Genomic DNA, 70,519 nt, shown 5'->3' with positions numbered 1-70,519 from the left:
AAGGTAATAATGTTGGATATACGCCTCAAACATAGTGATCCTGTCCGAACGCTGAATCAACGGACGTTGGGCACGTGGTGCTCTCCGAATGGCTGACGTAGATCTTCGACCGGTCATACAGACCTCCGGCGAACCTGCAAGGAAGTCGGGCCGGGATGGGGTTCCCGGCGATGACCCTCCGACGCTCAAGTCAGGCAAGTGGACAACAAAGAAGTGGTTCTCAATTTCAGAGAATGCATACCTCCGGTGAAGAATGAGGACCCTTATATAGAGCCAGGAGGGGGCTTATGCAGACGTACCGAGGCAAATACGTGTCTCCTCACCATACCTCAGTATGGGCTTGTCAGAAGAGCTTACCTGACACCATACTGCTACAGTCCGAGCACATCTCTGATGGGACAGCGGAACCCTCTGTCGTAAGATCCTGCGTATGGCCTGGTCGTTGAGCGTATCCGCTGTCAGAAGTTGTTCCCTTGTCCTTTTCTCTTCATACCCCATGCCGAGCGTCCGGTCGGTCGGCAGTCCCCTCACGTCCGGCCGGTCGGCAGTCCCCTCACGTCCGGCCGGCCGTGGGTGCTTGTCTGCTCGGGAGATTCCCGATCGTGTGCTCTGTTGACTGTTCACAGTAATGCTACTTCAGGCCTTCGGCCGAGTGGGCTCCCCGATCGGCCCGGCGACCCTGTTCCCCATGAGCGTCAGAGACCCGACTCCCCGTCGGGTTGTTTTTGATTCCTCTGTGACCCCGTTCGGTTGACCGGTCTCCCCTTTTCCGGTCGGCTATTTGACTCTTTGACTTCACGTGGCGTTGACTTCCCTTAGAGGGGGATCCTTGTTCTTACCGCCGGATCACATAGTATCAATAGAAAGAAAATATTTAAAATTCCTATAATTAAGTGGTGGAAGTTAAAGGATGGGAAGCAACATATATTTAAGGAGAAGGTAGAAGTACAAGCATTAGGTGAAATATACGATGACTCTAATACAACATGGGATAAGATGATATCAAAGTTGAAAATAGTAGCTAAAAGTGTACTTGGTGAGTCAAAAGGGCATGCACCACTAAGTAAAGAATCTTGGTGGTGGAATGAGAAAGTACAAGAGAAAGTGAAGGAAAAATGAATAGCTTATAAGGAATTATATATTTGTAAGAATGAGGAAAACTTAAAAAAAATATACAATAGCCAAGAAAGAAACTAAGAAAGTAGTGAGTGAAGGGAAAAATGAAATTTTTGAACGGTTATATAAAAAATTGGATACAAAAGAAGGGGAAAGAGACATTTATAGAATAGCTAAAGTGAGAGAAAGAAAAGCAAGAGATCTTAGCCAAATAAAATGTATTAAAGATGAATGTAATAGGATATTAGTAAACGATAGAGAAATAAAAGAGCGGTGGAAGAGGTATTTTCATCAACTTTTTAATGAAGGTTTAGGTAACCAACTTAACTAGGTAATTTAATTAGGTCAAATGGGCATACAAATTTTAATTTTTATCGTATAATTCAAACTTCAGAAGTAAAACAAACTTTAAATGAGATGCACAATGGAAAAGTCGTTGAACCAGATGATATTCCGATAGAGGTATGGAAGTGCTTAGGGAAACAAGGTATTGAATGACTTACAAAATTATTTAACATGATATTGAAAACGAAAAAAATGCCTGATCAATGTAGGATAAGTACTTTAGTTCCCTTATATAAGAATAAGGGAGACGTACAAAATTGTGCAAACTATAGGGGTATTAAACTAATGAGTCATACTATGAAACTTTAGGAAAAAATAATAGAAAAAAGATTAAGGAAGGAGATCACAGTGACAAAAAATCAATTTGGGTTCATGCCTGGAAGGCCGACAATAGAAGCTATACATCTTCTTAGACAATTAATTGAAAAATATCGGGAGCAAAAATAAGATCTATACATGGTATTCATTGACTTAGAAAAAACTTATGATAGAGTTCCAAGATAAATTATATGGAGAATTTTAGAAAAGAGAGGTGTTAGCGTAACATATATTGAACTAATTAGGGATATGTATGAGGATGTAACGACCAGAGTAAAGACTTCAGGCGGAGTAACTGAAGCATTTCCAATAAAGATATGGTTACATCAATGATCAGCTCTAAGTCCTTATCTTTTTAGACTAATTATGGATGAACTCACTGTGCACATTCAAGACACAGTACCATGGTGCATGTTGTTTGCAGATGATATTATTTTGGTAGATGAGACACGTGAAGGAGTAAATGCTAAGCTAGAATCTTAGAGGGAAACACTAGAAGGGAAAGATCTTAAGCTTAGTAGATTAAAGACAGAATATATGGAATTTAAGTTTAGCAATATTAGAAGTAATGAAATAATTGTTAAGAAAGGAGAGGACGAGTTATCCGGAACCGAGAGATTTAAATATTTAGGATCATTTTTACAAAATGATGGAGGGATTGAGAGAGATGTCTTCCATAGAATACAAGCAGGATGGGTGAAATGGAGGGGAGCGTCGAGTGTTTTATGTGACCGTAAAGTACCTCTTAAACTTGAAGGTAAGTTCTATAAAACCGCAGTTAGACCTGCTATGTTATATGGAGCTGAATGTTGGGCTATGACTCGAGTACATGAGCAGAAGATGAGAGTTGCAGAGATGAGGATGTTAAGGTGGATGTGTGGACATATAAAGATGGACGAAATAAGAAATGAGAGCATTAGAGAGAAAGTCAGAGTTGCATCTATTGAGGAAAAACTCTGAGAGACACGTTTAAGATGGTACAAACATGTACTTAGATGACCAATAAATGCTCCAGTTAGGCGATGTGAAACTATGATAAACATGCATATCAAACGAAGAAGGGGAAGACCAAAAAAGACTTGGTTAGCAACAATAAAACAAGATAAAATTTATTTAAATATAGATGATGATATAATAGGAGATAGAGCTCAATGGTGTAAAATGATTCATACAGCCGAACCCACCTAGTGGGAAAAGGCTTGGTTGTTGTTGTTGTTGTTGTATGAAAGAAACTTGATAGTTCAAGGAATACATAAAACCAACTTAGCAACTCCTCAATCTAGCAAACAAAAATGATAAAATCAACTTAGGGTAGTGTTTAAGGAAATTCATCAAACACATTGCATGCATCAATCAATTAATACTTGCAATCAAGAGATCAAGAAGATGAAACTGTCGAAGATGAGGAAGGACTTCAGTAGAGACGATGGATAAAGGAAAAATTACCGGAATGCGAAGAAGGACTCTAGCGGTGGCAATGCGAAGAAGGGCTCCTCTTCTCACCCAAAGGGAGGAGTTGGAGGAGATGCAGTGTGGTTGGACGGAGAAGCAAGGGCATCGTGTGTTGATCCTAATCGAGAGAGGAAGGGGCGTCAATCTAGGAAGGGGAAGAGGGAGATGAGGCTGAGAGAGATGGCCGAATAGCCAGCGGCTAGGAGGAAAGTGGTGGTAGCGTCACGACGGTATACGGTGGACGATGCAATATAGGTTTAGGTTTGGAGGGAAGAGTGAAATGTTGCAAATTTTAGCTAAGTATTGGTGGGAAAATTAAATTATTTTATTTTAGTTCATTAACACCACTTTTAACAATGATTTTTTACTATCCGATTTTGTAGATAGAACAAGGAAGCTATCATAGACACCGGGTTTTAAAAATCATGATTAAAATCGATGTCTATTAACAAAAAAAGGCGCTCATAGACATCGGCTAAAAAAACCGATGTCTATGAGAGAAAATCTGCGCTCATAGACATCGATTTTTGGAAAAACCGGTGTAAAATACTTAAAGACATAGAAATTTACTTAAAACCATTGTTGTTCCAACCGATGTCTATGAGGGTTTTTCTTGTAGTGTTTCTTCCTTTTCGATCGCATTTCTTCCCCTTTTCGTCTATTTTTACGATGGTAAGCTCTTCTCAGTCGCTTGCTCCTGTCCCTATACTCTGGTACACATCCATGGAGTCTAGGTTTAATGGGGGTGATTCTTAGAGTCTGCGCGATACTTTTAAAATTCCTTCCGATCATCAGATCGTTCTGCTTTCTTCGTCCGATCGACCCAACTCCCCGTCGACCAACTGCCTTTGTTTCTTCGGAGACCAATTTATCACTAGTCCACGATTTCCCCTCCATCCTTTTATTCCAGCGGTTTGTAAATATTTTCACATTTCCCTTCCTCAACTTGTGCCAAACTCCTTTCGGCTGCTGTGCGGAGTCATCATCCTATTCTATTTACACGACATTCCTCTCATCCCCCGGATCTTTCATTATTTTTATTACCCTAAACTGTCTGATCTAGGGACCTTCCTCTTCCAATCTCGAGTCAGTTTGGTATTCTTCGACAAGATACCGACCTCTAACAAGCATTGGAAAGAGTATTTTTTCTTTATGCGTCTTCTTAAGCAGCCAGACTTCTCGACTAGTTGGCAGCTCGAAGTGGCGCCTCAGCCTCCTCTAAAAAGCTACAAGAGATGATCAGACTACTTGAACACAGTCTCCATGCTAGTCGGTCAGAAATATGATATCCATAAGCTGCTGCTGGAGGGTGTTCTGCATATCTTCGGCCTAAATTCGATCCGCACCCGACTAGCCTAGGTATGAGGCTCATTTGATTCTTCCTTTAATGCCAACTGATTTCTCTCTCTCTCTTGCAGCCGAAGTCATGATGCAAGCACGTGTGGCTGGCAAGGCGAAGCTCAAGGATGTCACGATCAATGCGGTAGTCATTGAAGAACTGGCGACCTAAGGGCCGTAGCCGGTCGGCTCCCATGAAGATCCACTCAGCGTGAGCGATGAGACACCCGCTGTGGTGGGCGAAGGTGAACCCAGCCATGCACCGAGCGAGGGAGTCACAACGAGCTCACAGCTTCCCTCTAGGCGACGTCCGATCATCCTGGTGGAGGAGCCATCAGGCTCGACCTCCTCCGGTGTGCCACTAAACAGGCGCAAGAGGCGCCGAACGGAGCCCTCACCACGCTCTGCTACTTCGGGTGCCCAGTCTGCCGAGTGGGTCGAAACTTCGACCCCTACTCCCCTCCTAGAGGTTGCAGCGACTACATCGTCTGATCGGACACCTTCTCTAGTCGAGCAGCCGCAAGGGACTCTCGTTGCTCCGCCAGTGACTTTCATGCCACCACCTTTAAAGTCGTCAAAGGTAAAAAAGTTCGGCATCCATCCTTGATATAGTTGAAACAACGCTTTAGAGATCTCAAATCTCTCATACCTTGCTTGTCCTTGATATAGTTGTCTAAGGTGTTCAACCATATCATAAGCATCCATGTTCTCATGTTGCTTCTGAAGCTCAGAGTTCATGGTGGCGAGCATAAGGCATGACACATCTAATGCATCATCTTGATGCTTCTTGTAAGCATCCCTATCAGCTCTAGTGGCAGTAGCGAGGGGTGCCTCAGGAATGGGCTGCTGTAGGATGTACAATTTTTGTTCTTGCTTGAGAACTATTCTTAAGTTTCTGTACCAGTCTAGGAAGTTAGCTCCATTGAGCTTGTCCTTATCAAGGACAGATCACAGGGAGAGAGTGTTCGACATATTTGATGACATGATTATCTATAACAACATAATGCAGAACTTAGTATCATATATCGATCATTTAATTAGGCCTTTAATTAAATGATTCTTCCATAGAATTATGAAGCTTGGTAGGAGCAAGTCATGGTTGTGGTTTTACCCACACTACTAGCTCCAATTCCAATCGCGATAATATTCATGTGGGACAAGGTCCATATTATACCTCATCTTGAGTTAGCTTTGGCTAATCGCCCAAGACTCGTATAATGTAGGTAGGCATCTTATACCAATTGCATCAAATGCAACTCTTGTATAGCTAGATGAACAATACTATTTGTTCATTTACCCATCGTATGAAATTCATATTATAGCTCATCTTGAGTTAGCTTTGGCTAATCGCCCAAGACTAGTACAATTTGAATTCCATCTTATGGGATATACCTCTAAGCTCTCATTCTAAATTAGACAACTTAGTTAAGTCGCACCCAAGTTTAATAGTCGGATATCACAATTGTCCTATCGCACTCTAGCAAGATAAATTGAGTCACTTTACTTTGACAAAACCTGACTACAATTGATCGAGCTAGATGTGAGTATTAAACATTTGGTAGGCATATTCTAAAGGGACCTAATTATATATATTAAACATGTATCGAATACATCACAAAGCACACATTACACATATATGCATAAATCAAAACGTGACACGGTTATGACCCCCATAAACTACGATCTTCTCAAGCCAATGAGAAGAGCGATGAGTCCACCTAGGTCAAAGCAGCTTCTCCAAGCGCTCCCTTTGTCGCCGTGTGTTGTTGTCCTTCCTTTTCACCCATCGCCCAGTAGACTAACTCCTTTCTAATTGGTACATTACAAAATCTAAAGAAACTCGATTTATATTCGAGTGTAGTTTAAAATTACAACTAGAATAAAAAGGATGAAGGCACGACACGTAGGCCGTATTATGAATTACAACAACACACACAACCGCATAGGGGGTTCAAGGGCCATAACCATGCACCATGTCATATATATTCACAATATATTTACGACATAAATTTACTATGATTGCAATAACAAATTATGAGCTGCAACGCCACGGCGGTCCCGCTAGCCGGTTAGCGGGCGAGGTCAAGGGGCAGCGCCCCCAAAACAAAATTAATTTTACATACTCGTATGAGTTGCTACCATGCCCGAGACCCTACTACCCTTAAGACTGACTATGTTTCGTTCCGAACAAAATACCTTTGGCCGAGACCTTGTTGGTCACATACCAACTATGTTTCATTCTCAACAAAACACTAATTTTTGGCCGAAACTCATAATTTTGCAGATCATAATAAACCTATCATGCTTTTCTATATCACATATAAAACTCTAAAACTTAGTATATCCCTTCGTAAGTGGCTCTGATATCACTGTAAGGAAATATGTTGCTAAACACGCAAACGTGCAGCAAACAAACATATTTCCTCTAGAAGATCTATGTGAAAGGAAAGAGAAATTCCTACATATACTAAGTTTTCTAACATAGCATGAGAGATTATACCTTTGGTGCATGCTCACGGACTCCTGACAGCTCGGATCACAACACGATCTCATGTTCGCGCCTCTACGGTATCCACACGAACAAGCGTTTGTTTATCTCACAAACTCACAAGATGGAGAAAGGTTGTGCTAACAACCTATGGAGTGGATTTCAACCAAGAGAGGAGAGGAGTAATGAGAATGAAGAACTACCCAAAATGAAGAGAAAATTGCTTAAGTATTTTCATCTAATGAAAACACTTAATTAGCATTAATGGCCTTAATGAGCATTTACACTCCATTAAGGACCAAGCTTGTAACTCCTCATTTCAAATGAGTGTAACTCTTCATTTCAAATTCAATTTCGAAAATTGAATGAAATGAATAATTGAATTTCGAAATTCAATAATTATCTTCATTAAATTTCACTTGAGTCTAACTCAAGTCTCCTCACTTGAGTCTAACTCAAGTCTAATTCACTTGAGTCTAACTCAAGTCTAATTCAATCGAGTCTTACTCAATTAATCCTCATGCAATTCAAATTCAATGAATCACAATTTCATTAATTCAAATTTACTCCTTGAGTCTAATTTGAATTGGACTTAATCCAACAATTAGATCCAATTGAGTCCAACTTAATAAGTTCAATTCGGATTAGACTTAATCCAATGATTCATCATATGAATCCATCTCCAAATCTACTTATTCTTTGTGTGTGACCCAATAGGTTCTCGTAATGTTGGTAATGTACCCAAATCAATATTTAGATACATAAGCAATGAGTGACATCTAGCAAGGCATCATTACTACCCAAGTGACGAGAAGGTCAATATCCGACCTAACATGTCCGTGGCTATTATCTTGTATGACTTTGTCCCTCTAACCTTGATATCTAGGTTGATCAATGAGGCATAGATCGTGTCATCCTCTTATCAACCTTTGTGTTTCTTGATCTCTAAGTGGACACACTCAATCAAATAAGCTCAATATCTCATATTGACTCATTTGCGCATGACCATGCTTTCTTGTGTTCTACTAATCAAGGGGCCCACAGATATTGCTTCCATCATATGGAAGGGATAGATCCCATCTACATCACTCACATCCCTCCGCATAATTCATTGCATACCCAGTGATCGACTTTATTGTCCACCTTGTTACTGGTGATGTTTGCTGATACCAAAGTACACAACTCCTTATGTAGGGAATCGTAGTGACTTCAGGTCTAAGGACTATTTATACCAATAGTCACATGAGAATGTTTATGACACTCATATAATGATCCATGAAACATTCTCATGGCGGGTCATTCAGTATATATTCTCTAATATATACCCATGTGTTAACCTGATATCTCATATCCATGACTTGTGAGATCAAGTCATCCGTTGGCCTACATGCTAGTCTCAACGCATTAATATTGTCCTTGTATATTAATGCTCAACTAGGAACAGTTAAGAGTAGTGTTCTCTACAATATCTCACTATACTGTAGATAAGAACTTACTACCTAAGGACATTATACTTATCAATTGACACTGAATTGAAATAAATATAATAACCAACTTTACCTTTTATTAATAATGATATATGATACAAAATGAGCCCTTTACAATCACCTCATAATTGGTACTAGGGCTAATACTAACACGATCCACACCTAACTAGCCTAGGTATGAAGCTCATTTGATTCTTCCTTTGATGCTAACTGATCTATCTCTCTCTCTCTCTCTCTCTCTCTCTTGTAGCCGAAGTCATGATGCAAGCGCGTGTGGCTGGCAAGGCGAAGCTCAAGGACGCCGCGATCAATGCGGTAGCCGTTGAAGAATTGGTGAGCCAAGGCCTATAGCCGGTTGGCTCCCATGAAGATCCACTCAGCGTGAGCGAGGAGATGCTCATTATGGTAGGTGAAGGTGAACCTAGCCATGCACTGAGCGAGGGAGTCGCCACGAGCTCACAGCTTCCCTCTAGGCGATGCCTGATCATCCCGGTGGAGGAGCCATCAAGCTCGACCTCCTCTGGTATGCGACTAAACAGGCGCAAGAGGCGCCGAGCAGAGCCCTCACCGCGCTCTGCTACTTTGGGGGCCCAGTCTGCCGAGCGGGTCGAGACTTCGACCCCTACTCCCCTCCTAGAGGTTGCAACGGCTACATCGTTTGATTGGACGCATTCTCTAACTGAGCAGCCACAAGGGACTCTCGCTGCTCCGCCAGTGGCTTTCATGCCACCACCTTCGAAGTCGTCGAAGGTAAAAAAGTCCGGCATCCGTTCGGCATCTGCCTCCCGACCATCCGACCAGGCGACTTTGGCGCAATCGACCCCGAGTGGCCAGTGCCATATCACGGCAATCCTCCACCTACCTTCCCACTGAAGAATACAGTGAGCCGAGAACTGGATCTCGAGGCCCCGAGTACCAAATTGTCATGCAGGGGCCGCTCGCCAAAATCTGGGAGGACGCTCGAGCCCGCACAACAATGATGTCACCGGGTGCTCTCGCGAATAGACACACCCAGATGTCCACTGGGGTAAGCTTCATCTACATTTGCATACTTCACTTCCGATCGACACTTATGTTTGTTTGTTGTCCGTAGTACTGTGTGGAGAGCTTGGCCATGTGCCATAGGCTTGCCTTTTTGGAAGAGGAGGTGAAGCAGCTGAAGGCGTCGAGCGGCCAACCCTCCGCCACTCAGGAACAAACAGCCGCTGAGGTGGCTAGACTTCAAGCTGCTCTGGAGAAGAGCGACAAATTGCTTGAGGCCAAATGGCCAAGAGCACCGGGCAGGATACTATGCTAGAGCGGCTCAATAAACAAGTCACCATCTTTGACAATAAGATCGAGTTGGCGAATGCGCAAAAGAACCGAGCCATCGCTGACCTCGACGAGAAGAATAAAGAGGCTCGAGCCCTCACCCAGAAACTGAAAGAGGCCAAGGACATTTTGATTTCCGAGCGGAACAACCGCTCAGCCGAAGAAACGACCCTCTGCGGCCAGATTGCCTCTAAGGATGTTGTGCTAGCTGCCGCCAAGGACGAGTTGGAGGGATCTCGAGCGGTCTTGAGGATTTATCAGGATACCGAGGGGATTAGATTTGATGCCATGAAGCAAGCATACATTTGCACGGACTCATTCTGTGACAAAGTTGCCGATCGGGCCCTCTAGCTGTTCGATCTGGCAATCGACAGGATGATCAACCAACTTCAAGAAGGAGGCCATTTACCAGCTTCTCTGGCTAGCAACATTATTAGCCGGGACAAGCTCACTGCCTCTCTACCAGACGATGCCTTAGACTATCTTGAGTGAGGCTGAGAGTCCCTGTAATTCTGAAGTTTTGTAAAAAATTTTGAAGTTTAAATGCATGCTCGTCCGTTTGGACGAGCTTTACCTCCTTGCATGTTTTTCGACTTCTGATTATTTACCAAAGCTCTTAACTTCGTTCATAATTTTTCTATTAGCCGACCGACCCCTCTAGTGTTCGGTGTCCTTGATTCCGTAATCTCCCTCTTGACCCTGGGAGTATGTTAAAGAACAATGCCGAATAGTCATTATATTTTGAAGACTGTAGCTCGGGTTCACGGTTGGCTATTCATTGAAAACTACTCAACCTCGAATGAGGGAGACAAGAAATCCCGTATGCTGGTTTAAGACCAGAAAAAACCACTCAACCCCGAACAGAGGAGATAAGTGCTCTAATAAGCTGGCCCATCGGTGAAGCTCGCTCGACCCCGAACGACCAGCATGAGAGTTTCTAACGCCGAGCTCGTGGCGTAAATACAACTTAAACCCATCCGATTGGCATGTGAATCTCTAACTCGTAGGTTTATAGTCACCGCTCGACTGTTGATGAAGACTCGGGTTTTAGATCGTCGCTCGACCATTGGTGGGGACAAGAGTTTAACGTCATCGCTCGACAATTTGATATAGACCCACGTTGAACATCGTCGCTCGATGATTTGGTGTAGATCCTGACTGTTGTGATCACGTGCTTAAGGTTACCGCTCGACCATCAATGGAGATGAGGGTTTAAGGTCGCCGCTCGATCGTTGATGGAGATGAGAGTTTAAGGTTGCCACTCGACCGTTGATGGAGACAGGGGTTTAAGGTCGTCGCTCGACCGCTGGTGGAGACAAGAGTTTAACATTGCCACTCTACGATTTGAGGTAGACTCGCGTTTAACGTCGCCACTCGATGATTTAAGGTAGACTCACGTTTAACGTCGCCGCTCGACGGTTGGAGGTAGACTCACGTTTAACGTCACCACTCGACGATTGGATGTAGACCCGCGTTTAACGTCGTCGCTCGACGATTGGTGGAGACAAGAGTTTAACGTCGTCTCTCGACGATTTGAAGTGGTCTCACGATTAACGTCGTCGCTTGACGATCTGATGTGGACATCAATAGTAGACACGCGTTTAAGGTTTCCGCTCGACCGTTGATGGAGGCAAGAGTTTAAGGTCGCCGCTCGACCGTCGGTGGAGACAAGGGTTTAATGTTGCCGCTTGACGGTTTGACGTATACTCAAGTTTAAGGTCGCCGCTCGACCGTTGAGAAAGATGTACTTCAAGAGGCTTCTACTTTTTTATTCAAAATTTTCCCTGCACTCGAGAGACATACAAGAAATACAGTACATAGTATTCACTCGCACACCTCTCATCCAACCCTGTTGGGTTGAAGATGGTTCGCACTCGATGGCCTCTCAAGCTGCCTTCACTCTTCGTCCTACAAATAGTAGACACCCAAACAGAGCTTTTGCACGACCTTGAACGGTCCTGCCCATGGTGCCTCGAGCTTGGTGACGTCACCGATCGGCTTCACTTTCTTCCAGACGAGGTCGCTGACTTAGAAGGACCTCGGGATCACTTGCAGGTTGTAGTTCTATTTCATCCGTTGCCGGTACGCCGTTAGCCAAACTGCGACTTTTGCCAATGCTTCGTCCACCAAGTTGAGCTCCATCAGCCTTCGTTCGGCGTTCCCTTCGTCGTAAAGCTGCACCCGATCGGATTCTACTCCGACCTCCACGGGGACAACTGCTTCACTATCGTACACCAACTGGAATGGGGTTACGCCGGTCGCCTCCTTCAGAGTCGTGCGGAGAGCCCATAACATACTGGGGAGCTCATCGACCCAGCTGCCTCCCATGTGGTTGAGCCGACACTACAACAAAATCGCTCATAGACATCGGTTTTCCACCGGTGTCTATTTGATTTTCGACCGATGTCTATGAAGCCGATGTTAAAAGTCTGCCATTTTAGACATCGGGTTAAAACCGGTGTAGTATCACTTAACGACACCGGTCTTCGAATCGGTTATTAACTGGTGTAGTATCACTTAACGACACCGTTTCATCAACGGTGTAAAACCGATGTAATATTGTATGTTAATAACACCAGTTTTGGCAGCGGTAAATGACCGATGTAATATTACTTTATAACACCGGTTTTACATCGGTGGAAAACCGATGTAATATGTATATTTTTTAACAGCACAGATTTGATTTTAAAACCGACAATAACAAAAAAAAATACACAAATATTCACAAATTGTACAAATATTCATCATTCAATAATATCCATAAAATACACAAATATTCACAAATTATATAAATAATCTTCTTACAACAATATCCATAAAATACCCAAACATTCTTTTTACATCAAAAGCTAGCTAATAGATATCAAAATCAAGGTAGAACATTCTTTTAACACATCAAGGTAGAACCGCACTTCAAATGTAATCTAGCATGCATTCAGCCCACTCGAACCGCACTTCATCAATTTCAACTCTGGAGTACTTGAGATTTGTAAACTGTAAAAACACATAAATCCACCATATGTCAAATAACTAAAACAAATGTGTGCATGTATCAAATAAAATAGAATACTGAGTTTTTAAAGGCTGCTGTGGAAGATAACGAATATAACAGTGAAGGAAGTATAGAAGAACAAAGAAAATGTTCATAGTTAACAAGCAAATGAAGAGATATACTATTTATTGTACTACCTCTGATGCCATCTTCCAAATCTCATAAGCAAGAATGCAACTGTGCCCTTTGTATACACATGGCTAATAGACATAATACAATAAGGAGCAAAAGCTATAAAATTCACCATCAATGAAGCAGGCAAACACAAGGTGGGTTGATATGCAGTGAATCAAAAGGCAACTGTGCCCTTTTTTTGTGGCTTTCATCTTTCCCAGATAATTCCTTCAGTGATTTTTGCTGCTAACTTGGTTTATGTTTTTTCACATCTTTGTATTAGCGGAATGGATTAAGATTATAAAACCCTCTTACATTTCTTTTGCAGTTGGTTGATTTTGAGAGATGGAAAATTATTTTCTCAGAATTTAAGAAAAGTGCTGGTTACTTCAGCAGAGTCTCTCTTCCAGAATATAATGTTCCTCGAGAGCAACAAGAAATGGAAATTCAAGCTAACATCTTTGCTTTTGGAGTAGTTTTACTGGAAATAATCAGTGGAAGACCTCCATATTGCAAGGAAAGAGGGTGTCTGATAAATTGGGTAAGATGCATATTTGAAAATATTTGATACTCAAAAACAGCATAAGCTTCTTGTAACAGATACTGAGGGCATAAACCCAAATTTGTTCTTATTTCCTACAAACTTCCGATAATCATTTGTTCCATGTAGTTTAGAAGCTTAATTCTCAACAAGCCCTCTAATCAGTTCATACAATAGTCAGGGTAAGTTAAAGGTTGTATTACCTCTATTTAGCTACCTTATCACATCCCAACTGAGGAAATCATAGCCTCGCTGCAAATCACAAGTTTCTTTCAACATTATCTTCCCTTTGGAGATTCATTAGTTGGAAAAGACATAACATTGTTTGCCCTTTGGGTTTGCTAGTCTCAAGATATATCCTTCTTGATCCAACAGTTTGTGATTCATATTAGTAGATTCATGCTATATATCCACGGCTCATTGTTCTTCTATGTTATACAGGCCACAAAGTATCTTCAAAACCCACAAGAGATAAGTAAACTAGTAGACTGAACTGAAAAACACAAAGTCAGAAGACCTCGCGGGTTACAGTTAGCCATGTGCATGAAGATGGGGGTCTAAAAGTGTATATCTGGTTAAGTAGGGTCATACTTGATGGTAGATGTACAAAAAAAAATTGGTTCTCAAAATTCAGAAAATACACTTAAACAATAAAAAAAAAAACTTAGTTTAGAGTCACAAAATGAACCTTTTGCTATGAAACAGGAGCCCAACATTTAAACAATCAAAATAAGGATTAGTATTGATTACCCATTTATCTTAATAGGTTAGGTTAAATTCGAGTATCAATCCTTTAATCCTAAGGTTACCATTTAAGATAGCTTATCCAGCCACTCTACTCACTGCATCTCCTAATCTCTATTTCCTTTCTTCTTAGGCAATCATTTAGTCTCCAACTAGTATATGATTTGTAACAAAAGCATAGCATTCGGTTTGTATAAAAAAAAAAATTGTAACAAAAGCATAGCATCCGGTTTGTATCAAAAAATCATAGCAAGCACGAGTTTGTAAATCACGAATAAGTATTGGCAACATAATAGGCAATGAATGAGCCATATTGGAATTCAAGCAGGACAAATTGAACTTGAGATTAAGTATTGCATAAAGAAAGAATTGGATTTACCATAGCCTTCCATAGAGATAATTTGTAAATCACCACCAAAATAGCGAGCATAGAGACGACTAATTGGAAGCCCATAACCATAACCAGCCATAATTACTCCATCTGAGCTTCCTTCATCGTTTTCCTCGAGTGGATTTTTAGCAGTGCTATAGAGATATGTGAAAATCTTTGGAAGACCACTTCTTGGTATGCCACCCCCTTCATCTGATATCTGAAATAATTGATAGCATATCAAGATCAGTATTCCAAAGCTAGAAAAACTAGATGATTGATATGTAACAAGAAATTCCTCGAACCATGAGTATTAACAAACAGAGAAATGCCATAAGATATAATTTAATGATATTAAGAAGAAGATAAATTACAAAAATTAGAAAATTTTTGCATTTATCCGGGTGTTATACTTGTATCAACAGCAGATGCTGATATACATGTTGGCAGTAAAAGATTTTCAACAGGCTCTGACGTATTCTTGTATGCAAATGAGAAGGAACATACCTGGTCCACAGTAGCAAGTTGAAAGAAATAATCAGATAAGTCATAATATACAATATCATCAAAAAATTATTTATACAGTAAGGATGTGAACCTCAAACAAAAAGAAAGTTATAATCATATTACTCTGAAACGAGAGGATTGGTTATACTAATTCCTCCTCCTCGCGCTCTCCCCTACCTTGTGTCTCTTGGGGAAGCACGAGTTTGGGATGATGATCATGGCCTTCGTGACCTTCTGCGGGCTGAGGACGGGGGACCTGAGGCTGATCACTAGGACTGTGCTGCCGAAAATTTTCTTGGAGAACCTCCATCTGCATGCATGCGAGGTGCTGAAAGGGAGGCGAGCTGTTGTGCTCACCACCTTGCCGAGGCTCATGGTGGAGGGATTCTTGAAGGAGTACTTAGAGGTGGGGTAGGTGGTGGGGGCGGAGCTGCAGGTGGTGAAGGGCTGCTACTTCACGGGGGTCATCTCTTGGCCTGACAAACAGAGAGCTCTCAGGGACATGGTCAAGGCCGGTTCGGCCATTGTGAACCTCTCCAATGTTCACCACCACCAACTCTCGGCCAAGGTTGGACCTGCATTTCTTTCGATTCCACGTTAGTCGATCAAAGATATGAGTTAAAAGTGATTGTTTTATTTTTCAGGAAATTTATGTCGTGAGAGAGGAGGAATCAAGGAGTGAGAGCAGCAAAATGCCGAGAAACAAGTACCCGAAGCAACTTGTGTTCCATGACGGAAGACTGGCTTTTCTCCCGACGCCATGCGAGATGATGGCGTTCTTCATGTGGATACCCGTGGCAATCCCTTTGGCCGTGTTCAGGATCGCGATGGGGATCGTTTTCCCTTATAAAATATCCATCTTCATCGCCGCCGTCACCGGAATCCGATTCCGGAGGGCCGGAGATGGGAAAGCGAACGGGGAGAAGAAGGGGGTGGTGTACGTGTGCACGCACCGGACGCTGTTGGACCCGGTGATGCTGTGCTCGGCGCTGGAGAGGACGGTGCCGGCCGTGAAGTACAGCCTGAGCCGGGTGTCGGAGGTGTTGGCGCCGATGCGGACTGTGCGGCTGACCCGGGACAGGGGACGAGACGCGGCGACGATGCGGCGGCTGCTGGCGGTGGAGGGGGGCCTGGCAGTGTGCCCGGAGGGGACGACGAGCAGGGAGCCGTACCTGCTGCGGTTCAGCCCGCTGTTCGCGGAGGTGGCGGAGGAGGTGGTATCGGTGGCTCTGGACGCGCAGGTGGGAATGCTGTACGCTACCAAGGCCTCCTCTTCTCAACCAAATGGAGGAGTTGGAGGAGATGCGGTGTGGTTGGACGGAGAAGCAAGTTCGTCGTGTCTTGATCCTGATCGGGAGAGGATCTAGGAAGGGGGGAAGAGGGAGATGTGGTTGAGAGAGATGGTCGGAGGTTTAGGTTTAGGCTGAGAGATATGGTCGGATGGTCGGAGGTTTAGGTTATCGCGAGAGAGATGTCGCGCAGAGGAAGGGCGGGATAAAGATTTAGGTTTGGAGGGAATTCACAATGTGCAGATTTTGGCTTGTGGGGAAAAATTAAAATATTATTTGGGTTCATTAACATCGGATTTTAAAAACCGATGTTAAAATCGGTGTCTATTAACCAAAAAAAGGGCGCTCATAGACATCGCCTAAAAAACCGATGTCTATGAGCTAAAATCTGCGCTCATAGACACCGGTTTTTAGAAAAATTGGTGTAAAATACTCGAAAACATCGGTTTTAGCCTAAAACCGTTGTTGTTCCACTGATGTCTATGAGCGATTTTGTTGTAGTGCGAGTGCGTAGGACTCTGAGAATCTCCCGATTGGCGACTTCGACTTGCCCGTTGCCCTGAGGGTAGGCCATCGAGATGAAGGCTTGTTAGATGCCATAGCCTTCACACCATTCTCCAAGCTTCCGAACGGCGAACTGTCTTCCGTTGTTGGACACGAGTCGGCATGGGATTTCAAATAAACAAATAATGTTTTGCCAAATAAATTTGATGACCATCTACTCGGTGATTCTTGCCAGTGGCTTGACTTCTACCCACTTTGAGAAGTAGTCCACTACGACGAGTAGAAACTTCCGCTAACCGGTCGCCATAGGGAAAGGCTCGACGATGTCTATACCCCATTGGTTGAACGTGCATGATACAGTGGATGCTTTCATTTCCTCAGTCGGTCAGTGCGGCAAGTTGTGATACTTTTGGCAGGATAGGCAGGTGGCCACCGTCTAAGCAGCATCTGTTGGACCGCGTTGGGTCGGCTAGAAGGGGGGTTGAATAGCCCTGCACAAATAAAAATAAAACCCTTCTTGGACTTTCAAAAGAACACTTGCATTAATTAAAGAAAGAACTAAAATGATAGAGGTGTTGGATCGAGACACGCTAGAGGGGGGGGGGGGGTGAATAACGCTCGTGGCTTTCACACTTTTCGAATCATAAAACTATCGAAGTTAAAACGCAACGGAATAAAAAAAACACACAAACACAGGGGATTTTACTTCGTTCGGAGCCTGTGACGACTCCTACTCGAAGGCCCGCGATCCTTGATCGCTTTCCGTGGGCAACAACTATAACTTTGAATAGAGTACAAGTATTGCAAATAAGTACAATAAAAAGAAACACAGTTATACCGACAACAGTATAGAAATCACAAGTTTCGGAGCTCCGGGTCGTCGGTGTCAAGTCGTAGCACTTCCGGGTCGTCGATTTAGCAGCACGTAGTAAGAGGATTACTTAGAATCGGATTCTTGAAGGTGCTACTCGAAACCCCTTTATAAAGGGTGTTCAAGGCGCCTTGAAGGTTATTTAAGGCGCCTCCATGCTGCCAAGTCACCCGTGTGGATCAAGCTTGAACTAGTCGAATTTTATCTGCTCAAGACACCTTATGCCTCATTCAAGGTGCCTTCCAAGGCGCCTTATGACTCCTTCAAGGCGCCTCCAGAGTACTTCGCAGCCAGCTCCAGCTTTGCACCCGAGGCGCCTCCAAGACCCATGGAGGCGCCTCAGACACTGTTCATCCGAGGTTAACTTGTGCTCCTTTGGTCCTGCAACAATGTTAGTCCCAAACACATACCCTGCAAACCAAAGTTAGCACAATACAATAGAAAAATATGATAACAGAGTAATGACAGTCTCCGGACTGTCCGGGTCTGACTTCGGATTTCCGTTCGGAAACCCTAGGTCGACCCGACGCCTACTGTTCACTCTACGGGGAACGCGTCCTCACCTACTCCACTCAGGAGATTTACCTGCTACCAGTGCGATCCTCCAGATCGACTGGACTTTTGCTCAGTACTCGATGCTTCCGGACTTTCTGCTGGACATCCGCTTCCCGGCTAGTCCAGTCTTTCACCTGGTTCGCGACACCAGGACTTTCCACCTACGGTTACCACTCCTAGGACTTTTACCTGAAGCCATCGACCTGCCAAGACTTTCCGCATAAGGTTACCACCCCCTATGACCTAGGGTTACCATCCCCTAGGGTTTTCCCTTTGCCTAATCGCAGCTAGGACTTTCCTGAAATACTTAAGCAGACTTGTTAAATCACAAAATACCTTAACTTTGAATCCTTTTCCATTATCAAAACACGAGTTCGATCGTCAGATGCTTCCCGCACCAACAATCTCCCCCTTTTTGATTATGACAACTCAAATTCAAAGTTAAGTAAACAGATATCAAATAACGAATAGATGAAAACATTTAAAGCAAGCTTAGCAATTTTGCTAAAGTAAACTCTATGAATTTAAAGTATAGCACCAAGTTTAGGCTCCCCCTTTAACATTCATTTTAAATTTGAATTTTATAATTATTTGAGTATTTGAATTTTGAATTTGTAATTGCTGCTACTCTCCCCCTTTGCCATATATCAAAAATAATCAAAATAGTCATTTGATTTTTAAAGAGTGATAGCACTTAACATTTTATAATTTTCTTTTCTTACCTTTTAGCTAAGTGAAATTAAGATCTAAAAGTTAATAAGGGTTGATTTTAAAGGATAATGTTAGCCCTTTGGAACATAGCTAAGCTCTTTGCAAAAACTTAGCTTAATTTTAAACAATACTTATTAAATTTTAGGACAAGGAGGGATTGGAGTAGCTAAAAATTTGGTTTAGGTTATTTATTCAAAGTCAGTTGGTCCTTAAGTCCAAGCATGAGTCAAGTTCAATAGATTTCAAATTATCCAGTTTTACTTTAAGAGGTATCAGAGCCCTAAAGATCAAACATGCTTAACCAGAAAATTGAGTATCCTTTACCAACTGTCTAACCTTTAGCTACTTGCTGATTGCCTAGAGAGCAACAACTTTCACTTGGTTAGTCAAGTTAAGGCAATTTGGACCAGATAGATTTGACTAGAGCTGAAAAACTTGACTTGATTGATGTATATTAGGTGTTTAACGCCCAGACTCATATTGATGCACAGATATAAGAATTCTTGAGTCCAGACTGTACCCTATGCACCTCACGTCATTCTATGTCTTTCAAATACAATCAAGGTATACCTAGGTGTTTGTGAGATGCTCTGGCTTAAATCTAGGAGAACATGATTTCTAGGGGGAAAGCCTAAGTAAAATCCCATTTTTGAAACTTCTAAGAAAAAGGGATTTTAAAATTATTTTTCCTATATTTTTTTAAAACCAATTTAAAAGTTATTTTGAAATTATACTCACAATTTAAAAAAAAAATACATAAATTCTTAATTAAATATAAGGCAGCTAAACATCAGATGACCAACTCCAAGATACAATCCAAAAGATGAGTAAGATAGGCAGATCCAAGAAGTGAATGACATGTCCAGACAGTCTAAAAGATAGAATCAAGCAGGTGGATCGTCAGCTGGAGGATCGACTACCGGCTGCTCGGGTGGCGGCTGAGGCTGTCCTTGATGCCGAATCTCGCCTCGGAGAGATGCGAGACCAGTAGCCATCTCGGATCACATAGATCGAAGGAAGAGATGGCTATCTAGCACAGCTCATCGCGTTTGAGTGGACTGTATCTCGAGCCGAGTGAGTCTGTCCTCGACAGAGAGTGGTGCCGAAGATGAAGGCCCGGCTGATGTGGAGGGTCCGGCAAAGGTGGAAGGATCTGTGAAAAAGTCCTCTGCCAGGAAATCGGGCCACTCCTCATCCGCATCTAGTACGTCCTCGGCCTCTGGAGCACCAGGGGCAGCAACTGGTGGTGGTCGGCCCTTCCAGGCCAGAATCCCCTCGGCAGTGACCTCTGCCCCCGCTAATCTAAGGCTACGCTGACCTAACTCATCATAAATGGTAAGTGGGATGAGTACCCCTCTAGTGATGTCTATCCTAGAGCTGGAGAATATCTGGGTCAGGATATGACAGTAAGACATATGAATCACTCCAGATGTAACTGTACTAGATGCAAGAATGATGTTATGAAACATATGGAGGACTATGTCTATATCTAGGCGCTAGTTGAGGGCGTACAGAAAGAACGAGTGGGATGGTCGCATCTTCGAGACGTCTCGAGATGAGATGGGTAGGATGCATGCTGTCAGGACTCTGTACATAGCATAATCCTGAACACGAAGAAGAGTGGATCTGAAATCGGTCAGGCCCAAGGGTCTCTCCTCTCAAAAAAAATGCATGTAGATGTCATCTAATGTAATGTGGGAATAGGGATCACCAAAAGGTAGCTCCCTACTCGGATAACATAAGAATGTACACTGGGATTCCCTAAGCTCTAAGCTGGTGCGAAGTAGGGAGGGAGTAAACTGAAGGTCAGTACCACCAACTTTGGTGGAATAGGTACTATCATCAACCTTTTCAAGGTTGTGATAGAACTGGGCACATAGGTCTTGGTTGACTGTAGTGGTACAGTCAACCAGTTTATCTAGATGATAGTAGTTTATCATCTGGATTGCCGGTTGACAGTATTGGGATAAAAATTCCCGACCAATATATCTAGACTTAATAGACTCAAAGGTGAACCTAGCGAAGTCTATCCTATGCTGTTCCGAGGGGAATCTAGGGTCCGTGGAAGGGGCCCTAGCTGGCATAGGATCCACAATACGACGCTTCCTATTGTTGACATTATACAAGAAAAAATAGCAAAACTAGCAAAAAATTTAGGAAATAGATGATTGAGAAGAGTTTAGATTATACCTCGGAGGCATAGCTAGGATTGAAGGAGGAAGAGATGGATAGAAGGCGCCTTGGTTGGGAAAAACTCGGGTTGAGGTGTGTTTCAGCAGAACACGAACAGAAGGAAATGCTTCTGTTCGTGGCAAAAGTGAAGAGTGAAGGCGCCTTTAAGGGCTCTTTAGGGCGCCTTTGGAGGCGCCTTAAAGGGTTCCTTAAGGCGCCTTAGATAGGCGGCGGGAAATTTCCCGCCGCTATTGAGGGCGCCTCCCTCGTGTGGGAGGCGCCTTCATTCAGGAGCCACGTGTCTTTTTTATTTATTTATTTATTTTTATTTTTATTTTTTTTAATTAGGTTTAATTAGTTTTAAGTTAACACATATTTTACGTTAATTAAATTTTGACAAAAATAATTTTAAGTTAATTTGTGAAAAATAATTTTAATTAAATTAATTTTGAAAAATAATTTAAGTTAATTAATTTTGAAAATAATTTTAAGTTAATTAATTTGAAAATGATTTTAAATTAATTTTGAAAATAATTTTAAGTTAATTATTTTGAAAATAATTTTAAGTTAATTAATTTTGAAAATGATTTTAAGTTAATTAATTTTGAAAATAATTTAAGTTAATTAATTTTGAAAATAATTTTAAGTTAATTAATTTTGAAAATAATGGAAGTTAATTAATTTTGAGAATAATTTAAAGTTAATTAATTTTGAAAATGATTTTAAGTTAATTAATTTTGAAAATAATTTAAGTTAATTAATTTTGAAAATAATTTTAAGTTAATTAATTTTGAAAATAATTTTAAGTTAATTAGTTTTTAAAATGATTTTAAGTTAATTAAAAAAGAATTTTAAGTTAATTAATTTTGAAAATGATTTTAAGTTAATTAATTTTGAAAATAATTTAAGTTAATTAATTTTGAAAATAATTTTAAATTAATTAATTTTGAAAATAATTTTAAGTTAATTAATTTTGAAAATAATTTAAGTTAATTAATTTTGAAAATAATTTAAGTTAATTAATTTTGAGAATAATTTAAAGTTAATTAATTTTGAAAATGATTTTAAGTTAATTAATTTTGAAAATAATTTTAAATTAATTAATTTTGAAAATGATTTTAAGTTAATTAATTTTGAAAATAATTTAAGTTAATTAATTTTGAGAATAATTTTATGTTAATTAATTTTGAAAATAATTTTAAGTTAATTAATTTTGAAAATAATTTTAAGTTAATTAATTTTGAAAATAATTTAAAGTTAATTAATTTTGAAAATAATTTTAAGTAAATTAATTTTGAAAATAATTTTAAGTTAATTAATTTGGATTAACTTGATTTAAGTTTAAGTCAATTTTAGTTTTAATTTCTTAGTCATCTCACCCGATCTAAATTTTCAATCAGGGAACCCTATAATTGTTGTGAGATGAATTATGGTTGAATTTTAGGGTCGAGTTTAACTTTGTGTTAGATTTAGGTTTAGCTTTGGGTTCAACAAGTAAGGATTCTTTGGATAAACTTCTGGGCTATGGTGAGTCACAAGGAACTCATTAAAGTAACCATGCCTTCGAGGTTTCCCAAATAGTCCTACCCATTGAACTTAATACTAAACCTTGGTCTAACTAGTTATGATCCATTTAAGGGTAGCTTCGGTCAGTTCCACTTGGCCAAATGCACCAGGTCGAAGCCATATCTTCCTAGACATGCGATGCCCAAGCTTCCCTAACGTACTATCATCCAAAAACTTCACCAGTACTGTGGGTCAAGTTAAACCTAGCCCGTTTTAATCTAACCTTAATTACCCTGCCGGGTAATCTACTCTTGTTTTACCCATTTCGGGTAGATTAAGTTCAGTTACCCAGTCGTGTAGTTCAGTTGGGGGTGCTAGCTATTCTGGATCCTCCATCTATATTTTATTTGAATTCGAATTATTTTGAAATTTTTTTTAAGTGAATTTTGATTTAATTTCGAATTTTGAATTTGTAATTTGAATTTTGAATTTTAATTTAATTTCAAATTCAAGAATTTTGAATTTGTAATTTGAATTTTAAATTTTAATTTAATTTCGAATTTTGAATTTGTAATTTAAATTTTGAATTTTAATTTAATTTAATTTCGAATTTTGATTTTGTAATTTGAATTTGAATTTAATTTAATTTCGAATTTTGATTTAAAATTTGAATTGTTTTCGTGTTTACTCCCCCTGGATCATAGCCTCGATATGGTCTATCGAGGTAGTGTATTTGATCATTCGGGACCCAGTATTGGCCAAGTACAATTTGATTGACCAATTTGGACTTGGGGACCCATGCTTGTATTACCTTTCTATTTGGTTTGTTTATTAAGGATAAATAAGATTTATATTTCTTTTTAGTTTTGAATCCTAGCCCAGTTTTATTGTAAACGACTCTTTGTGTCCCAAGAATTAAGTCAAGATTCTTGGAGACTAAAGAAAACCGTTCTAAGGTATTTTTTAAATCCTTGACCTGATTTTTCAAACTTGAATTTTCTTCCTCAAGTTTTTGAACATGAGTAGAATTTTCAGTCTGAACTTGATCAGGTCAGGATTTAGAGTTAGTCACATCTTGAAGGACAGCTACTTCCTTTAGAAGTGACTTAATCTTAAGGTTTGACTTAGCTAACTTGCGTAATAAATAATTGACTAAATTATTAAGTCTAGGAATACTTACAGTGGAGTCTGGCCCTTCGGAAACGGATGCGGATCCGTGGCTTCGCTCGGACTCGGCCTCTGACTCGCTCTCGCTCTCGGATTCGACGATCTGGTCCCGGGCCATCAACGCCAGTAAACTCATCTGATCGAGTTCGTCGTCGTCGTCCTCCGAAGAAGATTCATCCCACGTTGTCTTCAGGGCCTTCTTTCTTCTTTGCTTTTTGGCTTCCTTTTGGTTAGGGCAGTTGGCCTTGATGTGCCCTTTCTGGTTGCACCCGTAGCAGGTAACTTCAAACTTTACTTTAGCACTCGGTTGGGCCTCCTTGGATTGTACCGCCTTCTTCAGGTCTTTCTTGTTGAAGCCCTTCTTCTTCTTGTAGAGCTTCTTCACGAGGTTCACGAGTTCGCTGGTCAGTTCGTCTTCTTTATCTTCTGAGTTAGGTTCGTCTTCTGATTTCGGTTCAGTTTTTCGCCGTAATCTTGGTTCCCGTGTTCGACTAGTACCTGTAACCAAAGAAATACCCTTCTCGGTTGGCTGTGCATTAGTTTGTTCATGAACTTCAAATTCACTAAATAATTCATCTAACTTTAAAGAAGACAAATCCTTGGAGACTTTGTAGGTATCTACCATTGATGCCCACAATGTACTCCTTGGAAACGAATTAAGAGCGTACCTTATTATATCCCTATTTTCTACCTTCTGCCCGATTCCGTGAAGGGAGTTAAGGATATCTTGAATTAGTGCGTGTAGCTGGCTTGCCGTCTCATTTTCCTACATTTTTAAGTTATACAACTTATTGAATAGTAAATCACGCTTACTTACTTTGGTATCGGAGGTCCCTTCATGAAGCTCGATCAACTTCTTCCATAGCTCCTTGGCGCTTGAGAATGGGCCAACGCGGTTTAACTCCTCCTTTGTTAGTCCGCACTGGAGGGTACAAGTTGCTCTGGCGTTTGCCTCCACCTTCTTGATTAATGCAGGCTCCCAATCTTCGCAGGGTGTAGGATTGCCGTCTTTATCTGTTGGCAGATCCAAACCAGTCTTGACGATCATCCAGGTTTCGAACTGGATCTTCAAGAAGTTCTCCATTCTGCCCTTCCAGTAACTAAAGTCCTCTCCGGTGAAGAGCGGGGGACGGACAGTACTATAACCCTCTTGTTGGGCCATTTTAGATTAACTACGAAGAAAATAAATGACAAGAAAATTCCAGGACTTGGTCCTGAATTAGTAGTGCGGGAAGTATTAAAAATAGAACACGAACTCGGGTGGTGTTGCACCAACCTCGAGCAAAAACCGATTCGAGAAAAAGAATTAGAATATAGCTATAAAGCTAAATTCTAATTGACTCCGAAAATTTGAAATTACCACGAAAGAAAATTATTTTGATTGGTGGTTGCACCAATTCAAAATGACGCCGCTCTGATACCAATTGTTGGATCGAGATGCGCTAGAGGGGGGGGGGGGTGAATAGCGCTCGTGACTTTCACACTTTTCGAATTGCAAAACTATCGGAGTTAAAACGTAGCGGAATAAAAACAAACACACAAACACAGGGGATTTTACTTCGTTCGGAGCCTGTGACGACTCCTACTCGAAGGCCCGCGATCCTTGATCGCTTTCCGTGGGCAACAACTATAACTTCGAATAGAGTACAAGAATTGCAAATAAGTACAATAAAAAGAAACACAGTTATACCGACAACAGTATAGAAATCACAAGTTTCGGAGCTCCGGGTCGTCGGTGTCAGGTCGTAGCACTTCCGGGTCGTCGATTTAGCAGCACACAGTAAGAGGATTACTTAGAATCTGATTCTTGAAGGTGCTGCTCGAAACCCCTTTATAAAGGGTGTTCAAGGTGCCTTGAAGGCTATTCAAAGCGCCTCCATGCTGCCGAGTCACCCGCTTGGATCAAGCTTGAACTGGTCGAATTTTATTTGCTCAAGGCGCATTATGCCTCATTCAAGGCGCCTTCCAAGGCGCTTTATGACTCCTTCAAGTCGCCTCCAGAGTGCTTCACAGCCAGCTCCAGCTTTGCACCCGAGGCGCCTCCAAGCCCCATGGAGGCGCCTCGGACACTGTTCATCCGAGGTTAACTTGTGCTCCTTTAGTCCTGCAACAGTGTTAGTCCCAAACACATACCCTGCAAACCAAAGTTAGCACAATACAACAGAAAAATATGATAACAGAGTAATGACAGTCTCCGGACTGTCCGGGTCTATTTAGAACCCAAAGTCAGGAGAATTGGGTCGTTACAGCGTCCTCACCTATTCCACTCAGGAGATTTACCTGCTGCCAGTGCGATCCTCCAGATCGACTGGACTTTTGCTCAGTACTCGACGCTTCCGGACTTTCTGCTTGACATCCGCTTCCCGGCTAGTCCAGTCTTTCACCTGGTTCGCGACACCAGGACTTTCCACCTACGGTTACCACCCCCTAGGACTTTTGCCTGAAGCCATTGACCTGCCAAGACTTTCTGCATAGGGTTACCACCCCCTATGACCTAGGGTTACCACCCCCTAGGATTTTCCCTTTGCCTAACCGCAGCTAGGACTTTCCTGAAATACCTAAGCAGACTTGTTAAATCACAAAATACCTTAACTTTGAATCCTTTGCCATTATCAAAACACGAGTTCGATCGTCGGATGCTTCCCGCACCAACAAGAGGCACAAGAATTTTTACTTGGTTACAATTGGGGAGGTTGTTAATCCAAAGAATAAATCGCACTAGTATCTCCTTCAGGCGGAGAATCCTCTTACAGTAATGACGTACAAAAAATAGAAGGTAAACTAAAAATGGAAGCACACAAGTGTTGGTTTGCTAATTGCTTGAATGAATGAATAGCTTATAGACCAAGGCTATATTTATAGCCTTGGTCGGGGCTCCTGGAGGGTTCTAGGCGCCTGGGAGGGGATAAAATTTTATCCCCTTCGCAACGAATTGTGGTCAAACGCGATCCGATCAAAATTGGGTTCCGGGCACTCGGACTGGTCCAGGCGCTCGGAATAGGTCCGGGCACCCGGACCACTAAAGTCAACCTAGTTGACTTTTGGTCTGGGCCCTTTACTCCGATGTTGCTCACCTCGGTCTGGGTCTTTCGCTCCGGCTTTGCTCGCATGGGTGATTTCATCCAACCGAAATAAGGCTCACCCGAACCCAATTTCGGCCTTCTCGAGCGTGCTTCCGCTCCGGCTTCTCATCCATCGGAATTGTCGCATGCTTCCTTCTCGTCCGCCATCGTACTCATCCACAGCTCTTCGTCCCTCGGATGCACCAAGCCCGTCGGCTCTCTCCCGTGCCGACCTTTTCACTAGCCGCGTCTTTTGCTCCCCAAGAAATCTTCCGGTCCGACTTCTCATCCCTCAGAAACACCGCACACTTCCTTCTTGTTCGTCGGTGTACTCTTCCACAGCGCCTAGTCCCTCAGACGCGCCGAGCCCGTCAGCTCTCTCCCGTGCCATCCTTATTGCTAGCTGCGTCTTTTGCTCGACCCCTTGTGCTCCTAAGCTCCTGCACACTTAGACACAAGGTTAAAACACCACAGGACCTAACTTAACTTGTTGATCATATCAAAATAACCTTGGGGTTCTAACAACATTCTCCTGGAGGGTCGGTCAGAAATACTCGTCCAGGAGTGTCTTACGAGCTAGCGCTCGGTCGCTCGGGCGACCTCTGCAAGAGCTTTGGTGCACCTCTTTCAAGATGTACTCGATGTCTTCCGATTCAACGCACTTGAGGAGGGGCGTGGAGAAGGCTCTCTTATAGAGCTGATCCCCGATCAAGGTGAACCGCTTGACCCTCTTCTTCAGCAAGCTAGCTTCTTCCGGATTGGCAGGTGCAGCTCCCGACCGGAAGAACTCCGTTAGGGCTGTCTTCCAATCATTCGAGAAGGTTATTCCCTCAATTCGATCGATGTGCGCCACAAGTGAGACTTGCTCGATTGGTTGACCTATGACGATTGACATTAATGAATTGGCTAGTTTCATTAACTCATCTGTCGCCTGGTTCTCCGATCGGAGTATCTTCTGTATAACGATCTCCTAGAAGTTAGTTTTTTGCTTCTCGAAAGCCTTTGCATAGAGCCTCGGCCGTGTGTTGCTTATCTCGAAGGTCCCAGATAGTTGCTGGGCGGCGAGCTGGGAGTTCGAGTGGATGAGGACTTTAACCGCCCCCATGTGCCGAGCTGCTTGTAGGCTGGTTATTAGCGCCTCATACTCTGCTTCGTTGTTAGTGGCTCGGTAGTCCAACCAAACAAACAGCTGCATCCGGTCCTCCTGTGATGAGATAAGCAATATGCCGATCCCGTTGCCTTGCCGAGTGGACAAGCTATCCACATATATCTTCCATGTTGTTGTCGGCTCGTCACTCTATGTAACGACCCGCCTTCTACTAACTAGGCTGTAAGGCCGATCACTACAGTTATGCTGTGCTAACTATTCCAAGACCATTACTAAATCTAGATGCGGAAGCTGTACTAATTGAATTTTTTTTTTTGCTAAACTATCATCATTTCTTGGTTCTACATGTGCTAAGGTAGGTAAACTAACTATTCATGACTTGTTTTACCTTTTCCATGGTCAAGGAACTGAACTTAGACATTTTCCCGCTGATAACAGACCTTCCGATCGATCCATTGATCGATTGGAACGTCGGATCGATCCAGCCGGCTATTGCACGCGGAGCATGGGTTGAATTGATCCAGTGATCGATCCAACACGCTACTGTGCTCGGGCAATAATTTGGATCGATCGGCTGATCGATCCAGGCTGGTCAATCGATCCAGTGATCGATCCCAGAGCTCTCTGTTCGTGACAGAAATTACTGGATCGATCGGCTGATCGATCCAGAAGCCTACTGTTCGCGGTACGAACTCCCCAATTGATCCTTCGATCGTTCAGAAACCCTCGAATCGATCAGCTGATCGATTCGAGTTTCTGATTTCGTGCCAAAGGTCTGATTTCAGCACTTGGGCGTGCCGAAATTTCACATATGAGTTATACACTACATGAGGAACATTCTAATGACATAAAACTAGTATTCTAACATAATTACTAACAACTTAAACCAATCTTCCATGAGTTAAACATTCTAATGTTTAAAAGTGCATATAAACACGAAAGTTAAAACTAATGAACTGTATAATGCTATAGTAGGTGCTACATCCCTAGAGGATCTTTTGATTCCAGTTCCTGCCACACACACCATCCTTTGCATTGTCCTCCAGCTCCCTCTGCTAGTCCATCTTTCCTTTACCTTTATCTGCAGTATAAGGAAAAATAGTATCTGTAAGCTTAAAGCTTAGTAAGAAACCATCTACCTCACAAAAACATGCAAGCTATGCAAATATGCTTTACAAATCATGTTATTTGAAAACATGCATTGAGCTTATTAAAGCATGGCATACTGAAACATGGTATAAACACTGAAACATGACATGCATCATAAACTAAGCATATAATCATATCATAGCATCAACTAGAATAAACTATGCTGAAAACCGAACTGAAACTGAAACTATACTTGTGCTAAACTAGTGCTGTTCTGATGCTATAGTCGCATATCTGAATAAACTTTGAAAACTAATAGATATAAGTGAAAATACATAATCATGCTGTTTGGGCCCGACAACTGTACTTGCTGTGCGCGCATCCCTAACTAGACCCGGGTTTGCAAGTCCCGAATTTAGTAGGGTTAGCTAGGTTATCTAAACCTAGGGACGACTGTGGGAGTCCAACCCAATGGATATCTGATCCAGTACAGTGCCACTGAAAATAAAATACTGAATATAGCTAACTGTTTTAACTTGCTGTTTCTAGATTATCTGAACCTAGAGCTAGGTTATCTAAACCTAGAGGCGACTATGGGAGCCCACCCATTGGACCGTAGTCCCATATAAGCTAAAATAAACTGATTTGTTGTTTTAAACGTTTCTAATGCATTTAACCGAGCTATTAAAATGCCTAAGTTGCATCTTTTTACTGATCTAGTTACTTTGTCGAATACCTAGTGTGCCCCAACTCTCCTCTTTATTAGGGAGATCACCTTTAGGCACCCGACAACGTCTACAACCCCAAACTGAAGAGGGTAAACGTGTCCGGCCCATCTAAAGGCGCTCAACTAAATCCCTAAACCTGCGAGGAGGGTTAAAAACACCCTACATGTCGACAAAACCTGCATAAAACTAAACTAATACACAGAAAATCCAAACGGAGCTATTATACTGCAGGTGAGGGGTTTCTTACCTTGTGTGGTAGATTTCTTACAAATCTAATCACTAGAAATTCCCGGTGGAGATGATTTCTCGACGATTCGCTCGCGTCCACGTGCTCTACTCACGGAGGGGAACGTCCTTGTGCTGAAATCGTCTCCGGAAAGTGTCCTTGGGGCCCTAGAGAAAGAACCCTAGATCTTCCTTGGTGTGGCGCCGAGAAAAGGAGGAAGGGAAGAGGTGTTCAGCGTGAGGGTTTTGTGAGGAGAGGGCTGCCGAACCAAATTAAACCAAACCCATCTTAAGTTCTTAATTTATATTAATTGGATTATTGAACCCAACTCCAATATAAATATAATTGGTTCCTCTTTCTCTCAGCACGGCCCTGCTGGGTTCACCGGTTACTAAGGCTAACTAAAGGTTTAGCGGACCCGAGAGGTTCCGGGTTCGATTCCCGCTTAAGCCTTTTTATTCTTCTAATTATTTTTGCTACTTCCGCTACTCGGAAAATTCCGGAAAAATATCTAAAAATTCCAGAAAATCACAGAATAATTCTAATGCAAGTTTGAGAATTTTCGGGCGTTACACTCTAGACTTTTATGATGAAATCTGCCAAGGCTTGAGCTTTGATCACCGCTTAAGGTTGATACTGAATGTCAAATTCACTAAGTTCTATCATCCACTTAATCAACCATCCGAACGCCTCTGGATTGAGGAGGACTCTTCCCAAAGCGCTGTTAGTCATCACAATTATTGAGTGCACTAGGAAGTACGGGCGGAGTCTCCGCGCAGCGAATACTAATGCATAAACCAACTTTTCGAGACCAGTGTAGCAGGACTCAGTATCTTTTAATACATGGCTCAAAAAATACACAGGCTACTCTCTTGGCCGTTCTAGCTAACTAGAGCTGACCCGACCGTGTGCTCATTAGATGACAAGTATATCCGGAGTGGCTCACCCTTAATCGGCTTGGATAACACAGGCAGCGAGTTCATATACTCCTTCATCTCCTCCAATGCTCGGTCGCACTCAGCGTCCCATTAGAATTTTGTAGCTCGGCACGGTATCTTGAAGAACGATAGGCTCTGATCGGACGACTTGGATATGAACTTGGATAGCACCATGATCCGATTGGTCATCCTCTGAGCTTCCTTCAAATTCCAAGGCAGAGGCATGTTTTGCAAAGCTTGGACCTTACTCAGATTGGCTTCGATGCCCTGCTTGGTGACTATGCAGCCCAGGAAGAAGCCACTCTTCGCGTCGAATAGACACTTGCTCGGGTTCAGCTTTATCCTATAAGTCCTCAGTGTCTGGCAAGTCTTATTGATATTTGTGCATAGGTCAACAACTCGGAGGATTTAATTAGTATGTCGTCGATATATACCTCTATATTATAGTCAATCTATCGTTAGAACACTTTGTTCATTAGCCTCTGGTAGGTGGTTCCAACGTTCTTCAATCCGAATGGCATGATGTTGTAGCAGTATTTTCCTCGGTCGTAATGAAGCTAACCTTCTCTTGGTCATCCCGGGCGAGCGACACTTGGTGGTAGCCTTGATATGCTTCGATCATACAGATGAGCTCGTAGCCCGTCGTTGAGTCCACCATATGATCTATCCTGGGCAGGGGATACAAGTCCTTTGGCAGACCTTGTTAAGATCATGGAAGTTGATGCAGACCCACCATTTGTTGCCTGGCTTGGAGACTAGCACAACATTATCTAGCCAGCTTAGGAATTAGACTTCCTTGATATGGTCGGCCTCTAGTAGCTTCTCTATCTTCATCCGGATGTTCACGTTCTCCTCCGCGCTAAAATCCCTTTTCCTTTGTTTGACCGGTCGAGAGTCCGGTCGGACGTGAAGTTCATGCTGAGCCACGCTCGGGGAGATGCTGGGCAGCTCAGTGTCGACCAAGAGAACACATCGTGATTCTGTTTGAGGTAGGCGATCAGCTCTACCTTCTTCTCCTCCTCCAGGTTAGCGACGACGAAGGTCGTGGCTTCCGATCGGATCGGGTGGATTTGGACCTCGTCCTTTTCCTCATATACCAGAGTAGGATGTTTCTCAGTGATAGCGTTTACCTCTAGCCATGGAGTCTTTCGAGCGACTTTTGCCTCGGGCTTGACCATCTCCACATAGCAACGTCGAGTGGCCAGTTGGTTGCCCTTGACCTTGCTCACCTGGTCGTCTATTGGGAACTTTATTTTCTGACAGTAAGTTGACACTACAGCCCAAAACTCGTTGAGGGCCGATTGACCCAAAATGACGTTGTAGGCTGATGGCACGTCCACCACTATGAAGTTGGTGGTCTGGGTCCTCCTCAGCGACTCTTCTCCCAGTGAGATGGCCAGCCTTACTTGGCCGATCGACAAAACTTTGTTGCCTGTGAATCCGTAAAGCGGGGTCACCATGGGCAACAGCTCGCTTCAATTGATCTGTAGCTGATTGAATGCCATCTTGAAAATGGTGTTCACCGAACTCCCCATATCGACGAAGGTCCGGTGAATGGTGTAGTTGGGGGCGAAGCTGATCTGAGGCCCTTTGGCTTTTTCTTTGCTGTACCCCACCACATGGATCTCCAACCACCGAACGTATGACTTCCTGGCTCGGTTGGAGTCACTGTCGGTCGATCCACCGGCTATCATGCCTATCTCTCCTCGGGAAGCATTATTCCTATTTTCTTCTTCTCGAGTGGATGGTCTATCTCGCTCAGTTGGGGCCCAAGATGGATCGATGTCTTCCCTCCGCTGATGTTGGTGATGGTGATGGCGTTCGGGCGCCCTTGTGTCATCCCAACGCTCAGCGGATCTGTGTCATGGTCGTCGATCGGGCGAAGGTGATTGGCAGCGGTATCCTCTTGGAGCCGGTCGGCTGACAATCAGTGTCAGTTCTTGGCAGTCCCGCGTGTTGTACGTCGTTGACTGATGGAATGAACAAAACATAGGTGTCCATACCTTGCCCTTCGACGCCTTAGGCTGACCGGACGCCACATGCTACACGACATGTGCCCTAGTTTCCTGGTGCGGCCATGCTCCTTCAGCCCTCGGCCCCTTGGGCGGCAGATGGCTACTTACTGATCGGCGCTCAATTAGTGTCGTATTGTCGGTCAGCGCCTCCTTTCTCCTAGACGCCTGGGCTTCTTCCACATTGATATACTCGTTGGCCTTCTTAAGCATGTAGTCGAAGTCCCTGGGTGGCTTCCTGATGAGCGACCAGAAGAAATCTCCCTTGGTGAGCCTCTGGGTGAAGGCATTCATATGGTCTCAAACGAGACCAAGGGAATGTCCATGACCACTTGATTAAAGCGCTGGATGTACGCTCGGAGCGCTTCCTTGGGCCCTTACTTCAGGGCGAAGAGGCTGACGCTTGTCTTCTGGTAGCGTCAGCTGCTGGCAAAGTGATGCTGGAACGTGTCTCGGAAATCCTTAAAGCTTCTTATCGAGCCATCTGGCAGCCTTCTGAACCAGCGCTACACCGATCCGGAGAGAGTTGTGAGGAAGACTCTGCACTTTACTCCGTCTGTGTACTGGCGTAGCGTAGCTTCATTGTCGAACCGATCCAGATAATCATCGAGGTCGGTCGACCCGTTGTACGTCCCAATCGCCAACGGGGTATAGTGTTTGGGCAGAGGGTCTTGCAAGATCTCCTCTGAGAATTGCTTATTGACTTGTTTGGGAGACGTGTTGCTTTGGGGTGCTTTGCCTTTCTGTGCATCTCAAATGGGAGCATCATCTGAAGACGATTCTCGCTCCTGATGCGCTTGGGCTATCTCCGAGGGGGTTTGGAACAAAGCTCGATGGAAGGGGATTGGTGCAGGCGACTTTTCCCCCTGAGTGTCGGTCGACCGTCGGTTTTGCCCCCATACGGAGAGTTGCTCCACTCGGTCTTCTTGCCCTACTCGCCTGTCGGTCGCTGATGTTACAGGCTGTGGTGCTAGCCGATCGGCTAGACCCTGTTGCTATTGTTGCTTGATCATTTTCTTTGCTCAGGTTTGTGTAGTTGCAGTGAAGGCCGACAAGAGGGGGGTGAATTGCTGAAAATAAAAAATAAACTATACCCTCCTCGTGCTTTCAACTCAATTAGTGTAATAGTAAATAAAGCAGTAAAGTAATTAAAATAGTAAACAGAAAAGAAACAGGAATTTAACCTGGTTACAACCAAGGAGGTTGTTAATCCAGGGCAATGAGAAGCACACTAAAAAGAATCTCCTTTACTGAAGGCAGAGATGCCTTTTACACTCTAACGGCTCAGAACTATTGCTAGGAATTGCTTACAGAGTTGAATGTAGAAGTTCTGTTTAATTCCTAGCTCCAAGGGCCTTTAAATAGCCTCTGGAAATTCTATCCCGAGGGTCCAAGGCGCCTCCAACAAGGTTCAAGGCGCCTCCAGCTTGGTGAGTGGATAGAATTCTATCTGGTGCTCGAACGGTCATTCTGACCTGGCTCAAGGCGCCTTCAACAAGCAATGAAAGCGCCTTCAATGTTGAAGGCGCCTTCAATGCATGTTTAAGGCGCCTTCAAGTTCCTGCTACAGTAACTTCTTGCTACAGTAATTTCCAGCCTCTTTTGACTCCTTTTCTTCTTCGCTTTGGCTTTTGAAGCTCCGTTCTTTTGGGTGATTGCGGCGAACCAAAATAGGGCTCACCCGAACCCAATTTCCGGCCTTCTCCTCGAGCAGGCTTCCATCTGGTTTCTCGTCCCTCGAACGCCGTGCACGTTCTTCTCGCTCCACCGGAGTACTCTTCCGCAGCTCTCTCGTCCTTCGGACGCACCGAGCCCGTCGACTCCCTTTCCGTGCCGTCCTTCTCGCTAGCTGCATCTTCCGCTCGACTTCCTGTGCTCCTAAGCTCCTGCACACTCAGACACAGGGATCAAACACAAAGCAGGACATAACCAACTTGGTTGATCACATCAAAACACCCACGGGGACCAACAGTTTACACGAGCATCTCCAGCTCCTCCTGAGTGTGTGTCACGGTGGTTGGTCGTCCAACGTCTTCCATCTTCTCGGCTCGGATTCAGGTGATGTTTCCACAGACGGTGCCAAATATGATCATTTCTCAAAGTCGATGAGATGGATGCTGGCGACGTGGAGCTCCTGCTGACTTCGCTCCCGCTTGCAATACAAGCAGCATCAGTGCCGCGCCAGGGAAGTAGTCCCCGACGATGGCCCTCAGACACTCAAGTCAGTCTCCGGTGAAGCAAGAAGAAGAAGCAACGAGAACTGTAGCGCAATAGTAAATATCGTGTGTCAAACATACCTCTGCCGATGCTTAGATCCCCTTTTATATATAGCTCTAGAAGCGCACGTGCACGTTTTCTAAGGCAAGCATGCATATCAAAGCTTTCCCTGAAAAGACGTGTCAGTAAAGTGTCCTTGACATAGTACCTTAACGGGCTGAGCATATCTCTAAAGTGACAGTGAAAGCTTCCGCCGTACGATTCTCTATCAAACCATGCCGCCTGTCAGCGGCACTAGCTACCAAAAGGATGTCGAAAGATATCTTGTCGTGTCTGTTGCTTGGCTCAGCGGGTTAGCCGCTCGGCTGGAAGTCCATCGCTCGTGTACTGTCTACTGTCAGGCCGAGCGGGATAGCCGCTCGGCCAGAAGTCCAATGTCCTTGTGATCTGTCGCTGGCCGAGCGGGATAGCCGCTCGCCTGGAAGATAACTATCCGCATGCTCGGCTGATGTTGAGTCTGCTTGTTCAGCTGAGCGGGGTAGCCACTCGGCTCGTCTTCCATACGTCATTCTCCCTTGAGTGTCGGGTGTTTGGATGCTGTGTGGAAGTTGACGACGGATCGGGGCCATCTCACTGATAGGGGAATGTTCCGCTCGATCGGCCGATGCCATCCACTCGTTGACCGTCTTGACTTTGACCTCCACCATGATAGCAGGGTGGGGCCCCTCCTCATCACCGCATCATATGTTTCGTAAATATGCACAGTGAAAATTTAAAATAATAAACTAATTTATTATGGTACACACATCACACATATATAAAGATATATCTCATACAAATATGATCGTAATATCAAATTTTATAAAAAATAAATTTACTTTAGGTATACCTGACGAATGATGCAGAGTGGAAAGGACATCAACCAAACAACACTCAGAAGCTTCGCTTCTATTCGTATCCACGCAGAGTGACTGTCAAGACGGCTTCACAAAGACATGAGTTGTGTCTCCGTCTTCAGTACTAGCCGACGATTAGAAACAAAACGATCTAAGAGAAGGATCAAAGCTAGATTCATGTCTGGTGACAGAAATAATTTGATGACATGAATCAAGAAAGGAGAATAACCCTTAGGAATTGCTATTCCGGTGGCACAGCGGGTTTATACCCACTATTCGACAATTGGAGAGGGTCCCTTGACTAGTGGAGGGCCGACTAAGGGAGGGCAGACGATCGACGATGCTAGTAAGTGTTGACGACAACAAGATAGCCCTTCCGAGAGGGCTGTCGGTGGTGGACAGTAGCTTGGCTTGGCGGTATTTGTCGGTGTCCACAAGCTGGTGGTGACTGGTCGGAAGGTGGTGGTCAGCCGGGGCAGTTGGGTGACGATTACAAACGAAGAAGAGGTCCTCTCCTTGGTGGTCGGAAGGAGAAGAGGGAGTTGATTAAAAACCTAACTTTTAGCTTTCTAATCATTGAAATTCTCTTTTCAACTTAGATAAAAATATATCTCTTAACAGGTTTGGATCCAAATCCAAAATCGTATTTATTAATCCATTAACTTGACCCACCAACTTAAGTTTGCTTCAATAGTAAACCAAGTTACTTTAAAACCAAAAACACTTGGTTCAATAATCAAACATTTTTTAATTAAAACCAAATCAATTTGGTTTATAATTAAACCAAAGAGGGTCCAACTCATATTCAACAGATGTGGCTCATCCACGCTTCCGTTGTGACAAAATATCTTCCATATTTGCCCTTCGTTTGGTCCAACCAGACTTAGTTTCTCTCGATCTAAGAATCTAATTCTCAAATTCGTTTTAAGTCTTTTGGATACACTCGTAGTACATGTAACTTAATAGGTTCCAGATTATGTTGGTCGTTCATAATTAACTATTAATTATGAATCAATCATGAGTGCTACCTAATAATACATTATGATTTGCAATTGCATAAACAACCAAACAGTTGATTCCAAAATCACTTATGAATCGTTCAGAAGCTATAATGAGTCGTGCCTTATTTCTTTCACTCGCTTTATATCCACTTGTTTAAGATATGGTCTATGTGTAAGCCTTCACTAAGCTGACTATGCCATACCTAGCACAAGCAATACTTACTCATCTTGTGGATTCAAATTACTCAAACATGTGTCCAAGAATACCATACTCTTAACATGTGTTGCTTTGGCCAGAGACTTTGAGTAACAATCCTGATAAGGGGCCATAGGGTATACGTCTTCTCGCAAAGAGTGGTGAATTCTCTATGGACTATCCAAATACCTTCGAACACTTTGAATTATACCCAATTATCTCAGGTCCACACCTCCAAGGAGATACTTACTTAAGATGTGAAAGTATAAGTCTCCATAACTAAGATGACTTGAATACCACAAATTGAAGGAAACTTGCACTTCAGCTATAATGAGATCTTCATTGACATATCCATATATATAGAAATCATATGAAGTCTCAAGATAAGTCACTCTAATGAACTAATTACCTTAACTAGTATTCATGTTTAACTCTTGACATTTTAATGTCTCTAGCTAGTGAGGAACAACTGTTTAGTTAGACCAAAGCGTATAACCCGTACTAGTATCACAGAATCAATGATGTCCTAACACATCAATACGTTAACTAGGGAGGATTTCATTACATTCATAATTACACATGTAGCGATGCTCACTAGTTGTAATCCAATCACAAGTCCTCTCGTGCCATGAATTATATTATAAATATTCAGTAAATGAGTTTAAGATCTAATCAAACACATATAGAATGTGTACTCAAATAGTAAATCTTTATTTATTAAAGAAATAGTACAACCATAAGGTGATTTCCTTATGACATCTTTTAGATATAACATACTCCCACTTAGACTAATGTCAACCGCCATGGTATCTAATACGGTAGGCCTTGACGTGACTATCAAACTTGCTTTGTGATAGAGCCTTTGTCAAAGGATCTACTAGGTTCCTTTCAATAGAAATTTTCTCAACTTGTATTTCCTTACTATTGATGATATTTCTGATCAGATGATAATGGCGAAGCATATGCTTAGATCATTAGTGAGACCTAGGTTCCATAGCTTATGAGATGGCTCCATTATTGTCGGAGTAAACTGGTAATACTTCAATAATAGTTGGAACCACTCAAGTTTAATAATGACCTTTTTAATCCAAACCACTTCCTTTCCTGCTTCAAAAGCCGTAATGTCTTCTTCCTCAGTGGTAGAATCTACAAAGTGTCTTGGTTGGAAAATTTCCAACTTATTGTCCCTATATTCAATGTGAATATGTACCCAGACTAAGACTTGGAGTTATTCTTATTTGTTTAGAAGCTGACATCAGTATACCCGCATATAACCATATCACATTCTCTATATACCAAGAACATATCCTTAGTTTTTTTCAAGTACTTAAGGATTACCTTGATAGCCACCCAATGATCCATGCTTGGATTAGATTGGCATGTGCTTGTGATGTTCAGAGCGTAAGATATATCGGGCCTGGTACATAGCATAACATACATGATAGATCCTATTGTTGACGCATATGACACCTCATTCATGTAAATCCTCTCATCTTTAGTCCGTGGACACAGACTTGGAAAGGTGAATCTCATATCTCATGGGTATGAAACCTTTATTGGATTCAGACATGCTAAACCACTTTAGCAATCAGTCTCTATATATTGACTATGAAAGATCAAGCAGCCATTTTGATCTATCTCTATAGATCTTAATCTCGAGGATATAGGTTGTTTCTCCCATGTCTTTCATAGAGAACATTTTGGACAACTAAATTTTAACTGATTGTAGAATAGTTACGTCATTTCCTATAAGCAATATATCATCGACATATGACACTAGGAATAGTATCACACTACCACTAACCTTATTGTATACACAAGGTTCATTTGAATTTTATGACAAATTAAACTCTTTGATTGCCTCATCAAAATAGATATTCTAGCTCTAGGATGCTTGCTTTAGTCCATAAATGAATCATTGAAGCTTGAATACTTTATTTCTTTCAATAGATGTGAAACCTTTGGGCTATATTATATATACGTCCTGGAGTAGGTTTCTATCAAGGAAAGTTATTTTCATATCCATCTGTCATATCTCATAATCATAATGAGCTGATATGGTTAGGAGCATCCGAATAGATTTAAGTATAACTACTGGTAAAAATGTTTCATCATAATTAACAGATTACTTTTGAAGATAGTCTTTCGCCACTAATCTTGCTTTATATCTAATTACATTACCATCCATGTCAATTTTCTTCTTGAAAATCCACTTATGCCCAATAGGCATAATGCGTTCAGGTGGGTCCACCAAGTTTCAAACTTTGTTTTCGTACACGGAATCTATTTATGATTTCATGGTTGTTAGTCACTTATTCCTTTCTAAACTTGTTAGTACTTCATCATAATCAGTAGGTTCCTAATCTTCAATAAGTAACACGTCATTCAATTCACTTGTGAGAAATCCATATCTCTTAGGAATATTATGTGTCCTACTAGATCTACGAAGAGATTGTGCCTCCATAGGTTTAGAAGATGACTAATCATTATAAGTAGTTGGTTGTGATTATTGACAAGGCATCTCTTCTATGTCTATTGAAGTCTCTTGAACTTCCTCAAGTTCAACTCTACTCCTACTATTTTCCTGCAAGAGAAACTATTTCTATAGAAATAAAATATGCCTTGAAACAAACACCTTTTATTCCAAGGAATGATAGAATTGTTAACCCCTAGTTTCCTTAGGATATCTAATAAATAGACACTTATAAAACTTAGCATCCAGCTTATCTGATACAGTCTTCTACACATAAGTAGGACAACCTCATATCTTCAAATAAGATAGGTGATGTTCCTTACTAGTCCATTTCTCAAATGGAGTAGTAGAGATTCCCTTAGTCGGGACTCTATTTAATAAGTAAACAATTGTCTCAATGTGTAACCCCAAAAGGATTTTGGAAGACTTACGTGATTCATCATTGACCTAACTGTCATGCCCCAGAGGAGTCCATACCCGACAAATGGACAACATCTCCCTTTTAATGGTAACAAATGAAACCTAGATACATAGCCACACAATTGTACAAGTATAATAACAATAGCTCACATGGTTGGAAACATAAACACAGTGGAAGACAATAACAAATACACAGCCTACATGGCTGGTACAAAGCACAATCATAAAAGATAACTAACTAGACTGAGTACCGATACAACTTACTTAAACAAATACATAACCAAATAAAAGGACACCACAAGTCCAAAAATTCATACAAGTTATTCAATACATGAACAAGTCTAAACACCAATAATACAAATAAAAACAATAGCGGAAGAAGACACTCGATGTGACATGGGACTAGCGGACATGATCTCCAAGCGACTCCATAAATCCTCTACCTGCTCCCCGGAGAAAGAAAAAAATTAGTAAAAGGGGTGGTGTGTGTGGGAGACTCAGTGGGTAATAGACATAGATAGTGCATGAACATAATATGTAGAGAGATTCAAAGGTATACAGTCTCATAGAAAATAATCAACAAGCATAATAAGTATCCATACTTGAATGATGTGCTGAGCAAGTAATAACTATAAGAGTATGAGTGAATCTACTGAAGACGCTGGAATTCCGTTCCGTTTCAATTTTCCCTGTACAAAATTGTACAAGTACAGAACTTTTCCTAGCAACCCGCATGTTCGATCAGACGTGTTTGATCAATCAAGAAAGTTCTTGACAGATCAAAGCACACCTTGATTGAAATACAAGATCGCTGGCCTCCTATGTTAATATTTAGAATCAATACAAAGAAAACTAAACTAATTACGCAACAGAATCAAAGAACTAGTTGTACCTTTCTTTTGTAGGCAAAGACCTCTTGATCTTCTATTATATTCCTTTCCTCTTCTTGGACTTCGTGTGGGTGATGATCTACCAAGATAACAAATACCCTTCCCTTCTTTGTTTCCAAACCGCCGACCACCAAGAGAATAGCTAGGATAGGGCGCCTTCTCCTCTTCTTCTTCTTTTCCAAGCTGCCACCCACAAAAGGAAAGCAAGAGGAGGCGCCAGCCCTAGCAAGGAGGAGGTGCCGACCCCTAGCAAGGAGGTGGAGGTGGCGCCGACCCTAGCAAGGAGGAGGAGGTGGCGTCGGCCCTAGCAAGGAGGAGGTGGCACTGGCCCTAGCAAGGAGGAGGAGGTGGCGTTGACCCTAGGAAAGCAAGATTAACCAAAAACCAAAACTGGATGGGTGGATGCGAGCACTACAAGAAAAACCCTCATAGACATCGGTGGAACAACAGTGGTTTTAAGCAAAAACCAATGTCTTTGAGTATTTTACACCGGTTTTTCCAACAATCGGTGTCTATAAGCGCAGATTTTCGCTCATAGACATCGGTTTTTTAAGCTGATGTTTACGAGCGCCTTTTTTTTTGCTAATAGACACCGATTTTAACATCGGTTTTTAAAACCCGGTGTCTATGATAAAATAAAATAATTTAATTTTCCCACCAATACTTAGCCGAAATTTGTAACACTTCACTCTTCCTTCCAAACCTAAACATATATCGCGCCGTCCACCGTATACCGTATACCGTCGCGACGCCACCACCACTTTCCTCCTCGCCGCTGGCCGTCCAACCATCTCTCTCAGCCTCATCTCCCTCTTCCCCTTCCTTGATAGATGCCCCTTCCTCTCTCGATCAAGATCTACACACAACGTTCTTGCTTCTCCGTCCAACCACATCGCATCAACACACGGGCTGCTGAGATCACGCTGCTCTCGTTCACCACTCATCCAATCTTCCATTGGATCAGCTTCGTCAACCCTTTATTACCCAACTTTCCCCTCTCCTCCGGTCCTCCCATTCATCCTCTAAACCCTAGCCTCCTTAGATCTCTCCCATTTAGGATATTTTCTCAAAACCCTATCGTCCTAATTTCTATTTTTCTCCTGATTTGTTTCTCTTGCAGACTCCATCTAGCCCCACTTTTTAGTTTTCATCTGCCAAGGTGATTCTTTTCGTTTTCTTTTTAGTTTTTTGGTGTGATTGATGCATTTTCGTTGTATATTTTGATATTATCTTGTCCTGATATTTTTTTCTCTTGATTCAATATAGTATGGGGGAAGCCAAGGATAACAATGTTTACAAGGAGGAGCTCCTGGACTATGAAGAGGAGGAAGAGAAAGCTCCGGATTCGGTGGCTACCAAGGTTTCCGGTGAAGCAGTGAAAAGTTACTATAGAAAGCTCCGCAGTGTCCTCATAGTCGTCGCAATCTTCATCTGAACCACCAAGCGGAAGATGAGGAGGACGAAGTAAGATTCATCTCCTTGTCGCGGATGCTATAAGTATTTTTTTTCCAGAGAGTTCCAGTTTCATTTCTTTGATTGCTTTACACACACTCCATTTTGGGGTTTCTGAGACAGTGAGTATGAAACTTGCAAATAAATGCTTTATGTTTAAAGGTTAGTTAACAATTTTTTCTTATTAATTGCCAGGCAACTTCTTGATTCTGTACAGACAGGAAAACTTGAACCAGAAGTAGTACTTTTAAATGCATTGCTAGTATGCTCGTTTTCCTCTTCTCCTTTTTAATTGAGCTTCTCTTGTTAAAAAAAAAACTTTGTGCTCAAATATTGCTCACGTATATGAAGTTTTCATCCTGGTAGCATTCTTTACACTTCTCCGTCCAACCACATCGCATATCCTCCAACTCCTCCCTTTGGGTGAGAAGAGGAGCCCTTCATTTTATAGAAATGCTCGCTGTTAAAAGGGCAAGTTGGCGACAGCAGCGGAACATCGACGAAGGGTTCATTTTCTCGCTCTTCGGGACACTCGTTGCTTTGTTGTGGTGCTCTCTAACACATATTTCTCATTTCCTGAGGAGGAACAATGGCTAGAAAAGGGCTTGATCATCTCGCATTTGTTCTTCGTCGACGATCGCCCTCAAACTGAAGAGGAGAGAGCCACCACTTCGCAACGGCTGCTCACTTCCCCTATCTTCCTCCTCCTCCGCTCTTGGTTACGATCAACTTTCCCTTATATTCTTGTACAAATGTTGCTCTCCGTAAGGGAAAAAATAAGGGTTTTGTGGAAGCGATTTATGATTTTTGTACAGTGTTTCTTGTAGGTGATGTGCGTAGATTGTATACACTTATTAGCATGTTTTGACACACATTCACATACTTTGAGCATGCTTGATCTATGCATTTTCGTACTTTCAGCTTTCCTTTTTAGCATATTCACTCTCTTTGTTCGAAGATATGCTTTTATGCATTTTTTGTACATAGGAGTCGAATCTAGTGAAAGATGCGTGTTCGAGGCCAAATCTGCAAGCAACGCGATGGAGGAAGCCATGACACTTGAACCCTACACGGCCCTGCCATGGGGGGTTGCCCAGGCCGTGTAAGGATGAGAGGCCATGTAGATGCACTAGAGAAGGAAGATGGCATGGCCGTGTGAACCTCACACGGCCGTGCCAAGTTTTAAAGCCCAAGGAAGCTTGGGTCATGTACACCACACACCCATGTCAGTTTTCCAAAGACAGGAGAAGCCTCGGCCATGTACACTACACGACCGTGTGAGGTTTCCAGAGAGCAGGAGAGTGTTGGCCGTGTGCACCACACAACCGTGCCAGGTTTCCAGAGGTGAAGGCAGTGCAGGCCATATGGATCTACACGGCCGTGCAAGGGGAGCGTTGATAGAGGCAAGCCACGGTCGTGTATCTCACACGACCGTGTGAGGTTGGCAGAGAAGAGAGTGGAGCAGGCCGTGTGAACCTCACACGGTCGTGCCTCGGGGCCGTGTGGCACCCAAACCCTTCTTCTATGTAAGGCCTCCTTCAAGATTTGAAAGGGGATCTTCTCCCCTTTGGGAGAAAGGAAGATTTGGACAATTCCTTCCATTCTTGGGTGGATTTCTGGGCGATCTAAGGGAAGATCTTCACCGATTCGACTCCAAGATCGAAGGATTGGATCCGAAGACTTTTCTTCTCCGTAGATAAATTTTCTTTCTCTCCTTTCTTGGATTTGAGGGATTAGAAATACTTGTAATCTTTGTTTCTTCTGGATTCTTTCTTTGATTTATGGAGTAGATATCTTGTTCTAGGATGGAGGGAGTATTTGTAAGGAATTCTTGATGTAAAACTCTTGTGGATATGCCAATTTCCCATTTCTATGATTTTGTCCTGTTTTGCATCTATTTGATCTTGTGTGGAATGTTGTGATTGTGCTTAATTACCATGCTTGATTGAATATTTGGATATCTTGTGGATCTTGTAGAGGTAATTCTTCATTCGATTTTTTGAGGGACCTTCGTGACAGGAACATGCCCGTGTAAGGACGTTTGAGGGATTATCTTGAAGGGGAAATTAGGTATTCCAAGAGGGTAGGATAGATTTATGCATTAATGTTTATATCTTGATGGGTTGATGAGTGATGGATTCTTATGTTGATTTTCCGAGGGACACTCATGACAGCAAGCCCGTGTAAGGACAACATAGATTCATTCCTAATTGATCAATCTAGGTATGGATTTCAGTCCTAGGTCGGTTCTCTATTGCAAGAGAGAACCGACAACCTTCTACAAATGATGGACAATTGAGAAAAATGATTTGGTAAATCATTTACATTTAAGAACCTTACAAAGAAACCAAAACTCCTAGAATATCCCTTATCATTGCCTTTATTCTTGTTGCCTATTCTTTCATTCTTTTGTTTACTTTTCATAGTTACACCTAGACTTTGTTAATCCATTGTTTTGTTGTCTAGCTAATTCGTTTTGAGATATTTTTAGTGCTTATTCCAGTCTCTATGGATACGATAATCTTTTATATTACTTGCGATATTTCCGTACACTTGCGGAGAGACAACAGTAGGCAGGAAAAAAAGAGGGGATTTTTTCCCCTCAAAACGAGTTGCTTTTGCTTTGATTTTTTGTTTTTCTGTCGATGTTTTGTTTTTAGAGAAAAGGGATTACTTCCCTAAAATCTACCCTTTGATTGTGTTGATGGTTAGAAATCTATTTTCTTCCCTAAAATCTGCCATTTCCGTTTGCATTTTCGTTCCTTTAATTTACTAAGCAACTAAAGTTTACTAACTTATCAACAGTTTGATTAAACAAGCTCACATTGGCTATTTGAGATCTAATCTCATGGAGCTTTTACTTTGCAGTGATACTTGTTGACTGTTTCTTGGTAGATCATTGAAACTATCTGAATGGAGGGTATTTTGCTACAGGTAGATTCTTGTTCTCACCCCAAAGGGAGGAGTTGGAGGAGGTCGTCCTCACCGAGGCCAATTTTGAGAAGGAGGTCAGCCAGGATCATGCCGCCCTTGTCGAGTTCTACGCTCTATGGTATTCCTTTTTTTTCTTTTTTAATTGGATGATCTGCCGAAGTTTTTGGCAACCTTCACCCGGAAGAATCTTTCTGTCAGATCCTTGACGATCTAAATAGTCTGGTTTGCAGTTGTTGATTTTCAGTGGTTCTTATAGTTTTCGTGATGGATTTGGGGACGCTGAGTTCGCGTTTGATGGAAAAAAAATTCGAACGGAGAAAGATAGAACATGAAATTGTCTCCTATTTATCTTAGCTTATAGTTCAGAAATTGAAACCTACTTCTGTGCCTTTGATGTTGAAATTCTTATTTGCTCTTCACCATTGTTTCTTCTTGTGTGGAAATTGAAACCGTGACTCGTATTTCTCTTTAGAAGATACACTTGAAATGCATTGTATATGGTCGATTCTCATAACTGATTGTTTGCCAAGACTATAGAAGATGAATGTAGACTCCATTAAGTATCCAGTTTAAAGCAAAGGATCTCCATGTGTGTGTATTTTAATTGCATAATTTTAGCCCTTCTAATACCATTTTGTCGTAGGTGTGGACACTGCAAGAAGCTTGCCCCTGAATATGAAAAGCTTGGATTGAGCTTTAAAAAGGCTAAATCTATTTTGATTGGGAAGGTTAGCATCGTTCTAAATCAGGCCAAGAAGCATCATCTCTTTTACTGAATAGGACATGCTCAGATTCCTTTTTTGGTTTTATCTTTTCTGATCATTTTGAGTCTAAATGTAGCACACTACTAGTGTGCTATACTGCCATGTAGTGATTGGAACCAAAAAAAGGGGCATTGGAACCAAAAAAGTGAGTATGATCCTGTCCTAGAATTAGATACATCATTTTGGTTTTATGTTTTTCTTTAATCTTTCGTAGAACAATCTTCTTTACATATGATGCATAATAAATATGAACAATCATGTAGATATGAAGGTCCATGAACTGCAAAAGCACTTACTGAGTTTGTGAATACTGAAGGGGGTACATTGCAAATTATATTTACTAAAAATTCTTGAAATGACAATTTTAGATATGGTCAAATATTATTCTTTCACTTGAATTAATTTTTTACCTTTTATTTGTGGGCTTATTGTTGTAGAAACAAATGTGAAACTAGCAACTATCCCTTCTAATGTAGTAGTATTGACTCTAGACATTTGATCAGATTGTTCTTGATGTAAATAAAGATGTTCTTGTTGAATTCTATGCACCATGGTTAGTGTATTTGCTGAGGTTCCCTTTTTTCTCTCCATTTGTAGCATTAGATACTTTTCCTTATCCACTGTAGACGACTAAGTTTCTTATCTTCAAATAGGTGTGGCCACTACAAGCATCTTGCTCCTGTGAGTATTTTTGTTGAGACAGGGCTTAAGACCTAGATTAGCCTAAGGTCATATTTGCCATGTTTTTAATTATGAGATTACTAGATCTAACCTAATTTTTTTTGGTGCAGATATATGAGAAGTTAGCCAATGCATACAAATTGGAAGATGATGTTGTCATTGCTAACTTGGATGCTAATAAATACAAGGATTTAGCATAAAAGTAAGTCTTGAATATGCAATTTTCATATGGTGTGCATTGTTAAGTTTCATTCATGATCATAATCTAGAATCTGGTTATTTATGCTATTGGCTAACAAATTGAGGTTGAAAGTTGATATATTCATTGATGTGGATTAAGTCAATTATGTACCTTGAATGCTTCATTAGTTCTGCTACCTATTTAGATTTTGGAGAAATATTATATGATGTTAATTTAGAGTAAGTTGAAAGTAGGTATCAGTTATTGAATTATATGTATTTTGAAACTTACATATTGATAAATAGTTGTAAACTGAGATTTCTGTTTTTCTAATCACCTATGTACTAGATTTAGATTTGGGGAATTGTGGTATTGTGATGTCAGTTGATACCTTAAATGCAAAATCAACATCTGATTGAGAGGAGGATCAGATTCACTCACAATTATTGTTTTCTACAAATTTAATACTTGAATTCGTTGATGTTTGAGAAGAAGTGTAATGCTAAAATGCTTCCAACCTTATCCAACATTCATCTGACATGAAAATTGTGTGAAAAATGTGGGAGGACCAGAATTTTCACTATATTAAAGACTATTCATTGCAATAATTTGGTTTGATATGAATGATTCCATCTAAAAATTCACTATATTAAAGACTATTTAGTCATTTCCTATGTGGGAGGACCAGAATTTTCAACTTTGTCATTCTGAATTTAGTTTGCTAAGCGGGATGCCTTCTGCATTTCAGGTATGGAGTTAGTGGTTATCCTACCTTGATGTTTTTCCCAAGGAAAACAAAGCTGGTGAAGATTATGAGGCTGAACGGGAGTTGGATGATTTTGTTAAATTTATTAATGAGAAATGTGGCACTAGCCGTGATGCGAATGGTCAACTTACTTTCCAGGTGAGTGATAGATTGTGAAGGATCATATTGACAAACTTTGTTCTTCAACCGTATTTGAAGATTGGTTTGACTAATGCAGGCTGGTATTGTGGCAAGCTTAGATGCTTTAGTGAAGGAGTTCGTGAGTGCTTCCAATGAAGAGCAAAAGGCAATTCTCTCTAGGATGGAAGAGGAAGTTGCAAAGCTAACCGGTTCATCTGCAAGGTAGGGCATTTTTCAAGTCTTTAGCTATTGCACTCACTACTACCGAATATGTATATGAATGTGTTGTCAGCTGGTTTTCTTCAATGCATTTCTTTGATAACAACATGTTACTTTGTTTTGGTATTCTCTCTCATATTTAAGAATTTCTCTCCCCTTAGATGATATATATAACATAATGCATTGTACATTTGTACTTGATAAGGTCGAACAATGATTAGGACTGATCCTGGGATGTTATTCATCTTTATTGCCGCTGAGGAATTTATTTACATTCCATGTACTCTTAGTGATAAAAGTGAATTTATTATTTTCAAAATAAAAGTGAATTTATTTACTTTCCATATACTCTTAGTGATAAACAGTTATGCAATTTGGGTAGACTACTAATGAATCGAATTTGAAAGATTAAAATTGTTGTTTATGTAGTTAGATTAAAATTTTTGGTTTGGATTATATTAAGTTCACAGGAATGATAGATCTATCACTATATGATGTGGTTGAGATAATTGATGAATGTTTCTCTTTTTAAGCATTCCAATTAGTCATCTTGTTACCTAGTGCTCTTACTGCTTTTTTCAACTATGATTTTTGGTCTTGGTTTACTAATATATTATTTATGTGTTTTTACAGTTTACAAATCTCAAGTACTCCAGAGTTGAAATTGATGAAGTGCGGTTCAAGTGGGCTGAATGCATGCTAGATTACATTTGAGTAGGAAAGGTATTTGATTTTTGAAAATTTTGGATGATGCATGCATTTGCATGGAATGTAAATTGCGGATACTACCTTTATGTGTAAAATATCTATTACCTTTTGATATTGTAAAAAGAATATTTGTGTATTTTATGGATACTATTGTAAGAAGAATATTTATGTAATTTGTGAATATTTGTGTATTTTATGGATACTATTGGAAGAAGAATGTGTAATTTGTCAATATTTGTGTATTTTATGGATACTGTTGTAAGAATAATATTGGTGCATTTTATCGATTTTTCACTGTTTTGGAAATTGAATTTGTGTCGTTAAACAATATTGATATTACATCGGTTTTCCACCGCTGCAAAATCGATGTCATTAACTATTTTTACATTGGTCATATACCACTGCCAAAACTGGTGTTATTAACATATAATATTACATCGGTTTTACACTGTTGATGAAACAGTGTCGTTAAGCGATACTACACCGGTTAATAACCGATTCGAAAATCGATGTCGTTAAGTGATACTACACCGGTTATAACCCGATGTCTAAAATGACAGACCTTTTACATCGCCTTCATAAACATCGGTCGAAAATGTAATAGACAGCGGTGGAAAACCGATGTCTATGAGGGTTTTTCTTGTAGTGGAGGCTTTATATAGAGGCTACAACAGGGACCTAGAGGAGGAATTGGTTTAGGCCTCCTGATGGGCTTGAGCTTCCTGTGTTCGGCCCAAACACTCAACTCAAGTTCATCAATAATAACACATACCACTAAAGGGTTATTATTGAACTCGACACCAATCTTATATTACAATATGGGCTCCTTCTTATCATGAGTGCGTTAATCTCCCTGTGTTTAAGATATCGTATGTCCGTTAATTAAATGAGTTACTGATAACTCAATTAATTAACATATGATTCCAAGAGTAGTACCACTCAACTTTATTATCATGTCAGACTAAGTCCACCTGCAGGGTTTACATGATAATCCTTATGAGCTCCTCAAGGGGACATCATCAGCTTAAATAATTAGGACACGGATTTCTTCTATAATCAACAACACACCATATAAATAGTATTATTTCCCAACTCATCGGGCCTATTGATTTAACGAATAAATCTCACCCATTGATAAGTTATAGAAATAAATACTAAGTATACGTGCTTGTTATTATATAGGGATTAAGAGGACGCACATCCATAATAACAGAGGTTCTGTTCTTTTATGTAGTCAGTATAAATCAAACAACGTCAAACGATCCTGCTCAATGCACACATAGTGTACTAGTATAATTTTATAGTCAAGATAGACTAATACCAAATTACACTACAACCGTTCCAATGGTTTGTCCCAATCCATCTTGGTTGTGAGCTACTATTTATAATTTATAAGGAGCCAATAACATGATCTTCTGTATGATACCACACACCATGTTATCTATAATATAAATTAAATGGACAACTGCATTGACATATATATAAATATAAAATGCAAACATTTGACCAAAGTGATTCTCATTTCAAAATATTTCAAAATAGATGTTCATACAAAAGCTAGGCTTATAATATACATCCCAACATCTACAACAAAACTGCTGATATATACTAAAGCATCATATATGACCTATCCATCTACTAATAAGTAGGTCAATACCAAGTACATGCAATAAATATATCTCAACCATATATAAACATATCATAGATATCATAAACATTTAGATATAATAAATCACAAGCATATGCAATCATATATCATATGCATATGCATATGCATGGTATAATCACTCCCTCCCACCCCTCAGCTACCATGACCCCTGTATGGTCGAGAGGTCGAGATAATGACAACTGTATACACTACCAATAACCACTACTCTTGAATGGTGCGAGTGGATAGTTTGTCGAGTAGCTATCTAGCTACATAGCACGGGGTCCTTGCTGCTCGTAACTCCAGCTTCCACTACCCCTGAGTGAAGCGAGTTGGGCACAATAGGACAATCTGCACTCACTCCAAGCCCACTACCTCGAGCCGCCAAGTGAGTAGTAATGGCATATGATTTTTCAACCACAAGGAGACATAGTCATCGGCATGCATGTAATGCTATGATGAGCAAGATGCAAATAATCTTTACCACAGATATAGGAAACAACTATGCCATAGTATAACTAGCATGTCCAACAGAGTACATGTATATATAGGAATCAATGCAAATAAACAAGATATCCAATACCTGTTAAATATCATAGATGACAACGAGAGACTGTATAGATATGAAATTGATTATCTCAAAGATCAAACAGAGTAAGTATCAAACTCAAGATGTAACGTGAATAGAGTCATGGTAATTATAGCAACTATCTGAAATATAGTTCATGCACTAAGGTCAAAGTACTAAAGAAACAAGCAAGAAGTACCCGCCTCTATGTGTGTAATCCGCTCTAGATAACTCCCACGTCATGTTGCTTGTGTCAGTCTGAACCCTGCATTGGTATATACAATTTAGTCATCTTCATATGAATCAAATAGCTAAATCCAATCCCCTAAACTAATTAGAGTGACCCTAATCATATCATGATATTCGCTTACACCTTGAATAGATGTTTAGATTTCTCTAATCTCATTCTTTCCATTAGATTAGGTTTAATTCCCTAACTAACCCTAATCATTTTGCAACTAAATTGGATTAGGTAATCCTAACTCTTCCATAACTAGATTGGGTCTAGTTTATACACGAATTAACCCAAAAGTCACCTAAGTTTGGATGCACCACTGTTGACTATTGACTCACAGTCGAAGGAGCTTACTGCGTGCCGAAAATGGTGGCCAGAGCTAGGTGGAGCTGTTGACCTCCTAATCAGCATTTAGTATCAATCAATCTCTCAATTCATCAGATAAGTTAATTAGTTACCTCAGGTGTAGCTGCAAGGAAGCACTGGTGATCAGCAGAGGGGGCTTGGGAGTGTGAGGGTGTGTAGCGATTGGATCTAGCCGCATGTAATGCAGGCTACAGCTATGTGCTGGCGACACTGATCATGGTGAGGATGAGCTGCGGTGGAGAGGTTAGGGCACAGCTAAGGCATTGTGGCTTCAATCTTGGCCTTGCAGTGGCATCACCTCTTGAAAACGGTCGACCTTCCAGCGATCAACCATGCACGTGAGAGGAATTCACGTGAGAAGTGATGTCGTGAGGCAAATTAGACAATAGTGACTCTCACATCGCCGGTGGCTGGATTGAGTGGCACCGGTGTGATTAGGCAATGGTGGCGGAGTTGGGCAGTTAGGCGGTCAGTGATCGTCGTCGCAGATGAGGGCTCAGGTGAAGGCTGGCGTCGAGATGAAGATAGGAGAGGTAGCGATGAAGAGGGGAAGAGGGGAGAGGTTGGCGATGAAGAGGGAAATTTGGATAGGGTGAGGAAGCTAGGCTTATATACCCATACCGAGGTTTAATTAATCCAACATAGGTTCAATTAAATCAATCAACTTCCACTTAAGGAATATTCCAAACAGGCTTTCGCTTATCCCAATAGATTCATCCCCTTGAAACCTTTCATATGGACTCCGTTTAAATCTCAAAAAATTTCTAAAAAATATAATAAGGTTATTTCTCAAATAACATTTATTATTTAATTACTGTATCTCACATTCTCCCCCACTAATACAAATTTGGTCCCTAAATTTACTTCTCAAACTCAGGGATCCTCATATAAGGTAACAACTAAGAAGTACACTCATATACTGCTCCATCCTAGTATCATGAACAAATCTCCAATCGTGAGAAATTAAAGGTTCCCTTATAAAACTACACGGTGGCCTACTTCCAAGTAGATAGGGATGACTTTGTGAGTTATGAGCTCACCATACTTCCAATATGTTGATATTTCTATCTATTGTAGTAAGCAAAGTCTACCTCAAAAATCCATATTACACACTATCAGCAGATCCCCTAATGTCTGTATAGTGCGCTCAGACCGTCCATTTGTCTGAGGGTGAAAAGTTGTACTAAAGTAGAACTCTGTACTCATGGTCTATTATAAATTCTAATAGAACCGTGAGTTGAATCCCAGATCTCTATCCGATATGATACTCAGATGCAAACTATGAAGTATGATAACCTCTCTGTGGTATAACTCTGCTAAGAGATCCAATGAGTTAGTTCTATATATCGGTAGAAAATGAGCAAATTTGGTTAACCAGTCATCGATATTGTTGGGATTTTCGAGCCGCAAAAATCACTTTTTGCATTGTGGAAACCTCAAAATCCCATGCCACCGGATCCGTGCGAAGATTAAAGAACAAAAATTTCGTGTACATGTTTTTCTATCCTAGAACTACATTAGATCTACATGGTTAAGAGATTACCCTTGTAGCGAAGCCCTTCGTGAATCCCGCTCGTCCAAAAGTTGTCGGATCTCAAGTGTGTTCAAGTGGACACACCTCTATACGTATCCACATGAACAATAGAGATGGAGAAAACACTTAGAGTGTGCTAGCACTCTAAAGGTGTTTGGCCAAGGATGAGGAGGAGAGGGAGAAAAGAAGAAGCAAGGAGGAATAATAATAATCGATAATCAAATAACAGTAAAAAATGGCTTAAGTATTTTCATCTAATGAAAATACTTAATGCTCATTAACACCATTAATGAGCCTCATTAATGAGCCTTAATGAGTATTTAATATTCTTCATTAAATGGCCATTTTGAAACTCATTCAAAATTTGAATCTAAAATTCAAATTGAATTCCATTTATCATTCAATTCAAAATTCAATGAATATCATCATTAAGCCTCACTTGAGTCTAACTCAAGTCTAACCTCACTTGAGTCTAACTCAAGTCTAACTCAATCGAGTCTTCCTCAATTAATCTAATTTGGATTACTCTTAATCCAATTTGGTTCATCACATGAACCTTATCCTCTTAGTTCATCATATGAACCGAATCTCCATCTAATTGCCTTTTGTGTGTGACCCTATAGGTTCTTGTAACGTTGACAATGCTCCTAAACCCATTTAGAAGCATAAGTAATGAGCGGTATCTAGCAACACATCATTACTACCCAAGTTACTAGAATGTTGAGATCCAACATCACCTTGTGACTACTAATTGTGACCCTTCACAATATATGACAATTTCCTTCTATCCTTGACACCTAGATTGATCAATGCGAGGCATAGACCATGTCATCCTCTAATCAATCTAAATCTTGAACTCCAAGTAGACTCACTCTAATCAAATGAGCTCAATATCTCATATTGACTCATTTGGGCATGACCATGCACTTAGTGGTCTCACTCTATCAAGAATAACAATGTCACTCCCATTATATAGGAGGGATAGATCCCATCTATATCACTCACATCCCTCCGCATAAATTGTTATATACCCAGTAATCGTCTTTATAGTCCACCCAGTTACGGGTGACGTTTGACGAACCCAAAGTATGTAACTCCTTATGTAGGGAACCATGGTGACTTCAGGTCCAAGGACTAATAGTCATACTAATAGCCACATGAGAAAGTATATGACACTCATATAATGATCCATGATACTTTCTTATGGCGGGTCATTCAGTATACATTCTCCAATGCATACCCATGTGTCAACTTGATATCTCCATATCCATGACTTGTGAGATCAAGTCATCGAGTTGACCTACATGCTAGTCTCGTCGCATTAACATTGTCCCTGAATGTTAATACTTGACTAGGAATGATTAAGAGAAGTGTTCTCTATACCATCTCATTATCGATTCAACCAATCGATTGATATAGATAAGAACCTTCTACTCAAGGACGCTATTATACTTAGTTATTTATCACCAATACAAGTAAGTATAATAACCAAAACAAATGCCTTTATATACATAAGAATATGATACAATGAGTCCATACAACAATCATCATATGATTGGCTCTAGGGCTCTAACTAACAATCTCCCACTAGAACTAGTGCTAATTAGTGTAGGCTCTAAGGCCCAATGACCTAGTGTGACCATCATGCTTTCTCTGTGCCAAAGCCTTGGTCAAGGGATCTGTGACGTTAGCTTCTGTGGGTACTCTGCAAATCTTCACATCTCCTCTATCGATGATCTCTCGAATGAGATGGAAGCGCCGTAGTATGTGTTTGGTCCACTGGTGTGAGTGAGGTTCCTTAGCCTGCGCAATTGCTCCATTGTTGTCACAATAGAGCTTAATAGGATCTGCTATGCTAGGAACCACCCCAAGCTCAGTAATGAACTTGCGGATCCAAACTGCCTCCTTTGCTGCTTCTGATGCAGCAATATACTCGGCCTCTGTTGTAGAATCAGTGACTGTGTCCTGCTTCGAACTCTTCCAGCTCATAGCACCACCATTTATGCAAAACACGAACCCAGAATGTGATCGATAATCATCTTGGTCAGTTTGGAAGCTAGCATCACTGTAACTCTTTACAGTTAGCTCATCATCACCTCATATATCAAGAAATATTCTTTAGTCATTCTCAAGTACTTAAGAATATTCTTGACTGCTATCCAGTGACTTTCACCTGGATCTGACTGGTATCTGCTCGTCATGCTCAAAGCATACGAGACATCAGGATGAGTACATAGTATGGCGTACATGATAGATCCTATGGCTGAAACATAAGGTATCTGATCCATGCGGTTTCTCTCCTCTCTAGAAGAGGGACTTTGAGTCTTCGAAAGACTCACACCATGTGACATCGACAGAAATCCCTTCTTGGAGTTCTGCATGGCAAACCGTAGTAGTACCTTGTCAATATATGTACTCTGACTTAGGCCAAGCAATCTCTTAGATCTATCTCTATAGATCTGTATGCCTAGAATACGGGTTGCTTCGCCTAAGTCCTTCATTGAGAAACAATTCCCTAGCCAAGTCTTTACAGATTGCAGCAAAGGGATGTCGTTCCTAATGAGTAGTATGTCATCCACATACAATACAAGGAAGACAACTGTGCTCCCAATAACCTTCTTGTAGACACAAGGTTCATCTTCATTCTTGATGAAACCAAACTGTTTGATCGCATCATCTAATAGAAGATTCCAGCTCTGAGAGCTTGCTTTAGTCCATAAATGGACTTATACAGCTTGCATACTCTGCCAGTATGCTGTGGATCTACAAAACCCTCAGGTTGTGTCATGTACACATCCTCAAGCAGGTTTCCATTCAGAAACGCGGTTTTGACATCCATCTGCCAGATCTCATAATCGTGGTATGCTACAATAGTAAGCATGATCCGAATGGACTTAAATATCGCTACTGGAGAAAAGGTTTCATTATAGTCAATACCATGAATTTGCTTGAAATCTTTTGCTACCAAATGACCCTTATAGATAATAAGTCCATCCATGTCAGTTTTTCTTCTAAAGACCCACTTACACCCAATGGGTTTGACGCCTTCAGGTGGATCAACCAAAGTCCCTACTTGGTTGGTATACATGGATTCCATTTCGGATCTCATGGCTTCTAGCAATGACTTAGAATCTGGTCTCATCACAGCTTCCTGATAGGAGGTAGGCTCATCCTCAATGAGCACAACATCATCATGGTCAGACAAGAGAAATGAATATCTCTCAGGCTGACAATGTACCCTATCAGACCTGCGAAGAGGTAGGTCTACTTGAATTGGTTGTGGTTCCTCAACTCCTTGTGGAACAACATCATCCACAACACTTTGTGGTTCTAGTTCAACTTCCATTGAGGTTTCAGTGCTATGGTTCACATCTTGAACTTCTTCAAGATCGAACGTACTCCCACTAGCTTTTCTAGAAACAAAGTCTCTTTCTAGAAATACCCCAGTCTTTGCCACAACTACCTTGTGTTGACAGGGAATGTAGAAGTAATATCCCTTAGTTTCCTTGGGATATCAAATAAAATAGCACTTATCGGATTTGGGTCCCAGTTTGTCCGAGACTTGATGTCGAACGTAAGCCTTACAACCCCAAATCCTCATAAAAGACACCTGGGCATCTCTCCCAGTCCATATCTTATATGGTGTCTTTATCACAGCCTTGGATGGAACACGGTTGAGTATGAAGGCTGCAGTGTCCAGAGCATAGCCCCAAAGAGATGTAAGAAGATTTGTGTGACTCATCATAGACCGTACCATATCTAATAGGGTACGATTCCTCCTTTTTGATACACCATTCCACTATGGTGTTCCAGGAGGAGTGAGTTGGGATAGAATCTCACACTCAGCTAGATAGTCACGAAACTCATGACTAAGGTATTCTCCACCTCGATCTGATCGAAGTATCTTAATACTCTTGCCAAGCTGAGTTTGTACTTCATTCTTGAATGCTTTGAACTTTTCAAATGATTCTGACTTATGTGTCATCAAATACACATAACCATATCTACTGAAGTCATCAGTAAATGTAATGAAGTACCTATAACCACCCCTGGCAGCAACATTGAAAGGGCCACATACATCACTATGTATAAGTCCTAACAAGTCAGTCGCTCTTTCACTGTGTCCACTAAAGGGAGTCTTGGTCATCTTGCCCAGTAGGCATGACTCACATGTCTCATATGATTTGAAATCAAATGAGTCCAGCAAACCATCTTTATGGAGCTGGGATAAGCGTTTGTCATTTATATGACATAAGCGACAGTGCCAGAGATATGTTTGGTTCATTTCATTTCATTTGAACCTTTTGGTATTTATGTTATAGATGGGGTTCTCTAAGTCTAGAATATAGATTCCATTCATTAGAGGTGCACTACAATAGAACATATCATTTAAATAAACTGAACAACATTTGTTCTTTATTATAAATGAAAAACCTTTCTTGTCCAAACAAGAAACTGAAATTATGTTCTTAGTAAGAGCAGGCACATAACAACATTCATCTAGTTCTAGTACAAGCCCAGAGGGCAGAGATAGATAGTAAGTTCCTACAACAACTACAGCAACCCGTGCTCCATTGCCTACTCGTAGGTCGATCTCACCCTTCATCAATGTCCTGCTATTTCTCAGCGCCTGTACATTAGTACAAATGTGAGTAGCATATCCTGTAATGCCCAAAAATTCTCAAAGTTATTTTAGAAATATTCTATGATTTTTCTGGAATTTTAGAATATTTTTATGGAATTTTTAGAGTAGCGGAAGTAGCAAAAATAAATAGAATCGTAAAATAGCCTACGCGGGGAATTGAACCCGAGACCTATTGGGTTCTATGACTTAAGGTGAACTCTAGTAACCAAGTGAACCCAGCAGGACCGTGCTGAAAGGAAAGGGGATCAGTTATATTTAAGTTAGAGTTGGGTGAATTAATTCCTTAATATAAATAGGAAATTGAGAGAGAAGTTATTTATTTTATTTGTAACTTTTCCTCTCCAAAAACCCTTACACGCCGACCCCTTCTCCTCTTCTTCTCTCGGCGCCAACCACAAGCATGCCTAGGGTTCCATCCCTAGGGCCATAGGAGGACTTTCTGGCGACGACTCCGACACGAGGGCGCTCCTCTCCGCGAGAGGAACGCGTAGACGTAAGGAGATCGTCGAGAAGATCGTCTCCACCGGAAATCTAGCGATTAGATCGTAAGAAAATCTAGAGCAGGATGTAAGAAACCCCTCACCTGCAGTATAAGTAGCTTCCGTATGAATTTTATGCCTCAGTTTAGTAGTATGTAGATTTTCGACACAAAGGATGTGAATTAGTGCATACCAAGTGTTCGATTAAATTATTAGCACGGTTAAAATGCAACTTAAGCATTTTACTAGCTTAGCTAAATGCAATAGAAGCATTCATTCAGTATGTTTAGCTTTAGTACAGCTTAAATGGGACTACGGTCCAATGGGTGGACTCCCACAGTCGCCTCTAGGTTCAGATAACCTAGCTCTAGGTTCAGATAACCTAGAAATAGCAATATAAGAAGAACTCAGCTATAATCAGTATTTTATTTTAGCAGTGGCCTTGTACTGGATTAGATATCCATTGGGTTGGGCTCCCACAGTCGTCCCTAGATTCAGATAACCTAGTAACCTTACTAAATTTGGGACTTGCAAATCTGGGTCTAGTTAGGGATGCGCGCATAGCACATACAGATGCCAGGCCCATCAGCAACATAATTATTATTTTAATCTATTTATGGTAAATAGTTTTCAAAACTCACAAATCAGTTGTGTATACAGTTTAAATTCAGTTCTAATGTAGTTTTAGTTTCAGCTCAGTTCATGATTCAGCTTAGTTTCCATTACTGATACATGTGATAGCTCTATGATTAGTTTTGGTTTCTATATTGTATAATACCATGCCATGCTCTCACCTATTCAGCATGTATTCAAATAGCATGTTTTCAAATCATAAATTGCATCGTATGCATGTTTTGTGAGGTAGATGGTTTCTTACTAAGCTCTAAAGCTTACAGATACTTCTTTCCTTATACTGCAGATAAAGGTAAAGGAAAGATGGACTAGCGGAGGCTGGGGGACAATGCGATCAAGATGTGTGTGGAAAAAGGAACTTGGAATAACGATGCTTGGGAACTAGCCCAATTAGAACATAACATTTTCTTTATGTCATTACTTTCCTGCACTTTAGTTGTTTAAGTGTTTTGAATTATGACAGTTATGCATAGATGGTTAGTTGTCATGATATTAGATAGCACTCCATGAGTAATGTTATGCTTAGTAGTTCTATTTTATGCTTATAGAGTTGTTGTATGTGATTTCGGCACGAACTAGTGCTGAAATCAGACTTCTGATACGAAATCAGAAACCCCGATCGATCCACCGATCGATTGGGGGTCTTCAATCGATCAGTTGATCGATTGGTGAACTTGTTCCACGAACAGTGAGCTCCTGGATCGATCAGCCGATCGATCCAGTCGCTTTTTGTCGCGAACAGGAAGCTGCCGGATCGATCAATCGATCGATCAAGGAATCGGGGAAATCGCTCCCGCGAACAGAGAGCTCTGGAATCGATCACTGGATCGATTGAACAGTCTGGATCGATCAGCCGATCGATCCAGAATACTACCCCGAGCACAGTAGCCATCTGAATCGATCCATGGATCGATCCAACAGCTTACAATCGATCGAGTTCAACCTGGATCAATTGGGAAGTTGGGTTTCGACCAAGAGACCTTGTAGTTCAGCTCCTTGACCATAGAGGATGTAGGGTATGCCATGAATACCTTAGATTGCATCCCTTAGCACATGTAGGACCAAGAACTTGTATTAGCTTTGCAAAGTTTTGAATTGGTACAGCTTTCCGCACCTAGACTTAGTAATGGTCATGGATATAGCTTAGCACAGCATAATCTGACGGTCCGGCCTTACAGCCTAGCCAGTAGAAGGCGGGTCGTTACAGAGTGGTATCAGAGCAGAAAGTTCCATACTTCCTACACACACATCAGCATTGAACCTGCAGCTTCCAAGTAAGAATACCTCTCACTTTGTTATGTTTATTGCTTTCATATTTGTAGATAACTAAAGTATGCTTATCTGTGATAGTGTTAGCTATGTAAACATTATGCTTTAGTTATGTACGTCCTTTGTTCCTTTAGAAATGGCACGAGGACGCCCAGCTAGAAGGGCACCAGCTACTGAGCCCCAGCATGAGGCAGGCAATTCAGTGCCTCCCCCAGACCTTACAGCATTAGTGGCTCAGTTACAGCAGCAGCTAGCTGAACAACAACAGGAGATAGCCACCTTAAAGGCTAATCAGCAGAGTACTCCCACTGTCACCCCGGAACCAAACATAGCAACCCCAGTAGTTATAGAGGTTCCACCAGTCCAGCCTACGGCACCAGTAGCCCCAGCAACAGAGGCAAAGAGAGAAGCCTATCTGATCCTGTGGCAGAGAGTCAAGCCCGAGAACTTCTCAGGCACCAGTGAACCATGGGATGCTCAAGCCTGGTTTAAAACACTGGAGAGCATGATGGAGCTTCTGGACTGGCCAGAACACGAGAAGGTGAAGTGCGCCTCATTCTGTCTAACAGGAGACGCACGTATGTGGTGGGAGAGAATTAGAGCGAAGCGCCCAGTAAACCAAATGACATGGGCTGACTTCGAGAAAGAATTCTTCGAGAAGTTCTTTCACATGCGGGTCACAAACCGCCACTACGACGAGTTCACTGAGTTTCGCCAAGGTAACCTTTCAGTGGAGGAAGCCGTGAAGAAATTCAACAGATTAGCTCGTCTATGCCTTGAACTAGTCAGCACAGAAAAAGAATGAGTTTGGTTGATGCTCAAGATGCTGAGGCCGGAAATAGCGATGAACGTGGCTGGCGGCGTTCATAGGCCGCAAACCACCGAAGAACTAGTCAGCAGTGCTCTGACCACCGAGCACTACCAGAACAATATCAAGCAGCAGAAGTAAGTCCTCTCAGAGTCCAAAGGACAAGGAGGTTCAGGTACTCAGAAACAACAGAGCCACAGCTCTAACTGGAAAGGGAACTCCAACAGCAAGCGCAAACCAGGGAGTTACCCGAAAGGAGGACCAGCTAGTAAACATCCTAGTTATCCCAAATGTGCTACTAGTGGGAAATTCCACCCTGGAATTTATCGTAAGGGCATACGAGGATGCTTTGAATGTGGACAGGAAGGGCATATGGCTAAGCAGTGCCCAAACAAGACAGTTCTTCCTCAACCACAGCCGATTCAGTACGAAGGCCAGCCAGCACAGCTACATCAGATGCAGGCCGTTCTAGATGGTCCACACATCAGCCAGGGCAGGTTAGAGGCCCCTCCAGCTACGACCCATGCGAGGATCTACTCACTCACCAGAGAGGACGTAGCAAATGCCTCGACAGTTGTTACAGGTCAGATCAGTATTTTACAGCAAAGTACAACTGTCTTATTTGATACTGGGGCAACCCATTCATATATATCCAGGACATTCACCGAAGAGTTGGCAATACTTCTAGAGGTACTCAGTAGCCAATTTTTGACAACGCTACCTTCAGGAGAAATTATGGCATCCACGCACTGGCTCTGAGCAGTGCCAGTTATTATAGCAGACAGAGAACTCTTTTGTGATCTGCTAGTGCTAGATATGACTGATTATGATGTCATCTTTGGAATGGACTTCCTGATCAGATACGGTGTCTCTATAGAGTGTCGTAAACAGAAAGTCGTATTCCAACCAGAAGCAGAGGTACAGTTCGAGTACATCGGAGAACCAAAGAGAAAGGCCAAGAAGTTTCTCTCAGCTCTAAAAGCACAGAAATTAATGGATTCAGGATGTACGGGATTCCTAGCATATGTAGTCAATACCAGTCAGGACAAGGACCAACAGCTAGCAGAGGTCTGAGTCGTATGTGACTACCCAGCAGTCTTCCCTGAGGAGTTACCAGGTCTAGCACCAGACAGGGAGATTGAATTTGAGATAGACCTCATTCCCGGTACAAATCCTATCTCTAAGGCACCCTACCGCATGGCTCCAGCAGAACTGAAGGAACTTCATGAGCAACTACAGGAGCTGCTTGACAAGGGCTTCATACGTCCTAGTCACTCACCATGGGGAGCGCCTGTATTTTTCGTGAAGAAGAAGGACAGGAGCATGCGCCTGTGTATAGATTATAGAGCACTGAACCAAGTCACGATTAAGAACAGGTATCCTCTTCCCAGAATAGATGACCTGTTCGATCAGCTAAAGGGAGCAGCAGTGTTCTCTATGATAGACTTCATGTCAGGTTATCATCAGGTGAAAGTTAAAGAAAGGGATATACCCAAGACAACATTCAGGACTAGATACGGACATTACGAGTTCGTAGTCATGCCCTTTGGCGTGACAAATGCTCCAGCTACTTTCATGGACCTCATGAACAGAATATTGAGGGACTACCTAGATAGATTTGTTATTGTATTTATCGATGACATTCTTATCTATTCAAGAATGCAAGAAGAACACGCAGAGCACATGAAAATAGTATTGCAGACTCTTCATCAAAACCAGTCGTACGCCAAATTCACGAAATGTGAATTTTGGTTAGATCAGGTGTCCTTCCTGGGTCACATCATCTCAAAGGATGGTATCATGGTAGACCCTAGTAAAATAGAAGCGTTGAATAATTGGAAAAGACCCAAGAACGCCAGTGAGATTAGAAGCTTTTTGGGACTAGCAGGTTATTACAGAAATTTCGTAGAGGATTTCTCCAGGATAGCCTCCCCACTGACAGCTCTCACCAGGAAGAACAGAAAATTTCAGTGGACAGAGGACTGCGAGAATAGCTTCAGTGAGCTAAAGAGGAGATTGACCAGTGCTCCCATTTTGGCTCTACCAGAAAATACAGACAGCTTTGATATTTATAGTGACGCCTCTAAATTGGGACTAGGAGCAGTACTGATGCAAAATGGTAAGGTGATCGCCTATGCCTCCAGACAACTCAAGGAATATGAGAAGAATTATCCTACTCATGACCTTGAGCTTGCAGCAATAGTGTTCGCTCTCAAAATTTGGAGACACTAGTATGGAGCTCAGTGTCGAGTGTATACAGATCATCAGAGTTTGAAGTACTTCTTCACTCAGAAGGATCTGAATATGCGACAGCGCAGATGACTTGAGCTGGTCAAAGACCACGATATAGATATCCTCTACCACCCAGGAAAAGCCAATAAGGTAGCAGATGCGCTTAGCAGGAAATCCAGTGCTACCTTATTATCATTAGCAGCCTTGTCACCGCCCCTACAGAGGGAGATCACGGATTTCGGTCTCGAACTTATAGTGGGACAGCTCTCTACTATGACATTAGCATCTACCCTGCTTGGTGACATCCAGACAGCTCAGGAACAGGATCCTGAAATTCAGAAAATCAAGCAAGGGTTAGCAGAATCAGAAAGTAGAGAATTCAGAGTGTCCGATAGTGGGGTATTATACTTCGGTGACAGACTCTGAGTTCCAGATCAGGAAGAACTAAAGAGGAAGATTTTAGATGAGGCTCACAGGACTCCTTATGCGATGCATCCAGGTTCCACCAAGATGTACCAAGATCTAAAGAAACGATTTTGGTGGGCCGGGATGAAAAGAGACATCGCTAGATATGTTAGCACCTGTCTGACCTGCCAGAGGGTCAAGGCAGAACACCAGAGACCAGGAGGAGTTCTGCAGCCTATTCAGATTCCAGAGTGGAAGTAGGAGGATATTTCTATGGATTTCATAGTGGGACTACCCAGAACCACGAATGGTTTAGATGCCATCTGGGTGATAGTCGACAGGTTAACTAAATCAGCCCACTTCTTAGCTATCAGGATATCCTACTCCATGGAGCAGTTAGCTCAGTTGTATCTCAAGGAGATCGTCAGACTGCATGGAGTTCCATGGACTATCATCTCAGACAGAGACAGTAGGTTCACGTCACACTTCTGGGAGTGTGTACAGTCAGCATTGGCCACTAAGTTAAAATTCAGCACAGCCTTCCATCCTCAGACAGATGGTCAGACGGAGCGAGTAAATCAGGTACTCGAAGATATGCTCCGAGCATGTGCCCTAGACTTCAAGGGAAGTTGGTGCAAATATCTGAGTTTAGTAGAATTTACATACAACAACAGCTATCAGGCCACTATCAGTATGGCACCTTATGAGGCTCTCTATGGGCGGAGGTGTAGATCTCCAATCTGCTGGTATGAGAGTGGTGAGCAGAAGGAACTAGAACTCCAGACGGATCTAGTAGCAGATACCACAGCAGCTATATAGCAGATCCGCCAGAGGATAGAGACAGCTCAGAGCCACCAGAAAAGCTATGCTGATACACGACGCAGACCCTTAGAGTTTTCAGCTGGGGATTCAGTGTTTCTCAGAATAGCTCCCATGAAGGGAGTAATGCGTTTTGGGAAGAAGGGCAAATTGAGTCCCAGATATGTGGGACCATACCTTATCACTAGGAGAGTTGGCAAGGTAGCATATGAGCTAGAGCTACAACAGGAGATGTCAGCCATCCATAATGTATTTCATGTCTCTATGCTGAAGAAGCATATCCCAGATGTCACCCAGGTGATTGAGCCCCAGTCGGTACCAGTCCGCGAGGACCTCAACTATGATAGTCGGCCTATTCAGATAATAGACTGAGCAATTAAAAAATTACGGAACAAGGAGGTACCATTAGTAAAAGTCATTTGGCAAGATCACACCACAGAAGAGGCAACATGGGAGACAGAAGTTAGTATGAGACAGAAGTACCCAGAGTTGTTCTAAGTTCGAGGACGAACTTTTTATAAGGTATGGGGGATTGTAACGCCCGAAAATTCTCAAAGTTATTTTAGAAATATTCTATGATTTTTCTGGAATTTTAGAATATTTTTATGGAATTTTTAAAGTAGCGGAAGTAGCAAAAATAAATAGAATCATAAAATAGCCTACGCGGGGAATTGAACCCGAGACCTATTGGGTTCTATGACTTAAGGTGAACTCTAGTAACCAAGTGAACCCAGCAGGGCCGTGCTGAAAGAAAAGGGGATCAGTTATATTTAAGTTAGAGTTGGGTGAATTAATTCCTTAATATAAATAGGAAATTGAGAGAGAAGTTATTTATTTTATTTGTAACTTTTCCTCTCCAAAAACCCTTACACGCCGACCCCTTCTCCTCTTCTTCTCTTGGCGCCAACCACAAGCACGCCTAGGGTTCCATCCCTAGGGCCATAGGAGGACTTTCTGGTGACGACTCTGACACGAGGACGCTCCTCCTTGCGAGAGGAACGCGTAGACGCAAGGAGATCGTCGAGAAGATCGTCTCCACCGGAAATCTAGCGATCAGATCGTAAGGAAATCTAGCGCAGGATGTAAGAAACCCCTCACTTGCAGTATAAGTAGCTTCCGTATGAATTTTATGCCTCAGTTTAGTAGTATGTAGATTTTCGGCACAAAGGATGTGAATTAGTGCATACCAAGTGTTCGATTAAATTATTAGCACGGTTAAAATGCAACTTAAGCATTTTACTAGCTTAGCTAAATGCAATAGAAGCATTCATTCAGTATGTTTAGCTTTAGTACAGCTTATATGGGACTACGGTCCAATGGGTGGTCTCCCACAGTCGCCTCTAGGTTCAGATAACCTAGCTATAGGTTCAGATAACCTGGCTATAGGTTCAGATAACCTAGAAATAGCAATATAAGAAGAAATCAGCTATAATCAGTATTTTATTTTAGCAGTGGCACTGTACTGGATTAGATATCCATTGGGTTGGGCTCCCACAGTCGTCCCTAGGTTCAGATAACCTAGTAACCTTACTAAATTCGGGACTTCCAAACCCGGGTCTAGTTAGGGATGCGCGCATAGCACGTACAGATGTCGGTGTTGGTTGCTACTCGGAAAATCTAGAGGTTCCACTGTACAAAAATTTTGTACAAAGGTCTGAACCTTTTTCTAGCTACCATGTGTTCTTTTAAATTAAATTTTGGATCGCCTGCGGAACTTAACACGTTTGATCCAAAACTTAATCTATTTGTTCTTTTGGGTTTTGACTTGGATCTCCTGCGGAACTTAACACGTTCAACCCAAGTCACCTTAAGTTATTAATTCCATTAAATATTAATTTCCATAATTGGTTCCCAGTACTGACGTGGCGAGGCACATGACCTTCTTGGATATGGGAGCAACCACCACCGACTAGACAAAACCTTTTATGGAAAGCTAATATTTAATTTCCTAAAATAACTTTAGGTTAACCGAAAGGAACAATCAAATCACAAGGAAAAGAAAAAATAAAAAAACACAATATCGAAAAACATATTCGAAATCCTAGAATCGTAAGCCTCTTGTATTTGGTATTATTTCCAAAAATAACTAGTATGATGCGGAAAGAAAAATTACTAGTTATACCTTTTAGAAAGACCTCTTGATCTTTTACCGTATTCCTCTTCTAACCTCGGACGTTGTGTGGGCAACGATCTTCCGAGATGAGAAACCACCAAACACCTTCTTCTCCTCCTAGCTAGGTTCGACCAAAATAAGAAAGCTTCACCAAGGAAGAAGAAAAACACCAACCAAGCTCCAAGGGATGTAAGCTTTCTCTCCTTCTTCTTCTTCTTCTCCAAGTAGTATCCGGCCACCACAAGAGCAAGAGAGGGAGAGGATGATGGCCGGCCACAACACCAAGGAAAAGAGGGAGAGAAATAATAGAGGTTGTATCCCATGAAGGCACCCCCACCCCTTCTTTTATATTCCTTAGTCTTGGCAAATAAGGAAATTTATTTATAATAAAATTTCCTTAACTTTCCTTGACAACAATTAATTAAGAAAAATTAAATAAATTTTCCTAATTAATTGTATGTGGCCGGCCACCTCATGTAGAGCAAATAGGATAATTTTAATCAACAATTAAAACTTCCTTATTTGTCTTTGGAAATTTTAAAAAATAAAATTTCCTTTTAAAATCCCTTCATGGTTGATAAAAAGAAATTTCTATAATTTTAATTTTCAACATGTGAATAATTTTTTAAAGAAAATAAAATAAAATATCTTTCCAATCTACAAATAAGGAAAGAGATCTAATCTCTTTCTTTTAATCTTTTGTAGATCTTTTAAAGATAGATATTTTAATTTTAATTCTCTGTAATTAATTATATCTTCCACATAATAAAAATAAAAATAAAAATTATTTTTAATTTAATGGGGGCAGGCCACCTAAGCTTGGGTTTAAGCTAGGGTCGGCCACCCATGAACCAAGGCTTGGCCGACCCTAGCTTGAACCACAAGCTAGCTTGGCCGGCCCCCTTCTCATGGGTATGAAGGTGGGTATAGGTGGGTATAGTACTCTATAAATAAGAGGCTACGATAGGGATCGAGAGGAGGAATTGGTTTTGGTCTCCCGATAAAATTAAGCATCCCGTGTTCGCCCCGAACACACAACTTAATTTTATCAATAATAATTCATTCCACTAGAGAACTATTATTGAACTACCGCACCAATCCCAAATTACATTTTTGGGCTCCTTCTTATTATGAGTGTATTAGTCTCCCTGTGTTTAAGATGTCGAATGTCCACTAATTAAGTGAGTTACTGACAACTCATTTAATCAATATCTTAACCCAAGAATAGTACCACTCAACCTTATCGTCATGTCGGACTAAGTCCACCTGCAGGGTTTAACATGACAATCTTTATGAGCTCATCTTGAGGACATTATCAACCTAGATTACTAGGACACAGTTTCCTTCTATAATCAACAACACACACTATAAGTAATATCATTTCCCAACTTATTGAGCTTATTGATTCATCGAACTAAATCTCACCCATTGATAAATTAAAGAAATAAATATCAAATATATATGCTTGTTATTATATCAGGATTAAGAGCACACACTTCCATAATAACTGAGGTATTTGTTCCTTTATAAAGTCAGTATAAAAGAAACGACCTCAAATGGTCCTACTCAATACACTCTAAGTGTACTAGTGTAATTATATAGTCAAGATAAACTAATTCCTAATTACACTATGACCTTCCAATGGTTTGTTCCTTTCCATTTTGGTCATAAGCTACTGTTTATAATTTATAAGGTATTGATAACATCATCTTCTGTATGTGACACCACATACTATGTTATCTACAATATAAATTAATTGAACAACTACAACAAATGTAGATGATTTTACCAAATATGATTCTTTATTCGAGATAAATGTTTACAAAAGCTTAGGCGTTTAGTATACACTCTAACAGCCGGGCCCATCAGCAACATAATTATTATTTTAATCTATTTATGGTAAATAGTTTTCAAAACTCACAAATCAGTTGTGTATACAATTTAAATTCAGTTCTAATGTAGTTTTAGTTTCAGCTCAGTTCATGATTCAGCTTAGTTTCCATTATTGATACATGTGATAGCTCTATGATTAGTTTTGGTTTCTCTGTATGATACCATGCCATGCTCTCACCTGTTCAGCATGTATTCAAATAGCATGTTTTCAGATCATAAATTGCATCGTATGCATGTTTTGTGAGATAGATGGTTTCTTACTAAGCTCTAAAGCTTATAGATACTTCTTTCCTTATACTGCAGATAAAGGTAAAGGAAAGATGGACTAGCGGAGGCTGGGGGATAATGCGATGAAGATGTGTGTGGAAAAAGGAACTTGGAATAACGATGCTTGGGAACTAGCCCACTTAGAACATAGCATTTTCTTTATGTCATTACTTTCTTGCACTTTAGTTGTTTAAGTGTTTTGAATTATGACAGTTATGCATAGATGGTTAGTTGTCATGATATTAGATAGCACTCCATGAGTAATGTTATGCTTAGTAGTTCTATTTTATGCTTATAGAGTTGTTGTATGTGATTTCGGCACGAACTAGTGCTGAAATCAGACTTCTGATATGAAATCAGAAACCCCGATCGATCCATCGATCGATTGGGGGTCTTCAATCGATCAGTTGATCGATTGGTGAACTTATTCCACGAACAGTGAGCTCCTGGATCGATCAGCCGATCGATCCAGTCGCTTTTTGTCGCGAACAGGAAGCTGCCGAATCGATCAACCGATCAATCAAGGAATCGGGGAAATCGCTCCCGCGAACAGAGAGCTCTGGAATCGATCACTGGATCGATTGACCAGTCTGGATCGATCAGCCGATCGATCCAGAATACTACCCCGAGCACAGTAGCCATCTGAATCGATCCATGGATCGATCCAACAGCTTGCAATCGATCGAGTTCAACCTGGATCGATTGGGAAGTTGGGTTTCGACCAAGAGACCTTGTAGTTCAGCTCCTTGACCATAGAGGATGTAGGGTATGCCATGAATACCTTAGATTTCATCCCTTAGCACATGTAGGACCAAGAACTTGTATTAGCTTAGCAAAGTTTTGAATTGGTACAACTTTCCGCACCTAGACTTAGTAATGGTCATAGATATAGCTTAGCACAGCATAATGTGACGGTCCGGCCTTACAGCCTAGCCAGTAGATGGTGGGTTATTACATATCCGGTATCTAATACCCACGATGAAAAAATAGAGAGATTGACTTCTATAACATGTATACCTGAAGTAGAAATCTTATTTCTCTTCTTCTTAAGATCTTCTAGGTATCCTTTGCAGTTCCTTTTCCAGTGCCCTGCTTGTCCTTGATATAGTTGATGAAGATGTTCAACCATATCATAAGCACCCATCAACTCGTGTTGCTTCTGAAGCTCAGAGTTCATGGTCGCGAGCATAAGACAGGACACATCTAACGGCCCATCTTAATGCTTCTGGTAAGCATCACGGTCAGCTCGCGTGGCAGTGGCAGGAGGTGCCGCGGGAATGGGCTGCTCCAGGATGTACAGTTTTCGTTCCTGTGTGAGAACAATTCTCAGGTTCTTGTACCAGTCAAGGAAGTTAGCTCCATTGAGCTTGTCCTTATCAAGGACAGAACGCAGGGAGAAGGTGTTCGTGTTTGACAACATGGCAATCTACAACAGAAAATGTAGAAAATAAATAATCATATTCCACTAATCATTTAATTATGCCTTTAACTAAATGATGCTCCCACTGAATTATAGAACTTTTGTAGAATCGAGTCATGGACGTGGTCAAACCACACTTACTAGAT

The 70,519-nt window shown here is 41.4% G+C and overlaps 1 protein-coding gene and 1 pseudogene across 1 annotated transcript; both read left to right on the top strand.

Annotated features, from left to right (window-relative positions):
- The first annotated feature begins 15,400 nt into the window (after nt 1–15,400).
- LOC122023453 (glycerol-3-phosphate acyltransferase 1-like) lies at nt 15,401–17,154 on the top strand. Its single transcript, XM_042581601.1, has 4 exons — nt 15,401–15,589; nt 15,671–15,751; nt 15,828–16,424; nt 16,987–17,154. The coding sequence occupies exons 1-4, from the start codon at nt 15,401–15,403 to the stop codon at nt 17,152–17,154; spliced, it is 1,035 nt and encodes a 344-aa protein (XP_042437535.1).
- Nucleotides 17,155–42,481: 25,327 nt separating this feature from the next.
- Nucleotides 42,482–48,338, top strand: LOC122023381 (annotated as a pseudogene).
- The last annotated feature ends 22,181 nt before the right edge of the window (nt 48,339–70,519 follow it).

The sequence above is a fragment of the Zingiber officinale genome, chromosome 1B (assembly GCF_018446385.1).
Source record: "Zingiber officinale cultivar Zhangliang chromosome 1B, Zo_v1.1, whole genome shotgun sequence".
Classification (NCBI taxonomy): Eukaryota; Viridiplantae; Streptophyta; class Magnoliopsida; order Zingiberales; family Zingiberaceae; genus Zingiber; species Zingiber officinale.
The sequence above is the reverse complement of the archived record's forward strand: the minus strand, read 5'-3'. Positions and strand labels throughout refer to the sequence as shown.

Bases quoted from the DNA above. Each gene is read 5' to 3' on its own strand.
- LOC122023453 (XM_042581601.1), top strand. From the start codon at position 15,401: ATGGCCTTCGTGACCTTCTGCGGGCTGAGGACGGGGGACCTGAGGCTG. The intron at 15,590-15,670 runs GTGGGGTAGGTG...CCTGACAAACAG, and splicing joins TCTTGAAGGAGTACTTAGAG to AGAGCTCTCAGGGACATGGT. The intron at 16,425-16,986 runs GTGGGAATGCTG...GCGAGTGCGTAG, and splicing joins CGGTGGCTCTGGACGCGCAG to GACTCTGAGAATCTCCCGAT.